The 72,089-nt window shown below is 43.7% G+C and overlaps 1 long non-coding RNA gene across 3 annotated transcripts; it reads right to left on the bottom strand.

The window, feature by feature from the left end:
• Nucleotides 1-14,738: 14,738 nt before the first annotated feature.
• Nucleotides 14,739-58,612, bottom strand: LOC138568931 (uncharacterized). Of its 3 annotated transcripts, XR_011303007.1 has the most exons (5): nt 18,434-18,630; nt 15,986-16,084; nt 15,734-15,812; nt 15,498-15,576; nt 14,739-15,057 (listed from the first exon to the last, which is right to left on the bottom strand). It is a non-coding gene; the product is annotated as an uncharacterized lncRNA (long non-coding RNA). The 3 variants fall into 3 exon arrangements; XR_011303008.1 differs by lacking the exon at nt 18,434-18,630 and adding an exon at nt 58,241-58,612 and having other exon boundaries at nt 15,498-15,812; XR_011303006.1 differs by having other exon boundaries at nt 15,498-15,812.
• Between the last annotated feature and the right edge of the window lie 13,477 nt (nt 58,613-72,089).

Here is a 72,089-nt window from a genome sequence, read left to right as displayed (position 1 = left end):
TATTGAGTCTTTTGTCAGTAAATAGTTCATTACTCATAGAGACCCATTAAAGATGCAGATTCACTATTGCTTGATACACACTGGGTTTGCCCAACACAACCGTAAATGAGTGAACACCCTGGATTTCCCAATGCAGCAGTACATGAGCGTATACACTGTGTTTTCTCAGCACAACATTCCAAAAACGTTTGCCGCTACTTATCTTATGTCTGGGAGCCCCTCGGGACTTCCCAGACGAAATGCGGCCCGCTGTAAATCACTCCCAACAATGTAAGCAATCACTGTGCATTTCCCCGTACTTATCTTTGGTCTGGGTAGCCCCACGGGACTTCCCAGACAATGACCGTAAAGCCGTGATCCTTATCTGCACTCTCCTGCTCCTTCCGAAATGCGCCCCTCTATAGTTCATGCAGTCCTGCTCTCCATCGTTCCTCTCTGCACGCGGCCTGCCTGCCTCCACGCTGAATCAGAATAAGCCACACCTGCACGCTGCCGTTACCAGTTAATATGCTGTCCTTAATCCCAGGCAGCTGGCCAAGCGCGCGCGTGTTGAACTACACGCAGACCCAAAGAATGCTGGGAATTATAGTTTCTAGACCTTCCCAGCTTAAGAGGCATATCTAGACACTCCTCGTCTTTGCCAGCCCTGAGTCCTGACATTACCTCCCCTTCCAGGGCTCCTCCCAGGACCTGGTTTACCCGGATGTCGTACATGAAATTGTTTAACCAACCTGGGAGCATGGACATCTCGTGCTGGTTCCCAAGAACAATCCTCAGGCCCGTAACCTTCCCATTGCACCAAATACCATAATTGATGATATCTTCTTCTGGAATCCACAATGCGCTTTACTTCATATTCCGTTTGTCCTTCTCTCACTATGGCTGGATGTTTTTTCGTCGTCGTTGCAGGAGCTGCAGGTTTAAGCAAAGACACATGGAACACCGGGTGTATCGGTAGAGTCTTTGGCAAACGCAATTTCATAGCTGTAGATGACACACATATAACGATTTCATAAAGTCCAATAAATCTAGGCATAAATTTATGAGATCCTACTATAGATAGATTCTTGGTTGATAACCAAACTCTGTCTCTTGCCTTATAGCGAGGACTCTCCTGTCTGTGTTTGTCAGCGTGCCTTTTATAGGTTTCCTTAGCCTGTTCCAAATGCGTGCGTGCTTTCTGTCTGATGTTAAGAAGCAACTGTTTACGTTCTTGTAAAACTGGTACATTTTCTACTTCAGGTAAATGTTCAGGTATCATGTTTTGCTCATGTTCAAATAAACATTCATTGAGGGACATACCCAAGGAAGTGTGCAGCGTGTTGTTATATGTAAACTCTGCCAACCATAATGCCTGCACCCAAGACTCTCGGCCATCCCCCAAATAGGCCCGCAAGTATTGTTCGAGTGTTTGATTTACTCGTTCTGTCTGCCCATCACTTTCAGGGTGGTATCTGGTAGATAAGGCACAGTTGATTCCCAACATGCGACAGAAAGGTCGCCAAAACTTTGATGTAAACTGTGGTCTTCTGTCCGAGACAATACTCTTGGGCAACCCATGTAATCTAACCACATGTTGAAGGAACAACTCTGCTAACTTGCCTGCTCCAGGTATTCCTTCACAAGGAATGAAATGAGCTTGCTTGGACAGAAAATCCACTACTACCCAAATGGTGTCAAACTGCTTATCAGGTGGAAGGTCTGTAATAAAATCCATTGATATGTGTGTCCATACTTTCTCAGGTGTGGGTAATGGTTGTAATAACCCTCTCTTTTTTACATGATCTGCTTTATTCCACATGCAATTTTCACATTGTAATAAATATTTGCCCACATCCTGCCTCAAAGTAGGCCACCAAAAGTATTTTTCCAACATGGTTTGCATTTTCCTTTGGCCAGCGTGTCCCGCTAAGGGAGAATTATGGCACCAATATAGGGCTTTTCCCTGTATTTTCTTAGTAGGTAAAAACAATCGATCTTGATGGTACGGCAACCCCTGCCTCACCTTCCTTCCTGGATGACTGGCCTGCTACTTATGGATTTGCTGGGGGGTAAGAGCCTTCTTGACTTCATCAATTAAATTTTTTGTAACAGATCCAATGACTTTTTCTGGAGGAATAATTGCTCTTACTTCACTCACCACACTCTCCAAATTTTGCTGCCTAGACAATGCGTCTGCCTTGCCATTATTCTTTCCTGGTCTGAATGTTACCACAAAATTGAATTCATTAAAGTATTGAGACCAGCATAATTGCCGGGGACTAAGTTTATGAGCAGTCTTAAAGTATTGCAAGTTCTTGTGATCTGTTACCACCACCACATGATGCTTAGCCCCCAATAGGTAATGCCTCCATTCTAAGAAGACTGATCGGATAGCCAGCAATTCCTTGTCCGTGATAGAATAATTCTGTTCACGCCCTGATAGTTTTCTAGAATAGAAGGCCACTGGATGCCATACCCCCTCCTTATCCTTCTGTGACAAAATCGCCCCTATCGCCAGATTACTAGCATCTGTCTCCACTTGAAAAGCTTCATTTGTGTCTGGGTGTTTCAACACAGGTGCAGTAGTAAAAGCGATCTTTAATTCCTGAAAAGCCCTTTCTGCTTCAGGACCCCAAATCAATGGTGTTGCTTTCTTGAGAAATCTAGTAATCGCCATTACTAATGCTGAGAAATTACTAATAAAACGCCGATAAAAATTTGCAAATCCTAAAAATTATTGGATGTCCTTGATGTATTGTGGTGATGGCCAATCTGTCACAGCCTGTACCTTCTTGGCATCCATCACTACACCCTCTGGAATTAGTATGAACCCGAGAAATTCCACTTGCCTAGTGTGGAAAGCACATTTCTCCAGTTTTACACAAAGCTGATACTTCTGCAGCCTCTGAAGCACTGCCCTCACATGTTGAACATGCGGTTTCCCTGAAACTGAATAAATCAAAATATCATCAATGTACACTATAACAAATACATCAATAAAGTCCCTCAACACTTCTTGCATAAAGAATTGAAATGCCGCAGTAGCATTGCATAATCCAAACGGTAGTAAATCACTCCCAACAATGTAAGCAATCACTGTGCATTTCCCCGTACTTATCTTTGGTCTGGGTAGCCCCATGTGACTTCCCAGACAATGACCGTAAAGCCGTGATCCTTATGTGCACTCTCCTGCTCCTTCTGAAATGTGGCCGTCTGTAGTACATGCAGTCCTGCTCTCCATTGTTCCTCTCCACACACGGCCTGCCTGCCTCCACGCTGAATCAGAATAAGCCACACCTGCACGCTGCCGTTGCCAGTTAATATGCTGTCCTTAATCCCAGGCAGCTGGCCAAGCGTGCGCGTGTTGAACTACACGCAGACCCAGAGAATGCTGGGAATTATAGTTTCTAGACCTTCCCAGCTTAAGAGGCATATCTAGACACTCCTCGTCTTTGCCAGCCCTGAGTCCTGCAAAGGTGAATTGGTCTCATTTAAATATGGGAAGGACCTAGTGAAACTACACGTGTTCCCTAGATGGGAGAAAACAATTAGAACATGGTAATCATGAAGAATTACGGGGAGCCGCACAAGGAGTGCCTGTTATGTATAGTGAGGGGCTATGGAGTATTTTCAGAAGTCTTTTTTTTTCAGAGAGGATGTGATATGATATGATATGGCAACGGCATCCATCGCAATCGTTTCAACCAACCAACACAACAGGGTTCTGGCTTGGTTTACGTGGGTAAAGCCCCAGCAAAAAGAAAAAGGAGAGCTTCGAACAAGAGCCTCTCAGAAGAGAAATAAAAAGCAACTCAACATCAATATTTTCTAAAAGATGGCTTTTATCCACTGTGCCACGGGGGAATGTGTGAAATCGGAACTAGAGCTGTTTGTCGTACCCCCAACACAGATAAGCATTGAAAACAGTTTTTTCATGGAAGTTGCACTCCTAGCTATCTACTTTAGTGCCCATAGAGTTTTACATATCGGGCTCAACAGAGACTTGGATTTGAATGACACTTTACTTTGGGCCTCATTACGACCCTGGCGGAGTGGGTTTACGCCAGCGTTATTCGCGGCGGACCCGTCCGCCCTACTACGAGTTCCCGTAGCGCCATGGAGCGTTTTCCGCCTGGTTTTTCCGGGCGGAGAAATCCATGGCGCTACGGGACCTTGTTGTTAATTACGCCACCGTATTTTACGGTGGCGCAATTAACGCCTTCCCCACTCCCATTATACCCTATGGGGCAAAAATGGGAATGGGGAAGGGTAAAATGGGGAATGGGGATTTACCGCCCCGCCAAGGTCGGCATGGGGCGGAAAATCCGCCAACCCCCATGGCGCTATCGGCAGCTTTCCGCCGTGCTCCGCGGTGCATTTAGCACCGCGATTTCCGCCAGGGTCGTAATGAGGCCCTTTACCTATTGTGTAAAACAAAAAAAGCCGATGGGACAGCTATTGCAGCCACAGCTAAGGTTGTCATGGTTGTCTATCCCATGGCTACCCTTTTCAACCAGGTGGACATTACTCTAAGCGATCGTCTGATTACGGAGAGTGACAACATGTACCCCTATAGAGTGTACATTAAAAGCATTATGAACTACAGCAATGACGCTTTGGACACTCAATTCACTGCAGGGCATTTTTATAAGGACACAGCAGGGCATATGGAGGATTATGCTATAGATGTAGCCAACACAGGCTTTATGAAGAGAGCAACGTATGTGACAGGTAGCAGACATTTTGAATTACTAGGACGTCTACACACAGATCTATTTTTCCAGGAGAAATTTATGGTGAATGGCTGAAAATTAAACCCTCTCGAAATAAAGACTCCTTCTGCCTTCACCGCGAGGATGCAGAAGCCTATAAACCGGTAATATTATCAGCAAGTTTATTTATTAAAAGGGTCAATGTTTCACCTACGGTCTGACTCGCTTATGCTGATGGTCTCCAAGTATCTAACTTAAAATACCCCGTGGAGAGGAAATCTTTGAAAATCTTCAGTGTACCAGCAGGCAATCTTGTCACCAGTCAGGATAACTTATTCTTGAGACAACTACCAAAAATAATCATTATTGGTTTTGTGGATAACACTGCTTTTTCAGGGGATTACGCCAGCAATCCTTTTAATTTTAAACATTACCAGACTAACTACGCTGCTCTTTTTAAGGACCGGGTCGTCATACCTGCCAAAGCCTACAGTCCCAGTTTTCAACACAAAAATACAATTAGGGAGTATCTGGGTCTAGTCTCCATTAGTGGCAAGCACATACGTGATAAAGGCTTTGTGATACCTTGTGACGACTACGACGGAGGTTACACCTTGTTGGCCTTTGATTTGAGACCTGATAATGCATCATCCGGCCATTATAATCTGATTAGGAATGGTAATTTACGCATCGAGTTGCGGTTTGTTGCTAATTTACCAAATACTGTGAATCTTATTATTATGGCTCTATTAGGCTTTGTCGTAGAACTCAGCAATCAGCGTCAGGTGTTCTATGATACGTAATGGATACCTACCAGATCATGCGTTTCCTACATAAGGACAAATATGCTATGAAAACATACCGGGGCGTGTATTTGTGTGATAACATTCCACGGGATATACCTGGTGAATGGCCCGTCAGCCCGTCAGCCTTGTGGTGAACACAGACCCCCAGGATCAAGAAGGCACACATTGGATAGCTATGTTTATAGACAAAGGTGCAATGGGGTAGCTCCCAAGCCACCCTATATACAGAGGTTCTATTGGACTATGTTAAACATATAGCACCCATATTACATTATAATAGAGCCCAGGTGCAGCATTCTGAAGCCGTGACATGTGTCTAAAATGTCTGAGAAACATTCCTTGTGCAGCGTTATCCAAACCTATTCTCTTGATCGCAGACAAAATGATCGGATGGTAGCAAATTTTGTGAACAAGAGCAAAAATCGCAGACCAACTGTAAATGTATTTAGCTTTTGTCAGAAATTCACTCTTGTTACTAAACACTAGAGATGTGTACATGTCTAAATAAAAAACATCCTATGATTTTAAACAACTGCCTCTTTTTCTTAATTGTGTAATTTTTTATTAATATTTTAAAAAACAAATGATGTGCTAGACATGATTGAAAGGATTAGACACACAACCTTTGGTTTGTATAAATAATCAGTGTACTTTATTACAAACAGAGCCATTGTTTATACAGACTGGAGGGTTATACTAATGACACTAGATTGCATGAACAGATCCCATCCTCTAAGTGTTTTGTGTCTTCCAAAGGCCTGAGGATTGGTGAACTATATTGTGGACGTTTAAACCTTTGACAACCACCCCTTTATATACAAACTCCCCCTTTTTGTTCCAGGGTACCACCCCCTTGTCACTCATCATCTTGTTCAACAATAGTTCAGCATTTTTACGATAGCGGGGATTAATGGTGTTCAGGACTTCCATCACCAGGGGATCTGAAACGGAGGGCCCGGGGGTTGTGCTGTCGAGACTTGTGGGCTCTTCAGGGGGCATGTACAAAGTTAGTTTATTCTTCTAATTTTTAGCTTGTCTAAAGTATGTGAAGCATTTTTGGAGAATAGCTGAATAGCGGGTAAACTTGTCGTAGTCCGATAAATCATGATGCCTCAGGACCTCTTGCATTTCAGAATTGAACTGCAATGTGGCTGATTTCCGAATATCAGGTTTTTCACGGTTCTGGGTGCCCAGCTCATCCATCCGATGTTTGTGAACCAGATACATCTTCTGACTGTACTCCATTAACCACCCCCTAGAAGCCTGGTGATCAGAGGCAATGCAAAACCAAGTAGTGAGCCTATGAAATAACCAGACTGTTTTGAAAGTTTTCTTTTAGCTTTTAGGGATGCCCTCTAGTTACCCAGTTTCTTGAGGGTGCACTTTTTCTTTTTTAAGGTTCCTAACAGGCAGTTGGATAGGGAAACATTCCCCTTTATGGTGTTGATGGCAATCTCAGCTATCTATTTATTTATTTGATACTAAATCATCAGAAGCTGAGCATAGAATGCCCTTGCGTTGCTGTGGTGGTGCTATTGCTAGCATTTTAAGGAGAGCATATTTCCTACGTATGTATACAAGCCGTCATGATGGATTGTCAAGGGTAATGATGAAAAATGTTTTTCTCTTCATCTGGCTTTTGTATGTAAACAGACAATAAATCAGGATAGAAAAGACCTGTGCACAGTCTGTAGTGCTCTAAGGTGTTTGTTTTTAAATCCACCAATAAGTAACCATAAGGTTTTTGGGTAACGTCTTCAAAGGCCTCCATGAAAAACCGGCTGTTTCCCGGATACATTTGTCTTGCTAGAACAGAGAGTTGTTGTTTATCTCTGGGGTTCTTAAACAGAACAATATAGCTGGCGTTTAATGCTATTGAACAGTTTCCCTTGCCCTTGTATAATAGAATCTGAATGATGTAGCAGATACTTGGTTACGATGGTGTGAATACTGCATGCATGCTTTTTCCAGTTCAGAACTATGCTCATTCTCCATCATCAGATCATCATCTACGATGATCATATTGACAAGGTTTGGCGGTAGCAAGCAGTCGTCATTCAGAGAACCTGGGAAGCCCTCCACAAACTTTAGGTGCAGTATTTTGGTGGTCGGCTCATTATACAAGGGTTGCCTGCAAGAATATAACCAATTGTTGTTATCAGGTATGGCCAACATTACTGTGGGGGCATTTTCTAGTAGTTGTTTAATAAAATAGCTTTTACTGCAGCTGGAAGGACCCGCTAACACGCATGAAAAAGGGTCTTGAAATCGTGTGCCCATTGTACGTGATGCATCCTTTTCAATATCTGTAAGGTAATGTCTTGTAGTCATTTGTGAGCACACGTTTATCAACTACTATCCTCAAAGTTTTCTGCAACGTCTGGGTACTAATTTCCCAGCGCTTTTTCTCATGCACTATGGATGGTTGCTGCACCACAATAGTCTTGTTAGTGTTTTTGAAAGTGTACTCTCGCACTAACTCCTTCAGACTGTCAAAAATTCATTTTCATGCTGTTGCTGGTGTTCAAAATGATGCCTTTTACTTTCATGCAGATGGCCCCCGTGGATGTACGATACAAATAGGTTTTGGACCCTGCAGAAACAAATTCTATAATGTGCTTATCCAGAACTAAGTTGCTTTTTAAATTACCCAGATAATCACCCTGTTGGGGGTTCTCCTGCCCGGGTGCACTAACAAAAATGACAGAATCTGTGTCGTGGTACAAACACCGCTCTTAGAGAGCATCCATTACTGTATGCAGTTTCAAACGGGCATGAGCGGTTGTGAAACAAGCAATAAATATGTTTATATTGTTGCAACATGTTGGTTACTCCTCAGCGTACTTCCAGAAGAGGCATGCCGTTTCTTCGTCTATAAACTGCAGCTTGAAAGGTCATAAGCAGCATCAAAAAGATAGGCTGTCAGCTCATTAGTGTTAGTTATAACGGCTGTGTTCGGTAAATTGGTTCATGAGCAAACTTACCCTATAAGGAATTAAAACATATCTTTGGTAGTTGCCCCCTAGAGGGGTTATTCTCAATGAATTCTGGTCTTACACAGATGATACCCTTTCTGCAATGCCGCTTCTAACTAAACGGTACACCAGGTACCCATAATCGAGCATTCCTCATCACTGTGTGTGCATTTTGCAGTCTGTTATAACTCTGCACATGTCATACACAAAGGGAACATTAACTTTCCAGAAACCCTATGGGGGAGCACCAGGAAATAAAGCTTCTTAGGCGGGTACACCTGACATTTGATCAGACCAAAATACTGTTTAATATCCCCAAAATCTTCATAGATGATACGGGAATGCCCTAACGGGTAGGGTTTTGAATTGTTGACAAAGGGGTAGAGGCTTGTAAAGTCATAGTAGTGTATCTTCTCACCCGGAGCTGTCTCGTGATAGAGCTTGACCACATTAGTCTTGCCTCCAAAAAGAGCGTCACACAGTTCTAGGGGTTCTGATAAATTCTTCTGGTTAAGAAAAATCTTTAATTTAGCCTAATTTTTGAACATTTCTGACCATTCATGCTCCCAAAGCGTAATAACGCGCAGACCCCGGGTCTCAAGAAAATTCATTTTTAAAAGTGTTCTTCTGTATGAATGATCATAAGTACACCCCATCAAGGTGTTATAGTCATCATTCTTACAGCACCGGGGGCACCTGTGAACAAAAACTGTCAAACTCATAGGCCTGTTGTTCCCAATTTAAAGAAGCATAACCGTCTACAAAATAGAAGCCAATCTTTTTCTCACCTTCCCAGAGAGCATGCTGTATAGGTATCTTTACCTGCTCCGGCACATACATTAACCACTGGATGGAGGGCGTAGAGAAGTGTTTTTGTTTACCGTGGTACCTGTCTGGGGGTATGAGGGCTATTGTTTCAGACTTTAGAAACAACCGTTTGTATTTTCATACACATGCTAGCCAGTGTGATAAATGTAAAGGGATCTACGTAGGTAAACCATTTTATCAACTTAGGGGGGTCAGGGTGCAGAAAGTGCACCGTTCAGGTCATTTCGATGATACCATCTTGAAAAAATGTTACAGGCTGTTCTCAAAATATTTACATCTTCACAATAGGTTTTCAATTCTCTCTTAAAATCAAAAACATGCGTTCTGGCATCGTTATACCATATAAGAAATGCCTCCTCATCGTAGCATCATGAACTCTGAACTATAGCACTCAATGGGGCGATGGGTCCCACATCATTTTGATTCTGCTCAGCATTAAAGAAATATGGGAAATAACCTTTTGACCCCAGGAAACCAAAAGCCTTGGGCAGTTTGCTTAACTCCATGTGTAGAAAATTCAAGCTGTCGATAAAGCGAATTTTAATGTCTGGTCCCTCGAGGAGCTTCAGCTTTGCACCCTGAATTATCAGCTTGATGGCGACTCTCTCTTTAATCAACTGCTGTTGAAGAGGAAGTGCCAAGTATCATTCGCACTCCAGCCCCCCACTTTGAAGTGGCAGGAACGTTCAGGCCAAAATATGTGACGTATGGAGAACAGATAAATCAGCAGAGAGCCACAGTTGGGTGCTGCCCAGTGCCTATCAGAATAACAGCAACTACTGAAGTACCGACACCTAAGAAAACCTGGACAGTAAGGTACCCATTGAGAAAACCATATCTACAAGCGAGACACAATGACGGTTGTCAGGATGTGGTACCCGAAGAAGCCAAGAAGATACTAAAGGAAGATGAATGGTGATGTCATAAGGAATCAGATTGACGTGCATATAGAAGATATAACGACCTCAGAATAATGACAAGGAAACGAAATACCATGGATAAGTGACATCTTGAATCCGAGATAAAGAAACTTATGCCACGAACAAGATGAAGATTTCCAGTCAGTTTAAACGTGTACATGGGCAAAGTAACTGCAAGAAGCAAAGAAATTGTGAAGCTTGCTTATGCTAAGTATTGAAATAGATTGCGGCAAGCGCCACCTATACATATATCTACCTCAAGAAGCATGTTATAGATGAGTATAAATCCACTACGCACATGAGCAGAATTGAACAGAGGTTACTATAGGTCTCAAGAGGAGAGTGCTGCAGCAAACAAATCGAGAAATAAGACGGGGAGAAACTCAGCTGAAGGTAACCATGCCAAGAGCCAAGGTTGTATCGGCTGAAATAGGCCAACAGTGGATACAATTAAATAGAAAAAGAACAGAGTATCCTGTTCCGAAAGGTCAAGATAAGCCACAGATGGTAGACGACTGGCAGAATTAAATCAAATACACAAAATTGCATGAAGAGGCCGATTTCACGGTGTCTGAATCACGTGACCAGGCAGGCAGAAGAGGATGAGACTTTCACACCTACGCTTGGATCCTTGCCATACCCATACTCCTTAACTTTCCCAGACCAAGAAGCAGACTCAAGGCCAAACTGCAAGGAAATAATTGACACATGACCACTGACGTAATGATTGATTGTAGCATAATTGAAGGAAGGCTGGGATGCAGACTAACTCCCTGCACCTGGCTGGCTATTCTGCATGCTGCTAAGTGCAAGTGGAAAAGTATGAGTGGGGTTGATGCCAACCCAATCATAGTGGACCGCGTAATCTAGGGTCTTATAGTTAGCAAAACCAATGAGACGTAGTACTTTTAGTGATGTTTACAGTAGCCATTTTGAAGGAAGGGCTTAGTTGGCCCACCTGACATTGATTATCCAATCCCCTCTCCCCGTTACCATATACAGATATAGTACCTATATTAAAGTTACCTTCCTAGAACCAATCATGTCGCATGTTGAAGTTTTAAGAATTACACGTCAGGGATGATGAATCTTTGGTACAAATATTATGTTTTTTCTGAAATTAATTAAGCGAGAAGGAACATCGAGTGTAAACTGATGTTCATTGAACTCCCCGTTTTCTGTATTTCTCATTAAACAGACTCCCTTTGCTAAACAATTGAGTTGTCATTATTATTTGGTGCAAGAGTATGAATCTGCATCCCCATCTATTTCGAGGGCACGGCTGCTCATCTTAAAGGGCTGTTTGGAGACCCCCAGTCCTATGGGCCAGCTGGGGTCCATCCGGCTCACTGTATGAAGAAGAAGCCATCATATCCCTGACTGTTGTGAGCCTAAAATCTATATCCCCGGAATTTCTTAGCCACAAATGTTGTGATAAATTGGCTGACACAGTCAGGGCCATCAAATTCCCAATTGTTTTTCCTAGTCAGATGTTTGGCATCAATATAGTTGGGGATGTGTATACCTGTCTCTTGCATGCACTCCATGTCAAAGACTATGTATTTCTCTGTCTTGTGTACAACTGTTGGGGGTGTCATGTAACACATGTGTTTATCCATTGAGACAATTTCCACCTCACAGCAGGTGCATATCCTACCCTTACAATTATGCTTGACCTTTATAAAATGGCTGCAGGACCCACAGTCTGTTTTAAGATGACATTCTGCTAAACCTTGAGATGCTTTCTCAATGTGCTTTTGAAGACATACTTTGGACCTGGCAAATGTTTTACACTCGGGACATTTAAAGCCTGATTCACTGATCACGACGTAACCGTCTCTCTGACCGATTTTGCAGTGGAAGTGACACTGGTGAGCCACCTTATTGCTGTATATGTGACAACAATGAGGGCATACATTTCGAGCCCCTAGGAAGCCCGGAAGATTTAAGATCCCATAATAGTGCTGATCGTGGTGTAAAATATATACAGTGTTCTTTTTAACAATGTCACCTGCCGGGAAGTATTTCCAAAGCCTGTCCTCATTATACAGAATTTTGATTGGTACTCGGAAGTAGTCTTCAAATAAAAGCAATTTGTTAAAACCAACCATGATATCAGGGGGTATACCCAGAACTTTGTAAACCTCCAAATTCTTTGTCTGTATATAGCCATCAGTAACAGTTCTAGCCTCCAGCAGACCTATAATGCTTACATATGTTCAAAGACCCATAGTTAAAATCCAAAAGCCAATGTTTCTTCTTGGCCATAACCATACTGTAAAGTGTTTTCTTTAGGGGTCTGTATATGCCTCCCACTCTAAATCGGACAACCACAGACACCAGTCTCAATGGTTCTGTTACGGCTAGTTCTGCCTTACTTTGTAACAGTTTTCCTATGTTTTCTAGAAACTCCAAAACATCAAAGGTCTGACGAAACGAAAGACTGGTGAAAAGAGGATGGTTTAAAACTATACTGTCTAAATGGATCTGGACAAAATCATTAGACCCTCCCGTTTCAAGGATTTGTGAGATAAGCCTTTCAACCACCTGTGTTATCATTAATAAACCTTGTACGGTTGATCTTAATTGATCTAAATTTATAAAGTAGAAAACGTCATTGTATTCAACACTTATAAACTTTGGTAGATCTCTCTGGTATGTTCCCATACTCTGTAAAAAAAAGGGGTCATTTCGGACGGCATGGGGGTGCTTTAGGGTTGTAACGCTAAATCTTTCAGCGCACTCTGCCTGATGATTATTTTTGCTTTTCTCAAATATTTCAAAAACATTTTCCTCTGGCTTCGAGTTCACAACCATTTTAAATTCCAAGTTGGTAAATCTTTTACAGGTAAGCGCTGCTTTTTAACAGGGTTTGATGGTGTGATTGTATCCTTCTTATACTAGCATTGGTGTCTTAGGCTCTGCACTTACGTCTGCATCGTCTGTACACAGCCAGGGGTCGACCCCAGATCTTAAAGACATTGTGGGGACTGCAAAACCAGGCTTGGTCTGTATAAGATTTTTTAACAACCGTTTCTTTTGTTTTAATGCATTTTTAAGAGTTGGGGGTCTTTCATTTTTCATAATTTCATTTAGGTGGGGTATTCACCCTGTTTTTAGATTCCTTAGTTAAAAGGACATGTTTGACCTTAGAAACATGCTTACGCATAGATGCTAAATAAAATGTAACAAGGCTGTCTCAATCTACACTTCTGGTGTCATAATCTAATGTTGTTACGCAGCCCTAATGTTTTCCTTTTTGACTTTTTAAAGATGGTTACTGAAATAATTGTTTAACAACACTAACCCTTTTAGAATCTTGAGTATTTACACAGATCCTTGGTGCATTAAGATGTTTAGACTTTGGGGACTTTAATGTCTGTTTATTATGGTCTGTACAATAAATTACAGTTGTACGGCCATGCTTATTTACACCATTGGGCCCTCTGTAAGAAAGATAAAGGGGTTTCGGGACATAGCCTGATCCACAGATAACAGAGGCGTATACAAACTCTTTAGGCTCTATTTTTAAGGGGGAGTCTGAAATAACTATGACCAGCTCTTTTAGGGGTGAAGCAGTAATTATTATAACAGGCTCAGAATGTAGGACGGCATTGGCGCTCTGGTCAACACTCAGGTGTTCTAGATCTTCAGAATTAGTAACATACAGCTCAATGTTGGGGCTTGTTGGTGCAAACACATGTGGTGGGGAGATCTCTTCAGAACCGGGGGACCACAAATCGGGGTTACATGACTAAAAGGGTTTTGGATCTCACAACTGGAAACACGGGGCTCTGTATACTGTCACCCCTGATCTGTGCCTTCGGGGTAGGGATAACATTCAGGGTCTAGAACACTAGTGCTATGCAAAGGCATACAAGATTCAATAGGCTGTGGTATATGTGTGTCGCAAGCTTTAATACTTTGTTGATTAGAGGTAATTAAAACATTTTCACTCCTTTGAGCCCCCCTCCCCTTGTTAAGAGACAATATACTTTTTATTAAAAAGTATGTAAACCCTCGGCCGCCCCATAATCGTCGCTGTCTGCTGTGTACAAGGGTTGTGTATATGCCTGACCTACCATTTTTGGATTGTCCAATGGTAGGACCAGAGAGGTTGCTTGCATTAGAACATCTTCCTCCTGCGCAACACACAATCCTACAATTAAACATATTAAAAACAGCTTTAACGAGGTATTACAGAAAAAAAAAAACCAATACTCTACAATGAAATGGATGGGGCTGTGAGAAAGAGAAATTAGCCCGAGCAAAACTCTATAATGAAATGAGAGGGTATGCCTAGGGCATTACAAAAAAACATTGGTGGGATCCCCTACTTCACTGGCACTCAGGGATAGAACAATTATACATTAAACAACAGTCGTGCCCAGTGGAACTGAGGAAAAACTGGGGAAGGAGACAAGAGCTGCGTCTAATTAATCATTATTTTATTTTCATTCCTTTTAATATATAAAAAAGATACAAAATTGATTCAATAAAATATTATTTCTCCTTCATTCATTCATATTCCATACATACCATTCATCTCCAATATTCTAAAACAATTCATCTATGAAAGCTAGAATTTTACATATAAGCCTTCCATTCCTATTTGTTTAATTTCAAATTTATCTTGCTAGTAATGATATATCCACTAATAATAATCGTCCACATTGTAAACATTATCAACTATGGGTGTCCCGCAGTTTTGTTCTCCGATTGGTTTGGGACTTCCAACATATAAATAGTTTTGACTCAACAGAATCAAGTGAATTTCTTCCAGATAGTTGTATACGTCTTCTTTAGGATATGTGAACATTTCTAATTTTTTATTCTAAAAATAGACAAAAAACAAACAAAAAACGTGCTGTTAAAAACCTTTTTTCGCAGCTCATATCACTTCACCCCGTGTTTCCCCTTTTAGTCCAATATATCTAAATCAGAGAGCACATTTTCAATCCAATGCTCAAAACTGTTTTAATTATTTCCATAAAACGGGGGAGCCAATTTCATAGAGCTCTAGACCCCTCATTTAGTCGGTGACAGTGAAAGGAACAAATCTCCTTCTACCTAACCTTATTTAAAGGGTACACCAAATCATCCATTTTTGGTACACCATTTATACACAGAAGCAAAATGGCTTCATTGTCTCAAAAACATTTTTTTTTAAAAAACATTAACACCATTCAGCAGTACACCCTTATCTGGTCCCTACTAACGGATGGCAGAATCGTCTGCTTTTCACAAAACACACTGTGTCTTAATAGTGTTTACCTTAGCATTTGCATCACAAAGGATCAATCTGTTTCTTTGTTATTTTCTGTTTTTCAACACTCTTATCGTGGCGTTCTATCTAGTAAAACAAAAGACATAAATATGTCTGTTACATAACCACTCAAATATCATGGCTAGTTCCCATATTGACTAAGAGATAGGGCATTACAAAACCACATTGAAATATTAACGGACGTAGCTGTGGAAAAAAAGGTTTTGTTCATTAGTAGGCATACAAACGTATAATGTGTATCCCCACAGGTTGCATCCGCTTTAGTGATGAGGCCAACGGCGTTGGTTCTTCAGCGTGTGAATCTGAAGAAAAAAAGAGACGTTACTCCTACAGCTTCCAACCATGCCTCCATACTACTTCCTTTCTGTTTTTACACAGACAGCCAGAGTTTGGAAAAAACAGCCTACAGAAAAATCATGCATGTTTTACACTGCTGACCTTTAACTAGCATATCCCTAGTGAGAAACATCATTACCTATTACGATGACCGGTGCCTCGCTCAAAACCTTTGAAAACCCCACATCCCAACGCCTTCCTTTGTTGTAGGCGTAATTGTGGTCACCAGGCCCTGGCTCTGAAATAAAAAAAATAAACATACCTCACATAAAGAAAGAAACAATTCATTAAAACTAACTAGTTATCCAACTAAACAAAATGTAACTGCTTAAAAATACCTAACCACTTAACTAGTTAATGAAAACAGCCCTAGAAAAAAGAAAACCTTAATTAACATCCATAATCTCATATAAAGCTGTGCTAATTTCACACAAAACACCAAATTATTAAAATAATCACCATAAGTCTGTATGTTCTGAACCCCATTTTCGTACAGCATTTCAAGCAGTAATTCAGACCCCATTTAGCAGTCACTCAAGCTGCATAAACATCGCTTATGGTATGTAAAAACATAAGATAAAGACATTGTAAACCACAACACATACTCAGGCCAAACACATTTTATAGCACCTGTTTTTTATAAGGGTTTGCCAAAATAAAAAATCCTAAAATACAAATAACAAACTGTTTTGAATATATAAGATCTCAGCTGCGTGCTCCCAACCTGCTGAGCTATCCTGGTAAACCTCTGCTGTAGAGCTTGTCTATGGCTACCATAATCTACCCCTTCATAAATTATCACTTGTTATATTTATAAAGATGTGAGCTGTTTGTCATATGGGATAATCACAAAATAAAAATAAAATTAAAAGGTGGTTCATGGGTGCCACCTTTTATTTTCACTACATGGGCCAGAGATACCACCTTGACTGACCCGAATATAAGACCTACCCATCCCCTGGTCCTACACATTTTATGGCCCCTATTTCTCTATAAAGGATTGTCAGAAAAAATTATAAAATACAAATAACAAACTGTTTAAAAATACAACACCACAGCCTCAGGCGCACATCCTGCTGAGCTACCCCTGCTGGTTTCTGCTGTAGAGTGTATGTATGGAGCCCTTAATGTACTATCAATGCCATGCATTACCAAAAGTATTTTGTGTGCACACCTCCCACGTGCGTGATCTACTGATTTAAACTGCTGAGCCTGTAATAAACAGACTTCATCCCTGACTATAAGCCTATAAACCACAACATAACTATAGGGCATAAACATTTTATAGCCCCTAATTTTGTATCGGGCATGGTCAGAAAAAATCATAAAATACAAATAACAAATTGTTTTAAAAAATACAACATCACAGCGCATGGCCTGTGGTAATTCAGTATACATTTTGTGCGCGTGTGTTTTCAAGAGGCTCCATACACACAATGCTTAAAACAGATGAAAGGGCTTACAGTCTTGAATACACACACACACACAAAATGAATACTGAATTACCACAAGCATGCGCTCTGAAAATGTCATTTTATTGGATGCATATGGCTTTGTGTTTTACATTAGGTTTCAAGAGTCTTGAAAAGGCTTCACAGTTTGCCTGTATCCAACCTCTGAGGCTGTATTAGGATCCAACAGCCCTTGTTAATTACTATCAACAAAGGCTTCTAGCTCGCATTACATTTACCGCCCTGGAGCAAAAGACAGGTAGAGCACAGATGGCAATCTGATTTTCAACTCAGCAACGCTGATCAGCATTTTGCAAAGGCTCAATTTTGTACATGCCTTAGTTCTGTTCCCCTGACACCAGAGTTAAGGAGTCATGTTAAAACAATCAAGTTTTTCAAGGCTGATTTGTAACAAGTAGAGAGAGATCTGGGGCATTCTTATGCAATTCTGCAGCTTCCCCAAAACATCTCTACTTGTAGCTGATAATTGCTCTAGACACCTGCAGGGCCCTGCAATTTAATCTCCCATCTGCCCAGGCAGCAGCACACAGATAGCCATCAGTGGCTTTAAAAGTATACACTTAGTTAGTATGTGGCTTTCCTTAAAAGAAACATGCATTTTCAAAGAGCCGGTCGCATGCTGTGTGGCACATCCACTCATCAGTGCTGACTGGCCTTCTGCAAATGCTGCAGGGGCTTTACTTTACAGGCTGCTACATGCACTTTTTAGTATTTACAGTGGCTATGAATGCAGTGTCTAAACAATGCCTGTGACAGGGAACGGCCGCTAAATCACATTTTGCACATTTTCAACGCTCTGAGCACAAAAAGACGGTTTGTTACATTCAGATAAAAACATATGCTCCTGGTGATTTGCTGTTAAGGGTCAACATACCGTAATTCCCCTCTAAACAACATACTATCAGGAGCATGTGCTTTAAATATAAACATGGCTAGCTCTCATTAACATTAAAAAGAAAAGGCCTGCCTGGGATGGTTGGAGGATTGAAATCTAAGGGATCATAGAAACTGGTTATTTCATATATCTATAAAACTAAATAAAAAATACATATTCAGTACATATTTTAACATTCTATCTGTTACATCTTTTCAAAAAAGGGTCTGCGGGCACTTACTTCATGATTTGGAGTATCCTGCATTCTCTCTTTCACCCCAGGTGCTCACACGCGGCTGCAGAAATGTAAAATGTGAAAGAGACCAGACCGGGATACAACCCCCTATATATCATTTTTGGACCTGACGGGATTCTAGCTATCTCTGAGACAAAGGATCATGCTCTGACATCCTATACCAGGCCATCAGTCCTTTTGCAGTAATTACCCAACAGGCCCTGGGGCCTACGCACATCCTGTGTGATGGGGAATGAAGTGCAGTTCCGCTTTTGAATGCTTGGAATGTAGACACGTATATATCAAGGGCCACATTTTTTGCTCACAACTGATTTTTAAAACTGAAACCACCCTATAACCTGAAAACATTACATCATGGGCTTGTTTCAGAGTCCGGACAAGCATTGACTATAAATACATCTCACCCGTCGCTCAGACAGCTTGCGCAGGTTCGCGACATGCATTAGCTGTTGTGTGGAGAATCCACTTGCTGTCTGGAGCCATGCTGGCCCCTCAGGGTAAATAGCCTTTTCAAAGAACGGCTGCAATGATTCACAAAATCTAGTGTGCTCAGAACTAGCACACCCATTCACTCCATTATTATTGTTGCTAATGAATGATCTAATTAATTGTATATAAAACTAATGTAAGAAATATGATTTAATAATTCAACAGATATCTATATAAATAATATTTATATAACATATTAATTAATAATGTATGTAACATAATCATTAATATTTTATAAATATTAATATTTTGTATATCTATTTTTTGCATTTTTCCTTTTGGCAAAATACATGCATGCATGCTATGCTTTTTATTTTCACGGTTGTTACCACTGAGAAACACATACTTTGCTTTTGTACTATGCTAAACACCCCTCTTTAGCAAATTGACCATCAAGATACCCCCGGGATTCAACAATGTGTATACCTTTACAGACCTCTGGGTATCGTGAGCACTACGCAAGTGGTTTTTCCCAGGGCTTCAGGAGCGGCATCTACCTCCCTCCCAAACCCCTGCTGTATATATACACACTTTACCCCACACTCCTAAAGATGGCCCCGCACAGACATCCTCTCCAGGCGCCCCCAGCACAAAAACTGCAACAAACTTCCAGGTCTTTGCGGGGACCTTCAGGGCAGAATGGACAACCCACATTCCCATAAACTCAAAGAGTTGAGTCTTTCAGGTGAAACACACTAGGCCACTTCCGGATTAGGTCACCCAACATGCAACTAATCAAGACAGTCTTTGGCTGATTCCGGCGCTCCTCACTGTATCATAATAATGTAGATGCAAGCAGCAGAGCAAAGGTCTATTACCCTTAGACTGTAAAGGGAAACAAAACTGCCAAATAATTATTTAGACCTAGAGGTGTTCCACGCTCTGCTTGTAGACAAGACTATTTACACAGTCAAAATGTTTTTTTTTTCCGGTTTTGAAGATGATTTTCAATCATAAAGTAAACAGAAATATTGGTTTGTCTTAGCCTTTGTTTTATTCCAAAAGAAAAATGTTTTGTTAAATTGTAAATTGCATTCAAATCAAAACTGTTACATGATTTGACTAATCCCAGCACACATATTTGGTTGAATTATAAGTTTCATTCACTTCAGTACATATTTTGGTTGAATTATAAGTTTCATTCAATTCAGTACTGTTGCTTCACAGTTCCAAGCTTTTCTTATTCTATACCCAGTTTCATTCAATTCAGTACTGTTTCTTCTCAGTTCCAAATTTGTTCTTAGTCTGTACCCTCTTAGTCTATACCCGACACGTGTTTCTCCGCCTTTCGTTTGGTGGTTCTTCAGGGGAAAGAAAAGTGCTAATTCACTTGTATTTGTTGTATTGATGATATTATGAATTGTACAAGAGTGCTTGAACAACCCTTTTGCGTAAGGAGATGTGTAAAATTCGGGCTGTTAGTACTGCTCTTGACTGCTTTCAATGGTGTCACTTTGTGTAGAGAGAATTTTAATGTCCAAAAACGAGTGGATCCTCAGTGCAATTGCCACTGAATGCACAGTAATCGCACCGCGGATACACTTGTTTTTGGAAAATGGTTTAAATCTCATGGATAGGAATCAGCCTCTGCAATGTCTAAGGCTCCTTTGTGGTTTGCGATTTTCACTAGTTAGAACATGTAATGAACTGGGCAACCAGGTCATCTAGTTCTTCTCAACACATTTGGATCCTGGTAAGAAGGTGTCCCCTACGTCTGGCCCACTTTTGTCTCAATTGTGAAAGCTTTCTGGACCCAGTCCTTTTTCCCTTCTGCAAATATTGGTATAAGTTCCTTCAGACAAAATATATGTGTCGGTATGACATATGAACATAATTTCTTATTCTGGGACAATGCCCATGCACATTTGATAGAATATTATGAATAGGTCATGCCGTGTGATTGGTTTCTCTCATTATCTTTCACCCATAAGCACCATATTCCTTGTTTCTATTGGCCCATTGGACTTGGTGTGTCATAAGAGATATGTATCAGTAGTGGGTCCTGAGCAGCAATATTCATTTTTAATATTATTCCAAAAGTATATATGTGATAAGGGGCAAAATCACATGTTCAAATTTGTGAAGATATGGCACATTTGAAGATGTGATTTTGTATTCCTGTCATTTCAAAGACTATGGTGTTATTAAAATATGCTAATTATGCAAAAAGTATGCATTATAAAATGTTATTTTTTAAATGAAAGCATTGCGTAACACAGATTCTGCTCAAGATCACAAGAATGTGTGACATTGCTTTGTTGTGATGTTTGAGGTGCTCGGTGCTGAGATTTGAATAATCTCACAAAGGATAGAGGTTGTGTCATGAAAGGAGGTTCATGGAAGATGTTGTCCCGGTGGAAACTCCGCTAGTCCTGTTTCTATCTCTCTGCAACTATGTATCTCTTCCCCTTTAAATGCAGGGAAGCCACGCCCCCTCAGTGCGTTGCAACTGTGTTGCGGTTTCCTCGCTCTCTGGTTCTCTCGTAGTTCCAGCCCTCCTTCGTTTCTTCCTGAAAGCCCTCCGTAGCGTTCCTTCCAGAGCTCATTTCTTCCTGCCTACCTGTCTGCTGTTGTTACCTTTATCTGCATGCAGTATTCGAGGGTTTCTGACATTGTTTGCTTTCACTTTCCGTCGCGGCACTCGCCGCTTTTCTTACTCCGCCTCTTTCAGTCCCTTTGATTACCTTACCTTCCTTACAGGAGTTCCCAGGTATCCTGACCACTTGCTCCCGTTTCGGTGCCTTCATTCTGGGGATAAGAAGTTTTCCACCTGCAGAGGTTTCTTTTTTGCACGTTAGTACGGTGACCTTATGCGCTTGTACCATTCTCTCTTTCTTAAACCAACTTAACCTCCTTCTATCTTTTCCCCTGATATTTTCCTTGGTTTCCTTTCTCCTTCTATTTTTCCACCGAAGTTTCATCTTCCTGTTTCTGGTACTCTTCCGCCCTCCATTTTTCTTTTCTTCAGAGCCACAATTCCCAGTTCGCATCTTGCCTTCAGAGTTTTGTCTCTTCTTCGTCCGCTGGATCTCCATCACACCAGCCTTCAGGATCACACCAGCCTTCAGGATCAGATTTGCAGAAAGAACAGTTACTTTTCAACTTACCTGATTTATTCAAGTCATTCTACTGGATCGGACAAGCCATCATCTCCACATCTTCCTGCCATTCCATCTATAGGGGTTTTGTGTGCCACAGGCTTTTTCCCCTACGTGGTCTGCACAGGGGGATTGTCATTTCTGTCTGTGACTGTTACTCAGCACGACAATTCTGGCGAGCTCCCGGAACAGACCATACCTCTTCACAAAAAAAGGAACGCCTGATCTCTCGGCAACGATTCTTTCCGGATCCGACCTCTCCTCCGGCAAATCGGATCTCGAAGCACAGGTGAGCCCCACTTTTGATGACAGTTTGCAACGCCAAAAGATGGCTACGGCAGAACAGGTCCAGGAGTTGCTGAACGCAGTTCAGACCCTGTCTATGGAAGTACAGGGGGTTAAGGCGGAAAATGCAACTCTTCGCCAGATAGTCGCGGCCAGAGACGCCCACCAGACTGATCTTCCACCCTTGTCTTTAGCAGTTGGGAAGTTTGATGGAGCACCCAAGAGAGTCAAGGAGTTCCTGGATGCCTGTATGGTATATTTCACGTTTAGACCGGCTACCTACGCTTCGGATCGCACCAGAGTGGGGTTTCTCGTCTCTAACATGATTGGAAATGCCCTGGCCTGGGCCACCCCATTGGTTACATCCAATAATCCGATTCTACAAGACTACAACGCCTTCACTACGCTTTTTCGACAGACTTTTGAGAGACAAGAGATCGGAATCGCAGCAGGCAAAGCCTTGTTTGATATTAAACAGGGTACAATGGATCTTTTGTCATATATCTCGAGTTTCAAACAACTGGCTGCAGAAGTAGATTGGCCTGAACCAGTCCAATATACAGCATTCAGAAGGGGCTTGCATGAGGATCTGAAAGACGAGTTGGCGCGAGTACCCAGACCTACTACTTTGGCTGATCTTTTTACGCTGCTACTCCAAATCGAATACAGGATATCGGAGCGCAGATCCGAGAAAAAGAAGAGTCGAAACCCAATGTTACCTGTATCCGGATCTCCTTCATCCCTACCACTATCTTCAAACCGTACTGGTGATGAACCGATGCAAATCGGCACGGCCAGGGGACCTTTGTCATCTACAGAACGAAGCCGACGCCGGGACAAGGGTTTATGTCTTTACTGCGCCTCTGATTCACACCTGTTGAGGGATTGTCCTGAGGTTCCTCCATGGCGTCGGAGAAACGACGGACCCGGTCTTAGAAGGAGCCGCTTACTGGGGTTCAGTCAAAGGCTCACCTTGTGCTCAAACATCAGAAGAGGACTCTCGCCTCATGGTTCTTCAAGCAACCATATCCAAGAAGAACCAACAAAAAAAAATGTCTTAGCCCTTATTGACAGTGGAGCTGCAGGAAACTTCATTGATATCCATTGGGCCAAACAAGAAGGCATCCATCTTGTTGATAAACCGGAAGAACAGAAGGTAGAAGGTGTGGATGGCCGTCCGTTAAGTTCTGGACCCATTGTTCAGGCTGCAGTGGACCTTCAGCTTTGTATCTCCCATCATCATGAAACCCTCACTTTTGATGTTATAAGAGCAGCTCACTTCCCAATCATTCTGGGAATTCCGTGGCTTCGCAGACACAACCCGACGATCAACTGGTCTCTCAACACCCTGAAATTTGAATCCGAGTACTGTGATCAACGATGCAGAGTTTTCCGAAGCGAGGTTTCCAACAAGATTAAAGAAGCTGTGGTGACTTTTCCGTCCTTCTCATCAGATTCCCTTTCAGTCCACAATATCCATTCTATCTTCCAAGAGTTTGTCGACGTATTCGAAGACAAGCTACCTAAGACTTTGCCTCCACACAGACCCGAGGACTGTGCAATTGACATTCTGCCTGGCTCTTCGGTCCCATTTGGACGCATGTTTTCTTTAACCATTCCTGAAAAACAAGCACTAAGAGAGTATTTAGACCAAAACCTTCAAAACGGTCTCATCCGACCATCTAAGTCTCCAGCTGGGGCGTCTTTATTTTTTATTTCCAAGAAAGATTCGAAAGAATTACGTCCTTGTATTGACTATAGGGGCCTGAATAAGATCACAATGAAGGATCGCTACCCAATGCCTCTAATAAGAGATATATTGGAAGCCGTAGAAGTATCACGCTTGTTCAGCAAACTTGACCTCAGAGGTGCCTACCACCTTCTCAGGATTAAAGAAGGGGATGAATGGAAGACGGCGTTCCGTACTCCCGTTGGACTGTACGAATACTGGGTGATGCCCTTCGGCCTAGTCAACGCCCCGGCAGCCTTTCAGAGGTTTATGGACCACCTTTTTGCTGACCTTCTGTTTGTCTCAGTTATTATATACTTAAATGACATCCTGGTTTTTTCGCGAAACCCTCACCAACATCAGGCTCATCTCACGGAGGTCATGCAGCGATTAAGACGTCATCAGCTGTTTGCAAAACCGGAGAAATGTCTCATTGCAGTATCTTCAGTACCCTATCTAGGTTTTATACTATCCGAACAAAGAATTGAGATGGATCCCAAGAAGGTTTCCGCAATTCTTGCCTGGCCCTCTCCTTGCAATGTGAAAGAGGTACAAGCCTTTTTAGGTCTTTCCAATTTTTACAGGAGATTTATCGCCAACTTCTCAGAGCGGGTACTACCTATCACAGCCCTATTAAAGAAAGATGTTCGGTTCAAATGGAATTCTTTAGCAGAACAGGCATTCTGCGGGCTTAAGCAAGCCTTTTGTTCTGCACCCATCCTGAAACAACCCGATCAGAGTCGACCTTTTATTGTTGAGACTGATGCCTCTGCTGGAGCTCTAGGAGCTGTGATTAAGCAAGAACATAATGGAGTGGAACATCCGATCGCATATCTCTCTCGCACTCTATGTCCCAGCGAGATCAATTACTCCGTAATTGAAAAGGAATTGTTGGCCATTAAACAAGCCTGCTCTGAATGGAGACATCTTCTCCAAGGATCAAGACATCAGTTCGAGATACGCACCGATCACAGCAATCTCAAGGTGCTTCAAAACATGGAGTGCAGGAATTCACGCCAAGCCCGATGGGCACACTTCTTTGCTCAATATGATTTTTACATAACATACCTTCCAGGAAGTAAGAATATCCTAGCCGACAGTTTATCTCGCAGTCCCAACTCCTTCAATAATCCACCTTTTGAAGGCGAGGTGTTGTTTCCCAAAGTCCGTTTTATACAGGTAATTTCAAAATTCTTGATAGACGTCAAGAAAGCCTCTCCAGAAGCCCTACTTCCGCTTCCCAGAAGTCTATCAAGCCGATTAACTACCAAAGAAGATCTATGGTTTTACCAGGGGAGACTTTTCATTCCAGACACTAGGTTACGAGCACGAATCCTTCATTGGGGTCACGATTCTAAGATAGCGGGACACAGGGGCGTCACCGCCACATCCGAACTCATAAGTCGGATGTTCTGGTGGCCGAAAATGCTTACTGACATCAAACTTTATGTACATTCATGCCCTATCTGTGCCAGAAGTAAGGGATCCACATCTAAACCGGCGGGTTTGTTACATCAACCGAGACTACCTTTGACTCCATGGTCTCATGTCTCTACTGATTTTGTGGTGGATCTTCCCAGGTCAAAGGGATTCACAGCGATCATGGTCACAATCGACAGTTTCAGCAAGATGTGCCATTTTTCTCCCTTAAAGGGATACCCTCTGCTCCCGAAATGGCACAAGTGTTTTTGAGAGATGTGGTACGTCTCCATGGTCTACCAGAAACGATCCTGTCGGACAGAGGTTCACAATTTACCTCAGCATTTTGGAAGACTTTATGTGCTCTTTTAGGTGTAGAAAGAGCTCTTACTTCCAATGGCCAAAAGGAGCGACTCAACGCAACCATGGAACAATATCTGCGTTGCTTCGCCAATGAACAACAGGACAATGGGCATCTCTCCTCTACATGGCAGAATTTTCGTACAATAACACTGTTCATTCTGCTATCAAGATGTCGCCGTTTTTCTGTGTTTTTGGTCGTCATCCTCGTTCTTTCCCTTTGAGTAACATCCCCAGTTCTGCTATACCTTCGGTGGACTCTCTTCTGGATGATATTGCAAGGATACAAAAGAATTCCATCACTAATTTACAGGAAAGTCGTCTCCGATATAAACTCCAAGCAGATGTTTACCGCACTCAGACTCCAGGATGGCAAGTGGGAGATAAGGTATGGCTTTCAACAAGATACTTACCTAGATGGACTCATCCCTCCAAGTTGAGCCCCAAGTTTTTGGGTCCCTTCCCCATCACGGCCCGCATCAATCCGTTGGCTTTTCGACTGAGACTGCCTTCTCAGCTAGGCAGAGTTCACCCAGTCTTTCATTCCTCCTTGTTAAAGACCTATCTCCCGGATCTCCACCATCGGAAGAAGATCTTTAAGTTGCAAAATAAGAAACCGGAGCCAGAAGTCTATGAGGTGGAACGTATTCTGGACTCTCGTTACCATAGAGGTAGACTACAGTACTTGGTTCATTGGAAAGGATACTCTCACGCGGAAGACTCTTGGGAACCTGTAACTAACATCTGCGCCCCCAGATGTCTACGACAGTTCTATGCCCTTCACCCAGGTAAACCCGGGCCCGTTGCCCCAAGAAGGGGACATACTGTCATGAAAGGAGGTTCATGGAAGATGTGGTCCCGGTGGAAACTCTGCTAGTCCTGTTTCTATCTCTCTGCAACTATGTATCTCTTCCCCTTTAAATGCAGGGAAGCCACGCCCCCTCAGTGCGTTGCAACTGTGTTGCGGTTTCCTCGCTCTCTGGTTCTCTCGTAGTTCCAGCCCTCCTTCGTTTCTTCCTGAAAGCCCTCCGTAGCGTTCCTTCCAGAGCTCATTTCTTCCTGCCTACCTGTCTGCTGTTGTTACCTTTATCTGCATGCAGTATTCGAGGGTTTCTGACATTGTTTACTTTCACTTTCCGTCACGGCGCTCGCCGCTTTTCTTACTCCGCCTCTTTCAGTCCCTTTGATTACCTTACCTTCCTTACAGGAGTTCCCAGGTATCCTGACCACTTGCTCCCATTTCGGTGCCTTCATTCTGAGGATAAGAAGTTTTCCACCTGCAGAGGTTTCTTTTTTGCACGTTAGTACGGTGACCTTATGCGCTTGTACCATTCTCTCTTTCTTAAACCAACTTAACCTCCTTCTATCTTTTCCCTTGATATTTTCCTTGGTTTCCTTTCTCCTTCTATTTTTCCACCGAAGTTTCATCTTCCTGTTTCTGGTACTCTTCCGCCCTCCATTTTTCTTTTCTTCAGAACCACAATTCCCAGTTCGCATCTTGCCTTCAGAGTTTTGTCTCTTCTTCGTCCGCTGGATCTCCATCACACCAGCCTTCAGGATCACACCAGCCTTCAGGATCAGATTTGCAGAAAGAACAGTTACTTTTCAACTTACCTGATTTATTCAAGTCATTCTACTGGATCGGACAAGCCATCATCTCCACACCTTCCTGCCATTCCATCTATATGGGGTTTTTTGTGCCACAGGCTTTTTCCCCTCCGTGGTCTGCACAGGGGATTGTAATTTCTGACTGTGACTGTTACTCAGCACGACAATTGTAGCGAGCTCCCGGAACAGACCATACCTCTTCACAAAAAAAGGAACGCCTGATCTCTCGGCAACGATTCTTTCCGGATCCGACCTCTCCTCCGGCGAATCGGATCTCGAAGCACAGGTGAGCCCCACTTTTGATGACAGGTTGATTTTAGAATTAGACAAACATAGGTGAATTGAAAATTCTATTGTGATCTCACAGTATTATTGTTTGACAAAGTATTGACTAATTGGAAGTGAGAAATAGAATTTAGAGTGTATATCAGTTACTTACATGTAGTTATTGATTGTGATTGTTCATCAAATATCCGGTTATAATTGTCTGAGAAGTGATAATAATTGATTAATAAAATGTCCACGATCATGCGCTATCCAGAAATATCCTGCCTAGGCGATGTGTGACTCAAGATTTTCAGTCATGAAAATATCATATTAAAAAAACAGTGGAGAAAGTACTAACACATATTTTGGAAGAACAAAGCCCAGTAAACCAGGGATTACAGAAACTATAGATGACATCTAATAAACAAGAGGAACGCATGCTTGTGAACCTGTCAGCTGATCTCATCTTTCAGCCCAAGTTGGTGGAAAGGAGACTATCTGAAATAGAGATGAATATTAAGCGACTGCTCAAAAGATAGCAGCAGAATTGACACATATTTACAAACCAGTGATTCGAGAGAAAAAGAAATGAAACAATTATAGACTCGATGGAGTGCAAGGAAGACATAAAATGCTTAGAACAAGCGATTTCTAGTACTAAGGACAGGACACTGGCAGTCTGTGTTTACAAAAACTTTGCATTTATGAGATGAAATTATGACTCTCCAAATGAGACTCAAAGACATCCAAAAACAGCTCCTAAACGAATGATAAAAAAGGTGGGTTTGCAAGCTGAGTTTCATAAGTCACAAGTACAAACAATGAAACAGCAAAGAGTCCAGCCAGACCAACAAAAAACACCACCATCATATAAATACAATGACTTGCCTTACAATTGACACACGCATAGGCACAAGGAGAACAGAGTGAGCTGTCTTCACAAGAGCTAGTAGCAAGGATAGAAGAAAGTGTGACACTGAGAGAGCAAGTCAAAATTAATGTAGGATCCTCTTAATGCAGTGTTGCAAATAAAACAGTCTATAAACTTAGTGACAGTGAATGAAACGCATGTTTTTCAACATTAAACCGATTCCTTACAAAGGAATTATAAATAGATACACAAATCACTGGTATCAAGACCTAAAGCGGTCAGGTCTAGTCTGCCAGACTTGTTGAATCTAATGAACATCTACCACAATGAAAACAAGAGTGGATTATTGCAATGCAGAAGACTTGAAGGATAAGAAAGGAAAGAAAAGAAAAGCAGGTTGTGTTATGAACCAGCCGTTAAAATTCAGTTTCAAGCAAGTTTCAAGGAAAGGAGGAAATGCTCCCCTATACCTGAGCCAACCTCCATGCTGCCCAAACCTTTTCTTGTTTGAGTAATACTAGGGGATCTAGTACACTAGGCTAGTTCCAGACAAGACTTTAGGTGTGTCAGGTATACCATTTCCCCTTTCTAAGCGCAGCCTAAGAGACAACAATACCTGAACTCTCTCTCAGACGCAAAGGAATATCTAGACCTTTAGTTGAAAGGGGTAAAGTGGTCAACTTAGTGTGTCAGAAGTGGACAGGAGAGCAAATGAGAGTACTCCCAAGCATCAAATCAGTTAAGAAATGTACCCAAATGATTTGAAAGAAAAAATAATATGATGCTTAATCCAACAGAAACACCATTTAGCCCATTTGGCTAACTTTGAGAAACAAGGCATACAACACAAAAAGGGCATTCTAAAAAACACTTCCTACACAATGGACCATGCAGCAAACACAAAATCACTATGTAGATGAGGCAACACTGGTTTTAAATAACCACGGGAAGAAACGCCATATTATCCAACCCCAGGGAAGGGAATCTGGGCTGGTGTGCAGTTGCAGTCATAAAGTCGAATTAATAAGGTCAAATTACAATAAAATCGAAAACAAAATGTTGAAAAAAAAATCAAATATATTATTTTTTTATTTATATTTTTTTTTAGGTTCCGCGATTACAAAAAAGGGGTAAAACAAAAAATAAAAAATGAAGGGGGGCTGAAGGGGAACCCCCCCATTTCGAATAAAAAACGTAGTAAAAAAGAAATTTGATTTTTTTTCCGACTTTTTTTTCGATTTTATGACTTTCGACTTTATGACATTCGACGTAATGACTATAAACCATCTAGGCCCATAGCCTAAAAGAGACATTAAGAAAAGAGAAAACAGAGGATCCCTATTATGGTGCATATGAGATTTCCTACAGTCACAATGACAAGGAGAGTAGGTATGTAAGCAAGGAGTGGAGGTCAGCAGTGATTTTGACTTTGACAAGAGACCAGAGTGAGGGGAAATAGAAAAGATGTTATGAATGAAACAATCATACATATAAATGCAACAGAATGTGTAATAACGTGTTCAATTATTACACAGGACCCTCAGGTACAGATTCAAGAAGATGTATCCCTCTTCTTAAGTTCAGCTTAGATTTCAGGAGACATCGAGCAGAACACCCACCGGAAACACCGTTATCTCCAAGACACCAACTGACTCTCTCATAAAACTCTCCCAATTCTCAGACAGGCAACAATCTCAGCATTCCACCCAGTTCCCTAAATATTATTCATTCCAGATGTACTCATCCACACACACACACGCACGCACGCACGCACGCACAGGAAGGAGCTGAGGCTGTAAGGGTCCTACAAAAAGAAGCAACCTCTTATGGCATGCGATCACTTCTTTCCCAAAGGCGAGTGGGAGTTAGAGCACACACAGTATAGTGTTGCGTGATGAACACTGCCCAACCTCCCAATAGGATAAAGCAGGGTGAAGGAATCTGGAACAGCTATACGAGGTAATGAAGATAACTTTGTAAAATGAAGCACGTTGGTTGGGTTGTGAGCAACACTCCAGCTTCACAGCACAGTGTATCTACACTACTGCTGACCTTCACTTGCTTTTTGCACCTAAGGGCTAACGCGTAACACACCACAGCACTGGTGTCATTCTCTCGGATCTAAAACATTGTGGATTCACACTCCAGACACTCCGTTTCTCTCAGCAACTTGTAGGCAATTCGAGTACAAAGCATGTTATGAATCCACATTTCAATCTATCACTCTCTCGCAGTGGCTTATAGCAAAGTCACCATGAATTCTAGCAGCAAAACACATTGGGCGTCCACACTCCAGGCTCTCACTGGCTCTTAGTGCCTTAGCGCTAATACATTGGGAATTCTACTAATGACACTATATGGATCCTTTGAATGCAATGTGTCAATCTGCCAATCTGTCATGCTCACTCTTATGGATTGTGTCACGCTGCCATTCTGTCATGCTCACTCTTTTGCATTGTGGAACGCTGCCATTTAGTCATGCTCACTCTTATGCATTGTGGCACGCTGCCATTTAGTCATGCTCACTCTTATGCAATGTGCCACGCTGTCATTATGTCATGCTCACTCTTATACAATGTGTTAAACTACCGTTTAGTCACAAAGAAATTGGGTCCATATTTGTACCGTGAAATACAGCAAAGTCAATCAAGCCAAAATGATCACAGCTAATAGTATCCAGAGCTACCGCAGGTTGTTGCTACCCATATCCAGGGTCGGACTGGGCAAGAAATAGGCCCGGACAACAAAAAAAAAGTGGCCCACCCCTCGCCTCAAAAAAGTGGCCCACCCCTCGCCTCAAAAAAGTGGCCCCTTTCGGGATACCAATGCCCCTATGCCCTCGACAAAGACACTGTGGGGTGCTTCCGAACTGCACACAGTCAGCAACAAAGGCTAGCTATCATCCGGGGTCAGACTGGGCCATGCAATTGTCTCAGGCACCAAAGAAAAAGTGGCCCGCAGTTGCAAATGGCTTTTCATTCCTTTTGTGATACTGTTTGAATAGTACCCAGGCGGAGCTTTTTGATAAAGTGACATGCAAATTGTATATTTTAAAGAATATTTATTCAGCAAGCAACACTGGTCAAAACTACTAGTCGTAGTGTGAATTAACTCATCAAACTGGCCCACATGGGCCAATAAGGGTCCCACTTTGGCCAAATAAACGGTCCCACAACAGCATTTTGTGTTTTTGGTTGGCCCTGGGCCTATTGTCCTACAGGCCAGTCCGAGGCTGCTCCCAGCTCAACTGACTTTTCAGTACTGACACTTTTTCTCTCATCTTTTCCCCCAGCTGCAACCCCTCCCCATAGAAAAAAAGTCATGTTTTACCATGGGCAGGGCCACAATCCATCTCTATCAAGGAAGCCTAAATGCTTTGAGAGCAATGTAGCAGCATGCAATACTCTGTACCTAACTATTCATGCCAATGAACAGGTACAGCCAGCTTCCAAAATGGATACGGTTACATTTCGCTCATGCCCATATTGCCCAACAAATACAACCAGCTCTGATGCCCAAGGGGCCAAAGAGCATAACTGGTACAGCCTGCTCCCAGCTATGGTAAAGCCAGCTCAAACACAATCGGCTCCTGATCATTCTCTGTGAACGTTGCTGCACCCATTTAGTAACAGGTAGAGGAGCGAATTCCCACATATGTCAGGCAATAGATAGCGCAAGGTAATGAAACGGGTATTTGTAAATCAAACCACATCTGGCAGGGATGTCATGTAAGGGTTGCCAGGGCTCTGCCTGGTGACCCCTGAAGCCTCCCTTGCTACCCCTGTGGTCTCCCTTGCTACCCCTAATTTAAAATTGGGGCTCCTGGGCTGTGGTCAGCAGCATGTGGCTCTGTGTTTCTTAAGTGGCTAATTTTCTGATAGCTATAGCCGGTAAGATAGCTCAGTGGGTTCAGCGCTCACTGCTGCAATGTGCGTGTGCTCTGCAGGTTACAGGTTCAGCTCCCAGAGAGGTCAACTCAGCCTTTTATCCTGCTGAGGTTGAGTGAGTACCAACACAGGTTGAGTGACTTTGTAAGTATATTTGGTCTATATGAAGCTCTTACAAGTAAGTGCTATATAATAACACAACATTATCATTTGGCCTTGGACATCTGCTTGCATTCACAGTAATTTGGTAAATTGGCCCATATGCGCTGATATACTGGTATGGAAATACGCTGCACCTACTAAGGCACGTAGGAGGATAACACACACCAGCAGATACCCAAACCAAATGCACACATACAGCAGACAAAGATTTGACACACACACACACATACACACACAGGTGCCTCCATAATGCATCACAAACAAATACTCAGAACACATACTCCGTCTCCGCACACCTACACCACGACATACCATCCACAACATAGATACACACGAAACACACACATACACATTACACGCTTGATTGTTACACTAACAAAACACATGTTTGCATGTCGCATCTACATAAGCATAGACCAACTCACAGACACATCCAAGATACACATTCTCTGCAGAGACATACACAGGCAGACACACACACACACATATATACTGCGCCAACCAACCACATACAGACATGAGCAACATAAACTATATATTCACTCACACATAATCACGCACAGTACATATGTGGTGCACCCAACACAATCATGAACGTCCAGTAACACACACGCGATACTTACTGCACGTCCACCACATATACCCTCTCAAACATATACAAGGTGAACTCGGGCAGCCAGATGCACGAGACGCAACTAAACATACCCCCCCCAAACCGCAGACACAGCTCTGAGCCTATCAACATTGTAATGAAGTCCTCATGCGAATAAATATTGACACTATTTATTTGCACATTCCATTGAAAGGCAGTTGAGATCAGATTGGGCATCATTTTTGTGTGGGGTGGCCGTGGAGGGGTCACAGGCGGGATATGGCCATTTTATAACTAAATATGAGTATAAAACGCTGGCCCTGACTTGCAAAGGAAGGCGATTTCAAAGCTATGCATAGAATCACTCGTACGCACATCCATCGCTCCAGGACGTCATTATGGCGGGTGTAGGTGTGTGCAATGTAAATGTTTATAAATGTGTACATTTGTCACAGTGACCCCAGACGATCACAACAGAACGAACAGAGGGCAGACGGCACACTGATGATAATAAGTAGGAAAGTCACCAAGGAAATGAGTGCCATAAAGTTGTTCCTTTATAGTTAAGGGTTTTGCCGGGACTGTCCCGTAACCGGGTGCTCTGCTCTGTCCCCCTTTCTCAAGATTATTTTTTTCACTGCATTGTTCCCGGTTTTTGGTAGTAGGAATGTGACATTTTACAAATTAAGATTGTGATTGTAATTATTTGTAAAGCGCTTAAGCACAAGTGCAGTGCTTCAAAGCTAGTGGTCATTTGTGATAAAATAATTCTAATATGTGTTTATTCCACCAATAACACTTGAACCTCCTTCTGCTCCAACCAGTATTGAAATGTAGTGCCTTGACAGCCACTTTCAAGCGCTATTCCTACTTTTATGTTAGTTGCCCTGTCCCGGTCTGTTACTTTTTAAATCTGGTCACCCTATTTATACTACCTATTATATGGAGAGAGAGAGAGAGAGAGAGAGAGAGAGAGAGAGAGAGAGAGAGAGAGAGAGAGAGATAAAAGGAGAGAGAGAGGGGGAGAGAGAAAAAAAAGAGAGAGAGAGAGAGAGAGAATGTGACTTCATCAAGGAGATTTGATCGACTCCAAATCCATCTAATATTTTGTTCTTTTAAGCCACATTTCAGCAAATATATGAAGGTGGGAGACCCCCGGAGCCCCACCTTGCCCCCACCTCAATTATTACCCTTAACCCCTCTCCCCACATATGTTTAAAGGCAGGTCACAGAGTCGTAAAAAAACGCACTCATTTTGAAATACTGCTGCAATGCTTTAACATTCAAATTTGGAAAAACCAAAAGGCGGTCCTAAGTCTCTATGTGCAGGTTACTGCCTTTTCTGGCTTACACATTTTCTGAATTTGACATTTTGCAGGCAAGCAGAGAAGAAACGCGAAAAGCAGTACATTATTGTAACGTAGTCCCCTCACTCTGACCGATCCATCATTACAGAAGGCGCGCCGCCCACATGGAATGCACACACGCGCCCTCTCCTACAAATGAGCCATTTGCCCTAAACATAACTTAAACTGTTCCCATCTGTAGACCACTGGGTTGCTTTTACCACCTAGCCACATTTCACCTCCTCGCTCCGGAAACGGCTAAAATCCCGGCTCATCCAGACCCTACGCTCTTGTTCATAGTAGCGCCTAATACTAGTTTTTGTAGTCTCTGCACCATCCAAGCACTTGAATGTGTACTGTACATCTTAAACAAATAAATGCGTGGGCTTTTCTAAAATAAAACAAAGTGAAGGGTAAAGGGGTGGGTCAAGTCATTGAGACAAATAGGATGCAGGAATGAAGTGGTGCGATTCTGGGCTTGCCCCCCCCTCCATTCGTTTCCTGTAAAGTGTGCTAGTAATGAATTCATTATGACTTGACCAGGTCATCTGCCCTGACAATATTCCATTCATGGATCCCAGCACTGCTGGTTTGTATGGCCAGTGTTCCACACTCCCTCTTTTCTGGAATTCATATAGCCCCCATACTTCACATGGCAGGCAGTACAGCAGGTGCCTAGTGTCACTGGCGTTAAAACAAAACAAAAAAAAAATCAACCCAAAAAAACCAAAAAAAACCACAGTGATGAATGAAGCGAAATGCTCAGGGAGCGGACCCGGCCATTTGCGGCCTAATCTGCGTGAAGGAATCGGCTACTGTCGACGAATGATACCCTGCTCAAGAGAGATGGGAGGCGAAATGTGGGTTATGTCACTTATGTGAGATTCTGGCAGGAAAGTGGGGGAAAAAAACCCAGCCGACGCAAAATGGCCATGGTTTAAAGTTGACAGCTTTACTCAACGCTGCCTGGAAGTATTTTTTTTTGTTCTCATTTGAATTTCTGAATGCACTGCACAGCGGTACATGAGTTTTATGTACTCAGATGAAATGCTTGTTTCCGTGAAATGACTGTGAAATGGATTGTTCAACTAATTCATGCAGCTGGTAAGATAGCTCAGTAGGTTGAGCTCTCGTTCGTGCAATCTGTTTGATTCACAGGTTCAAATCCCGGCAAGGTCGACTCGGGCTTTCTTCCTGAGTAACATCTTCTATTGGGTGATATAAATGTATGTAACATTTGTTCTATGTAAAGCACTTTGGGTAAAAGCGCTACGTAAATAAAAAAAGTTATTATAATGTACTTGTGTCTCAGGTAGGTTTGCCGTCAGGCCAGAGGTTAGCCGTTGTGCTTTGTTCTGATCCAATGATTTCCACATGGTTCTTTTTACGTCAAAGCAGGTAGAGAGAATTTTTTTTTTCTGGAAACTTCTAGAAGCTTTGTATATCTAAAATAAAGAACTTGGGGACAGATTGTAAAATGTAAACATGAACAGAGGGGGAATTTGCACCCAGTCTTAATAATTAGTACCCAGAACTGTTGAATCATTAGAACTCGTATTCCTCTACAGAACCCTGCAGCTCCCGTTCTGCAGCCTGTCAGGCTATTAAAAAGGGGGAAAAAACATGTGCCAACCAGGCTTTGTCTCGGGAGGATAGCTCAGGGGCAACGCGCTCACCTTGGAAGTAAGACGACACAGAGCAACACAAGTTCGATTCCCCCGTTCCGCGCTTAGAAACCTTCGGGTATTAAGAGCGTAATAAATAACCAATCATATCATATCAGGCTTGGCTCCACCCCAAAAAGGACGGGCCAGCTCAAACTGCAAGATCCCAGCCAAATTCAGTTGAAAAGATTCGATGGATTTGGCTTTGACCAAATCTCCTGCCAGTAAACCTTTGGCTGGCTGCTCGGATTTGGGTGAAGTATTCCAAACAAAAAGTTTCTAATGCCCCTCCAAAACTGGAAAGACTGGGAAAGATCCGTTAAAAAATGTTAAAGTAGTACCTGCAGTGATATTAATGATACATATGGTGATCCATTCTTGTATCACTTCACACAGCAGACCTGCATGCAGCCCCCCCCCACCTCACCCCAGGCACACTCACATGGCATGGCATGGCAGGGAAAGCCCCTGAAAAGACAGTCCACTCCTTACCTCAGTTGGCTGGCTGTTGGCTGGGCTGCCTGCTGCTGTCTGTGTGGCCGGCACTGGCACTGGGTACTCCACTGTCTGCTGGCCGGCCGCCTCAGTGCTGCCTTGTGGTCCTCCTGTCCTGTATGGGCTGTGGGCACTGGCACTGTCGTCGCTCGTCGGTCTCGAGAGTCGAGGTCCACTGCAGACGGTGTGTGCTTCAGTGCTTGTGTTGTGGGGCACTGGGGCTCATATAGCAGCAGCCCAGCCACTCCAGCAGCATAATGTATGAATACATTTGGCGGCAAATTGGGCAGGCATTCGTCCACGGCGCCGGCGGCCCCGGGGCCCAGCCCAGCCCCCAGGCACACAAGTTGAAGACAGTTGCAAATAAGTGTTACTTACTACCTGCAGCAAAGTTGAAAGCAAGTGTGAAATCAATGTGGAGTGTCAGTCACTGTGTTTGCAGTGCCGGGCTCGGCGCCTCGGCCCCAGCTCAGCGGAGCCCGCAGGCAGGCTGCATCCCCCAGGGTCAGGAGGTCTCGGAGGGGGGAGGAGGGAGGCAGGTGTTACAATTGGTTTGGTCGGTGTACCGTGTTTGCAATTGCTAAGTTCAGCCTGCCTCCCTCCCACAGTACAGATTCACAACTGTCGTTCTCTCTCTCTGTTGGCTGTGGCCGCCGCAGCCGCAGGCCAGAGGCTCGTGAGCTGACGGCAGGCGCACCGTCCCCCTGCAGTGGCACTGGCGGGCGCCCAGCAGGCCCACCGACGCGACACCGGCCCGTGAATTATGCACATGCATCTTCATCTGCATGCATCATAAATTATGATGCATGCATGATGCAGATGCAATCATCAAAGCAAGGTAACATCTAGTGACTACTAGTGTTACCTTGCTATGATGATTGTGCAGAGCAGCCGGCGCCGCGTGGCACCTCCCCCTCTCCCCTCCTGGCTGGCTCCCGCCTCCCGCCTCCATGCCCTGCTCCTCACTCACACCACGGCACTGGCAGGCGAGGCGACTCACCCCCCCCCCCCTCCGGCCATCCCTATCTGACTTGGCCGCGCGCGGGCCGCGTCGCCGCAAATATTCAAGGCTCGGCGCACTGTCTGCAGCGCACACACGCAAAATAAAAATACATTATTTTTTTTACAGATGTGGCTGCTGGAAAACCGGCCCCAGGGGACCCCAAAGTCGTTCGGCCACGGGCCGAAAGACCAAAAGGGCAAGTCCGACCCCGCCCATATCTGCCTCACACAAATTATACAGAGCATGATCATTCTTAAGGTGACTAATAGAAAACGCTTTGATTGTGATAGTCACAGTATATGCATTCCCCAAATGTGCAAATAAACTTGGTGGGTCCCTAAATGTTTTCACACATTTCTTGGCATTGTGAGCAATTGTTCTACTCTGATGGTTGTCCGAATTGGCATTCTTTAGGTATACCTTACCTAAAACGTTTTTGATAATGGTACAATCAACCCCTACATGGGAAACACGCATACATTCAGCAAGCTATATGCTGAGAGTACCAGGACAGGGCACTAAGGCATGTAGGATAACACGCCTTTGCCTATCTACTACAATAAGATTACAACATGTCAAGCTATAACTTTGCACTTGAAGTCATGGAGGAATTTCCACAAGTGCTGCACGACAGTACCACACAGGAAGACAAATTCAACAATGTAGGGTCACTGTCAGTCCCGGGCAGCTGTTCTTCCTGTATACAGAATCTATACAAGGCCAACGATTACGTCACTGCCTGTTCAGTCACTCTTCCAATTAATCGGACGCTATCTATGCTTCCTGGGAATGGGGTGCATTAACTAACAGTTCAGGGCCGTAAATGAATGCTGGTTCCTCTGCTACACGCAGTTCCATTTTTATTCCCATGCAACATGGCGCCCAGACTTCCACAGACATCACCCTCCTTGGTTAGCACTGACTCCCTCTTGGTGTCAGCTGGGTGTGTGGCAGTATTCAAAACACATTGGTGGCATGACCCAGGTAATGTCCTCAGATTCTACCCGGTAAGCATGGGATGCATTTGTAAAAGATTCCATAAAGTGGCATCTCACAGCCAATAAACTGGGTACAGTTCTGTGCCTTAAATTGCTCCAGAGTTGCCGGATCTAGGTGAAAGCACCAATTCTTAACTAGTACCATACAGTTGTGGCGGCACAGAAGTACCAGTGAGATGACACAGACCACAGTCAAGCGAACACTGAGCAGAAACTTGTTTGCGGCTCTTCACAAGCACCCATCCCATGGGGCTCTTGGATGAGGGGCCTGTAGTTGCACTGCTGGTGCTGCACCCTTGCTAGTCGCATCCACGGGGGTATCCCACACTGCACTGGAAAGGCTTACAACCAGAGTGCTCCCTTCCCACTCGCTGACAGCACCACATTTACCACTCTGTACATGGCAGTGCCAACACCCTCACTAATGGCTGCCAGACCTTCCTGACTTTTATGCTGCCAGTCACTTTGGTAGTCAGGTCATTGGCTGCAGCTGCAGTTTCCAATCATCGGCAGTACTTGGACTGACAAAATGTCACACTTTCAGAATTTACTCTGTGTCAACTTCCGCTGGTGTAGTCACATTGCAAATGCTCAGTACTGCCTTAGTCAGTAGGCTTCATCTCTTTTAACTAGTTCATCCCCAAGGTAAACTTTGATGCCTGTTGTCACATATCCGGTGTTCTTTGATACATACTTGATTGTGATGGTGTTGCTTAGGTTGAGGGGCAGTGACTCTCTTAAAACACAATAGAATTTTCAATTCACCTATGCTTGTCTCATCCTCTGACAAACTGGACTGCCACCTGCTCCAAAGGCATCACAGACTCTCCACCCATGCCAAGAAAAGAGCCCACATACAGGCTCGGTTTCCTCTGCATCCAACAATACGGCTGAACTCTTCAAGATCTGCAGGGAACTAGCCAACCCTCCGCAGTCGCCTCCTCCCCTTCTCATTCCCTGGCACTCTGCAATGCACTGGCCACACACGTCACCACCAAAACCCAGGACATCCTGAACACCCTTGCTGTCCAAAATCCAAACCCACCACACACCCTCGTGCCTCCCTTGGCCCTTCTCCTTTCTGCTTTTCCTGCTTCTCCCCTGTCACAGCAGAAGAGGTTACCAGAGTTGTCCGCTCCATGAAGGTCTTTTCTAAACAGGTTTCCCCTTGCTCATCCAGGTCCATCAAGGATAACATTGGCTCTCTTACCCCCGCACTCACTGATTTCTGCAAACACTCTTTTCTCACTGGATCTTTCTGCTCCTCCCTTAAGCACTCCCTTGTGCACCCACTCCTGATGAAAACGCATTCAGCAGACCCTACCTGCCCTGCCAACTACCGCCCTATTTCCATCACCTGCTTCCTGGAGAAGCTGCTGGAGAAGCTTGCCTTGCCCCAACTCAACTCACACACCGAACTCGTTGGTGGTCTCCACGACCATCAATCTGGATTCCGAGCATCCAGAGGCATGGAAACTGCTCTTCTGAACACCAGGGAAATAACTGCCTGCATCTTTGGACTGCAACTACCCAGCTGTCCTGATCCTGCTAGATCTCTCCTCAGCCGTTGATACATTCAACCATTCCATCCTCATGCAAAGGCTCCGCAATACCCTTGGTATCTCTGAACGGCCACTGGACTGGCTGACATTCTTCCTAACTGACCGCTCTTCCCAAATCATCCTGGGCACCTTCTACTCTGTAGTGTCCCCCAGGGCTCTATCCTCTCCCCTTGGCTCTTTAACATCCACCTAACTCTGCTTGCACGCCTCATCTCCTCCTTCTACTCCAAATTCCAGTGTTACGCAGATGACACACAGCTCTTTTTCAAACTTTCTGCTGATCCCCTGCATCCTCCATCGTCCGTGACTGCCTATCTGCCATCAAGTCCTGGTGCACCTCCAACGATCTCTGCCTCAATGCCTGTAAAACTGTGATCCTTTCCATTGGGACCTCTGCTCCCTCCTTCTTCCCCTCACTCTGGCTATCCTCCTTGGGCTCTCTCCCTGCTCCTTCATCTTTGACTCCTCTCTCTCCTTCCTTCCTCACACTCTGGACATTGCCAAGAAGTCCCACTTTCAGCTCTTCCTTCTCAAAGGAATTCGACCCTTTATCACTTTCCCCCAGAGGCTCAATGTTAACAGAGCCCTGGTTCTCTCTAGGTTTGACTATTCAATAGCTTCCTCCTGAATTTACCTTCTTCCACTCTGCAACCCCTTCAGCTAATCCAGAATAGGGCGGCAAAACGTATCATTGGCCTTACGCCCAGGGACCGCATCTCTCCTGCCCTAAAAAGTCTTCACTGGCTCACAGTTGCTGCATGGATTAAATTAAATTCCCTCTGCATCATCGATAAGGCTGTCTGAGCCTGGGGACAACACTATCTTCAACTTTATCCTACTAAAAACTCTCCCTCTAGACCACTACGTTCCTCTGGAACCAACTCTTTGTAGGTTTTGCGAAACAGAGGGTAGGTGTTCGATAACTTTCCTCAGCTGGCTCCCTCCTATTTAACAGCCTCCCCCTGACTCTGTGCCTTGAGCAGGACTTTCTTGAATTCTGGAAGCACCTCAGATTTTCCTCTTTACCTCCTCCTTTTCTTCTTTTCTCCTCTGCTAATCCCACCGTTGCTGTGATTGATGTCCTGGGCCTTAATGCATCCCGGGGCTCCTGACCAACCACAGCCAATCGGCACAGCTCCTGTCTACTGTGGGAAAATCCCCTTCAAACGCTTTCTTGGCATGTGTGTGACGAGCATTGAATACTGCCAGCCAAACAATGGCTCTGCATTTGTTTTTCTTTCGAGTTGAATCATTAGAAAATTACCTGCATTCAGAACAGCACCACAGTTGCTGTTCTGTCCTCTGAATACTAAAGCTTCGCACAGCATTCAAGACGGCCCTACATTTTTCTTTCTTTCATTAAAACATCACAAAGTTGTGCCCTACATGGAAACCCATCTCAGCTCACTTTATTTCATCTGATTGCCAAAAAGTTAGGCTATACCTACCAAGAACGGCATTGTCTACTAATAAATCACATGAGGGGCAGGGAGTTCTGCTTTTCACTCAACACGGCTTTTGTTTCCTTTTAAAGTGAACCATAGCGCTCAAATTGCAGTAAATGAAAGAAATAATGTGGCATTTCTTTTTTTTCATGTCAATATCAAAGACATCCTGTGCAGCATCCTTTTGTGTCCATAAACCAACAGTATATGCAAAACCCCCCAGAAGATTAATTGAAATCATACTGTGGTCTGCAGAAACCACATTTGTAAACTTGAAATGAACTTATGTGAATCTGCTCTTTTGAAAATAAAGAAAATGCAGTTTAAAAGTTAATGTCAAATGACAGCTTTTGCTCGCACAGAAATGTTATTATATTTATCCCCAGAAGACTTGGTTACATAGAAAGGAATCAGAAACCAGTACAACTGGGTTTTTGGCCCAGGCACTGAATTCAATGGCAGGCTCTGCCCCACTGAAAAGTCACATCCATAAGTGAACCGGCCCACAATGACATATGAAAAGGCCGAGAGTGTGAGGATTCACTGCCCTGCTACACTAGCAGGCAGCCCTGCCAGAAGGAACAATGGAAACCAGTAGGGCTGGTGCATGATCGAGAGGTGTGATTTCCTCCAGCACCCCTTTGAAGGAAGAACTGTCAAACATTGAAGGGCATCATAAAAGTCCTTTGTTGTAAGCCGAGCCTGGCAGAGACAGTTTGCTGTGGGGGTCTGCAGCACAGCCCACACATGTGACAAATCTACTCCATTGACATTAAAGGACTGCTGTATTTTAAGACATTTCTCCCAGCACCCTGAATAAGTAGTCATTTTGAATTATGCCAGTTTTCTATGTTATTTTTGGACAAATGTAAAGAGACCAAGTACATGTTTCTAGCACTTGGTGAAGTGAAATGGCCATGAAAGACACATTTCGGGGGGGAATTATAAATGGGACAAATATGAAACTGGGTTTGATGATGCAAATTGTTATTGGGATATATGTAGTCATTGGCAGTATTTTAAATATTATGAATTTCATAAAAATGTAAAAAATGTGCCAAAGGGCAATGCAACCTCGCACAGTGTCGGCGATCGGATTGTCCAATTCCCTGTGACCTATTGAATCCGCATATCTACTTATACCAGTGGTGCCTGGTATAAGTTTGAAGTTTTGAAATATAACTCATTTTTGGTCAAAAGTAGGCTGGAGAGACAAAGGTCATAAATGCAAACAAATAAATTATGTCATTTCCCCTGAACCATTCGGCCCAGGGGGAGGAGGGTGGACTGGTAGGTTGTCCGTTCCCAGGAGAGGAATAATTCCAGGTTACTTCCCCCCAGGTAGTAAATTCGATGTTGTCATTTTAGCTATATAAGGGGGAGACAGAGAAACACAAGGGACTCTCAAGACTTACTCTCAAGACTCACTCACTCAAGACTCAGAATCCATTCAAGAGCCAAGAAACCAAATACATACAGCCAGGCAGATCCATCCATTCATCCAGCTCAGGCACACCCAAGAATCCAGGTAGAAAGGAGAGTAGGCAGCTGATCCCATCCTAGAGAGTGCTGTGACCAGACCTTGCCTAGCTGTCCAGAATCCCATCCAGGAGCGCCCAGTGACCAGATCCTTTGGCCCAGATGTCCCAGTGACCAGATCCCTTGGCCCAGCCGTCCAGAGAGACTAGATCCCTTGGCCTTGCTGTCCAGAGACCTTGCTGGCTTTCCAGAAGCCCAAACTGAAGTTTACTTTGTAGGTAGCACATAACCCTGGTTCCCCAAACTGCATATCCCGCTCATCTGACCCTTGCACCCCTTTGAAAACACATTCAAGTCCCAAATTGCCAGTACAATCCGTTCACCTTTCCATAGAAGAATCTCTATTAGCCTGTGTCTGTAACGTATTCCTTTTATAGTTCTTTCCATTATCTGTGTAAGTCCTGGTAACATTTTGAAGTAATTTAAGTAATTCCCCTATAAGGAAATTCACAGTGCAAGCTGGTTAAAATTCTAAATGAACCACCTTGCATTCAGTGTCTTCCTTTAAATAACTAAAGTCATTATAATATAGCCTAAATAGAATTAGTCTCTATGTAGAAAAAAACCCAAATTTGCCTGTGTTTTGTGTGCCTTTCTCCAAATTCCGATTTGCATCTGTTCGATGGAAAAATATAAACTGCAGTCCCATTAAGAGTAACCCTTTCTATCAGAATCCTATCTGTTATGTGCCTCTGTTCCTTGTCCTTAAAACCGATTTCCGATTTTGACAGCTAAGCCCTTCCCATGGCTGTCTGTAATCATAAATCCTGTGTAGAGAAGAATTGCCATTCTGCCACGTGTTTTTTGCATATGTTTTAATTCCCAAATCGATTTCCTTACCTGTGTTCATGTTGTCTTGGTGCCCTGCTAGTAGTCTGTAAGCTTCCTCATCTCTCAAGTGTAGCAACATACATTTCTGTCCGAGCTATCCCACCGCGGTTGTAAACTGCTGTGCTAGTAACAAGTGAAATCTGATGATGCTGTTTTGCTCATAATAAGGTTTTCATTTTCGTTTATGGCCTCCCATCTTGGGGTAGTGGGCTGAATTCAAAATCTGAATTTTCCCTCTTCATTCTGACTCCTTGCCACTGCCCTCCATCTGCAAAGAATTCAGTTAGCAAGAGTTTGGGGGTGAGTGTGCAATGGGAGTGCTTAACTTGAATGCAATCTGTTGCTTTTAAAAACAATTTTTCTTTTGCTTGCTATTAAAGGTTTCTGTATATTATGTTAGGAGTTTAAATTCCTGTGTTGTGGGGACTTTTGCATTTATATTGCCACAACATCAGTGATTGCTGCACAATTGTTTGATTTTGCTTGATTTTTCCTTTGACCATAAAATGTATAAATATATTGTTACACACCGGCCTGGTTCCTGGTCAATTGCGACACTGGGTGTTTGTTAAGGTGGGTGCGAGGCGGGTTGGGGGACTGCTCAAATAAAGAACCCATGGTTGATTAAAGATAAAAAGCGTTTTTATTGTACGCCACATTCATGGTCAGAGGAAGGAGTCCCTGACTGGAGTGTGCTGTGTTATAAAACCGTTACACAGTGGGGGCTCGTGCCATGATTGAGATAAGTGTTCTCACCCGTGACAGTCTAACACAGCAGGCTACCCCATTGAAAGTAGTGATACTTTTAGGGGCTAGAAAACTGTGTTAAACTGTAAAGGCGCAATCCCAAAACGTATACCTAGGTATCAGGCCTGTGTCTCAAAATAATGTAAAATAGTGTAACAATAAACTAGGCAAGAGCAGGCTGGAGATTTTTGTCCTTGCATAGATAACTAAACAAAGGAAGAACACTCTTCAAAATGAGCACCATGGAAATTAACATAGCTAGACAACACCTTTTGTCCAAACTATTCATTAGAGGGGAATGGGCAGAGCAGGGGCAGGAGGCCTGGCTAACTAGAATGATGCAACAGGTCACCTTTATAAGCGTAGATGTGTGACAGGACAGTGGCCTGTTACATCAAGCCTTGACTGAGTTCTATATGACTCAGAACATCAAAGAGGAGATTAAGATGGTACGTCCAAATGATAGTTATGGAAGAAAAATACCAAGAAAGTATAACCTCTGCGCAAAACCAGTCTGACTTTTTGAATCAAACCCAGAGTGAACTAAAGCAGGTAGAAGTTAAATGGCGAGAAAGCCAAAACTCTGAGGTGGAATTTGGAAACCTCATCAAGCATCTCAAGGAGGAGTTGACAGTATAGCAATAAACTAATTCAGAACAGGAGGCCCAATTATCTGCATTAAAAGAGGAGTGCCAAGAAAAGGTTGACTCTCTGGAAGAGAGTCGACTAAAATTGAACCAACTAGTGGTATACACTAGGACCTGCTTAGAGGATATGATTGCTTTGCAAAATCAGATTGATCAACTAAAAGAGGAGAATAATAAGTTAATCATTAAAGAACTCCACTCCCAAACAGAATTTGACCAAGAACACCAGAAGTGAGGCACTATAAAACAACAAAGGAATAACCTGACTGAACAGATGGGCACCCTGTACCAGGAAAAGGATGCCCTATGCAAGGAAGTGTGCCAATTAAAGGCAGACCTGGAGAGAAGTTAGGCCTTCAGGAACTGACTGACCTAAAAGTAGAGTATGAACATTTAATGTGGCATATAAGTCAAGTAGAACATGATCTAGAAGAGACCTCCGAGGCCAAAAATGTTCAGAGATAGGAGATGCATCTCGTGCAACAAAAATTGGCTGAGTATTCTCAGGCAATACAAGAGGCCCAGAAAATAAATGAGGCCCTTTGTGATGAGAACAGAGCCATGTAGCAACACAAGGGAAGGTAATAGAGGTCAGTCAAGCACTGATAGCAGAGCACAAGGCTCAGGCCTTTGCATACTATCAAGAGGTAGGGGATGAAAAGGAGAAACTTGGGAAGTTAGAAAAAGAGTGTGCTAGGTTAAATCAAGACTTGAGGGACCCTGAACAGTCAGTGAGTGGCAGGGCAACCCTTGATCACAGTGTGATGCCCTCTGTACCAAGGGCCTCAAGTCAACGTACTCCCCTGTATGCACAAGGCACTGCTCACTTCATGTCCACAGGTTCACATGAACCAAAAACCATGAGGCAGTCAGACTCAAGTAGGCCCAGCATGATTGAGCCGGCAGGCCAGTGTCCATCAAAGATTGATAGACGTGCATCCCTGTTCAGGTTCAAAAATATTATGGCTGATGGATCTGACCAGGAAGACTCCTATGATGAGAAAATCGGGGAGCTAGACTTGAAGAAACATCCGCTCCAAAGGAACCACTCGGTTCGCTTTGCAGAGAAATAGGAGTCTAAATTGAGGACTCAAAAGGGTATTCTGAAAACCTCCACCCAATCAGGGATGTGGGGCGAGTTATCCACCAACCCTGGAAGCAGGGAGGAGTCAGATGACTACTCTGCTGTGCGAAAGAGGGAGTCCAAGGGAAGTGATCCAGAAAGCCCAAAGTACAACAGGGCAGAAGAGACTAGGCCCCATCATTCTGGGAGAGACTCCCAAGCTGAAAGAATCAGGGAGCGCCTAGAGGAAAGGGATGGGACCTCGAATAGCAGCAGCTCTGTGTCTGAGGGTGAACAGACTCAAGTGCAGTGGAAAAAGAAGGCTGCCAAACAAAAGAGAACTTTGATGAAAGGCCCCATTAGGCAGATAAAAGCTATTAGAAGTTTCATGTCCTTGTACCATAAAAATGCCAAATATTCAGTCTGGGAGCATCTGGAGCTATATGGCCAGATGATGACATCTTTTGACATTAAAAAATATAGGAATTCTATAGAGTTTGCCAAATCGACGTTCTCCCCAGACTACTCAAGCTTCTTTGCTGGGCTGGAGGATCAGAACCATTCAAGGTGGTCCACCTACAAGGCGGACATTTTGAAGCACTTATCCACGCACAGTAACCCCCAGGAGGCTTGCAAGGCGTCCTACAACCTACATTGTGGAGAGGATCAAGCCCCGAGAGAATTTGTTCAGGAATTAAAACGTGCATTTGCACAAACCACTAGGCAGGTGCACACGAGTAGTCGCTATTTTCATGCACTCTCGAAGTACATCATGACGCAGTCTGTAAGGGATTTCCATGATGAAAGGACCCTGCACTGGGTAATATAGCAGGCTGCCCGAATCTATGAGGTCCAAAAGCCTGTAGAAAACAAGAATACCCCCAAAAACCCCAAACAAAACAACCCCCCGCTGCTGTGAAGGTGGCAGAGGTGAAGGTTACCTCCATTTTGGACCTACAAATCGGGGGCCCAAAAATACACCTTCACGAACCAACCAAACCAGAGGCAGAGAAGACCACCTAACTAGTCACAAACAGGTGGTAGACAGGCAGGGTACCCCACCAATGTGCCCCCCACTCTGCCAATTACATCAGCCCTAGGTACAAGGGCAACAAACCCATCTTGGGTTACATGTGGACTCCCCTGGCCCAAGGGGGGATCCAATCAGGTGCGTACAGCTCCAGGAAACTTCCCTCCAAATTTCCCTCAGAAGGGCAGTAATCCCCCGCCCTCTAGTTTAAGTTTCTTCCCCAGGTACCCTCAAAACCCCAACATCCAGAATAACCCTCCTTACTCTCCCCACTTGCAGAAGTCTAGGCCACCAAATCTGGGAGAGGGGAGGCCAAGGGTGGAGGGCTACCCGGGAAACCATCAATACCTGAGTTACTCTGGGAGAAGGGACAGTTACCCTTCCCTAGAGCAACCCAGATTTGACTCAAGGCCCCCGTATCAGCCAGAAAGGGTGTCACAACTGTAGCACCAGGTCCAGAACCTATTCCAAGATGTGAGTCACATGTTGAGGCCTCGGCAGAACCCTCAGATGAACATGGCTGCTCAAACCAGCTCGAATCCAGCATCTGCCACCCCAGAACAATGACGGTGAGAGAACCCCGCCAACCAACTAGTTCCAGAGGAGGAGGCACGGGAGATAGGGGGATGCAAATCCCTAGAGGAAGCTTCCTTCCTCACCCGTTAAAAGCCCCTAGACACCCCGGAACCGGAATTTAAATCTCCTACCTCGAAATGCTGCAACCAAGAGAACAGAGGGTTGGTAGGAGAAACAAAGAGACAATTAAGACCCATTTTGTGGAGGAAGTCAGTGTCCTCCAGGTGGAAGGGGAAGAATCCTTGAAGGATTCTGGGAAGAAAGTCTTCACTTTCAAGGTTGGGGTGGTTCCTCCTAAAGAAAAATGGGTCCCAAAAGACCATAACTCAGACTGGGTAGGTATGGGGACTGACTCAGAATCGCCCATCCCGAACCCCAGAAATGTAATTCTGAGAATTTAGCAGTAACTGAGGGATCCTCCCCACAAACCAATTCTAGTGACTGTCTCCAAGACAAGAGCGACAGCACAGAATCAGAGGAAAAAGGGGAATCCCAGATTCCCCAAACTAAGTCTAGTGACTGTCTCCAAGAAGAGGGGATGGCATAGAATCAGAGGAAAAAGGGAATTCCCAGATTCCCCAAACCAATTCTAGTGACTGTCCTCAAGAAGAGGGGGATAGCACAGAATCAGAGGAAAAAGGGGATTCCCAGATTCCCAAATTAATTCTAGTGACAGTCTCCAGGAAGAGGGGGACAGCACAGGATCAGAGGAAAAAGAGCATTCCAAAATCCCCCAAATCAATCCAAGTGACTGTCTCCAGGAAAAGGGGGACAGCACAGAATCAAGAGAGAAAGGGGAGCCCGAAACTTCCCAAATATCAGAATGCCATTTACAGATTCCTAAACTCCGACCCAGAAATCTGCCCAAGATCCCATGGTGTTGGAGTCCACAATAAAGAAGTTCAGCACCCAGCTTGCCCAAAAAGCCCCTTTCCTTTGCCCCTTCGAGGAGAAAGAAGGTAGGTTCTATGCCCCTGTCCTTGTGCAAGGGCAATTTGCAGTTTTGGCACTGGTGGACACCGGATCCCAAGCCACTCTTCTGTCCAAGAGGACCTTTGAGCAGCTTAATTCAGGAATGGGGAGAGCCACCAAATTCCCCTCACCCCTCTTCCTGGACAACTCCAGAACTTCAACAGGAATAGCGCACTGCGAATCTGGAAATTAAAATTGGGCGACACAAGGTGAAAAATCTGGTTATAGTCGTGACTCCAGAGGGGACACCCTGTCTATTAGGGAATGACCTCCTTCAGAGGGTGTCTCCACTAATAGACTGTGTGAACAAGGTCCTCTGGACTCAGTCTAACCAGCCAATAAAATTAAAACAGAGCACCAACTCTGTTAGTCTAAATGGCACATGCCATATGGTTGAACAGCGATCTGACCAAATTGAGTTCCATTTTCAGAACAATCAAGAATCTGACATTACTGTAATTGCTGTAGGACAACAAGCCGGTGATGAGAAGTCCTCTCCATTCATGAAAATCAACCTTCCTTCCAGTTTCAAGTGGCATTCAACACTGAAAGGAAATACATTGAAATGTTATACCGATCCACATTTTGAAAACCCAAGTCCCATGATAAAAAGTGATGAAAAACCAGCTCAAAGCTTGGCTGATATTCAGAAAAAGGGTGAACAGCTGTTCCTCCCCATTCAGTTAAATGAGGGGAGGGAGCCTTTTCTCGCCCGAGTATGCTTGGATAATGGAAAAAGCTTCATCAGCAAAGCGCTGTTCAGGAAACTCCCAAAAGATCCGACCATTCCCACCTTTAAATTGGTTGATAAGTGGGAAACGGGCCTGGAAACTCTGAATTCGAAACATCCCTTGCCTAGCAGGTGCATGTTAAAAAATGTCCATTGGTGATAAAGCATAGGGCATGATTGTTGGGTTGTGCGAGAAGTCCCCTCTGCATTCTACTTAGGCAGTGACATTCTCAATCGGTTCGCAGTTAATTTGGACCTCATGAATTACAAGCCTGGTCCCGACTGCGGGGTAACCCCATGGGCTTTGATGATTCTGAAAAGGCATTTCGGTCAGCTCAATTGCTATCATATGCGGTTGAAATTCAAATTGGAGAGGAGGTCACCATCCTAGGATGGACCTGACAATTCCCACTTTCCCTAAAAATTAAGAGAGGACAGAAACTCCAAAACCCGGACGCTTATGTGCATTTAAATCACCATCTCCAACAGCAGGGGTTGGGGTTGAACCTGACACCATTGGTTGACTTAGAACGTAACACCATTCCAATATTGGTGGATAACAGCGACCCTATGAGTATCACTCTGGGTGCAGACACCTTTATTGGAATGGCAGTTGATGACCAGCATTTTTCCATGGACTTAGGGAATTAAATCATAGGACCAATCCCCAATGACTGCTATGACTGTGACGATAACATTCCGCTAGAAAATATCTTCATCCAGCAAGGGGGGAATTTCTTGGTGTATTCTTCCTGCCCTTACTGGGGCAAAAGGGTACCTGTGACATCAGGAGGAATGAGGTGATAGTCCAGGTCCACAATGACTGCCTCTCCTACCTGAAACCTCCTGTCCAGGTCAACACCCTCACCAGAGATCTCTCCACGCAGCTGGAGGAGACAGCTGAGATCGCAAAACCTGAGGTCTTGCCAGGCTTCAGGCAGATGGTTGAAGAACGGGTCAACCCTGCTGATGCCTGTGAGACCAAGAAGCAAAAGCAAAAGTTGAAGCAGGTGTTTTTAGATTTTCAAGAAATCGTTGCTGTGGACTCACTCATACGACTGTCGTTGCACCGAGATACATTCTACCTCAATTCCCAGGGACCCTGGTATGACTACTGTATTCATGAAGAAGTATTGTTTGTCTCTCGTGACTATGGAGTTCCTAAGCACAAAAATAAAGAACGTAGAGTCTTGTGGGAAAATGTGTCCAGTCCACAGTACCTTTATTCACATTGCCTTGTTGCCCTGCTAGTAGTCTGCAAGCTTCCTTAACTCTCAAGTGTAGTAACACGAATTTCTGTCATAGCTATCCAACTGCTGTTGTAAACTGCTGTGCGAGTAACAAGTGAAATCTTATTATGCTGTTTTGCTCATAAATAAGGTTTTCATTTCAGTTTCTGGGCTCCCATCTTGGGGTAGTGGCCTGAATTCAAAATCCGATTTTTTCCTCTTCATTCTGACTCCTTGCCAATGCCTTCCATCCATAAGGAATTTAGTTAGCAGTAGTTTGGGGTGAGTGTGCAGGAGGAGTGCTTAACTTGAACACCATCTGTTGCTTTTAAAAACAATTTATCTTTTACTTGTATTAAAGGTTTCTGTATATTATGTTAGGGGTTTGAATTAACTGTGTTGTGGGGATTTTTGCATTTTTATTGCCAAAACATCAGTGGTTGCTGCCCAATATGTTTGATTTTGCTTGATTTTTCATTGGACCATAACATTAATAAATATCATATGGTTACACACCGGCTTTGGTCCTGGTTCATTGCAAAACGAGGTGTTTGTTAAGATGGGTGCGAGACGGGTTGGGGGCCTACTCAAATAAAGAACCTGTGGTTGATTGAAGATAAAAAACATTTTTATTGTGCGCCACATTCATGGTCAGCGGAAGGAGTCCATGGCTGGAGTGTGCCATGTTATAAAACCGTTACACTACCCTCAGCAGTTGTCTTGGCACTCCCTCCGCCTTCGAGGTTTGCACTTACTCCTAACGTGGCTCCTGGCCATGTTGCACTCAACAACCCTAGCACTTCATCTGTGGCTCACCCATGAGCTCGGACTCCCCAGCACTTAACCCCTCTACCCTCTTCCTTGCTGCACTTGCACGTTCTGAATACTCACAAGGCATAGTAGGTTCGTCCTTTCATCCATTTTTCCCACTGTTCTCATTAAATATTGTGTTTTGTATTGTATTTCACTCCTGCTTGTCCCCTCCCCTCACCCTGTGGGCGCTTTGAAACTGTATTTTTCATACTGTATAAGTGCTGAACAAGCAAACAATAAATACCTAAATAAAATAAAGAATTCTAAAATCAACCTGTATCCTTTGTGAGATTATTCTAAATGTGTTGTTCTTCTTCTTGAACAACCCAATCTTTAGGTACACCCACATGGAGGCAGGCCAACGTCAGGTCCATAAATCCACAGGGCTACGAATGATACTGTCCAAACCATCCACTAATTCGCACTTTCTCTGTAAATCATAAGTGAAAGGTAAGAGGTTTTTTGCACAAATCCAGTTACAAGGAGAGTGTGACTTATTGACTCTCGTACAGACGGTCCCAAGCAATCTTGAACTCCTGAGAACATGTTTGGAGTCTTCTTCAGACTTTCATAGTAATGCTAATGCTCATGTTTTAGTTACTAGAGTATTTAGTGAATAGAGTACATTGTGCAGATCTTCCCATGTGGTGTGGCCCATGCATGTTTGCACCCATCACCTCTTTTGTTTAATCTTTTCATAGAGCCCCTAACAGCTGCTTTTCATGACCGTAGTGCAATAGGATTTATACAAATTGGCAACTGTATATCACAGTCTTTTTGTATGTGCCTATGATGTATTGGTCTATGTGACGGACCCATTAACACACTTCACCCCCTTATGTAATTTGTTTGATATATTTGGCAAAGTTGCCAAATGCAAGGTGTACTCATCAAAGGGAGAACTGTCTCACATTGTACGTTTGCACTCAGGCATAGCCAGGTCCCTTCTACCACATGTGTCATCATTTGCATGACAGAGTGCAACTGTGCAGGGGAAAAGGAGCCCTGCACTTTGCACTCCACTGTGCAAAGTGAGTAAATGCTGCCTGACATGCAGCGCCCACAAGTTCAATTTAACACTGTACAACATGCTTGCACGTCAGGCAGCGTTTAATTTCACTTGTGAATGCTGGTTATCATGCTCACACGGCAAGCTGCATTCACACAGACAAGTAATTGCTGCCCGTGCCCGACTAGCCAGCAAGCCAGGCAGCGCTTAATTGTAATCGTACATGCTGCCTGCCATGCCATCCAATGGATTCCCAAGGGGTCTGCCGGCTTTATGCTGGTGCATAAAGCCGGCAGCCTCCCTAGGGCTGTCCAGCATTTGCGCCGGCATCAAAATCCATGTCGGCGTAAATGCTGAAGCATTTGTATGGCAGAGAGGAAGCAACGTAGAAGACACGCAAGTTGCATTCCGCCACTCCTCTTGGCCATACAAATGCTGAAAATGTTGTGTGATGTGAATGGAGGGAGTTAAAGCTTTGCTCATGGCTTTTACACCTTCCATTCATGCTACGTCACAATGGAACCTGAGTTATATTTTCTAGAGACATGATAATATACAAGACAAACTTAAGAAAATTGCTATGACTACAAGAGAAGGGAGAAATTAAAAGTACAATTCTGGGGGGAAAAGGAGTGATTAAGATGACTTATTGTTTAAAATGTTTTAAAACTTTTAACAAGCTGGCTTTCCACTTACGTGCAAAAGATCTAAAACACATTTATAAAGTACTGAGTGACTTTTTATACGGGAGCAAAAACATCTCAGGATTGCTTTGCTCACTCTGCAAAACTTAAGTATGGTAAATTAAGCATGGTGGTTTTGGGTTGTCCATATATTAGGTACTAACAAACTCTGCAGAAAGTCCCCATTCCTTGTTATGCAAAGATGCTGTGGAGGCTCCAAAAATTGCGCTACCTAAACACTTGAGTGTCTACTAATAATGGAGACATCTCAACAAGTGGCCACAATCCCTGCCAAGACTTCATGCATTAGCAGAATGAAAACACGCATTGACAAAGTCAAAAGTTTTAGCTATTGTGTAGACAGAGCATAGTCGTTTGCCAGGCACTGCCACACTAGTATTACCTAGCCATAGCTTTGCTACAGCCAGGCATATGACATCAATGCCTGGAAAATGCCTACCTACAGGAAAGCCAACATTGATGGCTTGGACGATATGTGTTTCTGCAACTGAGACATATGAGGGCACAAATATTGCTTATAAACCCAGTGGCTGAAGGTAACATTGTATAAAACCTTTTTATTACACCATTTGCAACATCAATTAAAACATTAACTCTCGGAAGACTGCTTAGAAATTATACTTGCATGCACTACACAGCACAACATTAACATAATGTTTACATACAATACACAGCACAACTCCTCTCGTTCTACACCCTCTCCCGCTCCCTTCGCTCTGCTGACCACTTTCTTCTCACTGTTCCTCCTTCCCCTTGTGCCACATCCCGTTTCCGCTCCTTCCATCTCCTAGCCCCCTACACTGGAACTCCTTACCTCTTTCACTCCGCTCTATCTCTACATTCCGAACTTCTCTCAAATCTCTCCTTCTCCATTCCCTGCCATGAAACCCCTCCCCCCTTCCTGCTCCCCTCCCACCTCGCCTTATCTCCTTGATCATCTCCCTCCCCCACACCCCAATTCTCACCCTTCACCCCATCCGTTTCCATCCTCCTCTTCCCCTCCCCTCCCTCTCCCTCTCAGTTCTACTGCACTACTCGCCTTCTCCCCTCCAGTTAATTGCTCTACTTATTGTTTTGTTCGTCTGATTCTCAATTGTAAATTGCTTCTACCGTTACTGTTATAATGTTATTGTCATATGTATCCTGTTGTTAAAGTGTAAAGCGCTTTGGTGTAAAGCGCTATATAAATTAAAATAAATACAAAAATACAAATACAACATTTGATGTTACTGGATGATAAAGCTAGCACAGAGAGATAACTGGTAGCTGTGTTTTGGGCGTGCAAGGGCAGGTAGTGGGTGCGAATGGCCATTGGGATTAGCAAGGCCACGGGTGGTCAAAGGGTAGGTAAAAAGCTAAACACCAACTAAAAGCTGTCTGTACTCCTTACATTTTATCTCGCTTCTGTCAGTACTCCAATGCAACAGTTGTGGGTTGCAGATGGAACTAATAGCCAAAACTTCAAAACGCTTTTTAAAACTAGAGTGTAAAATTGGTGGATTTGGAAAACCTGAAGAAACAATGTTTGCGTGTTTTTTTCCTGAATGTGCACCAAGGGATTGTCTGGGCGGAGAGAGAACTAAAATTGCCCCATGTGTGCGCTTGCTTTGTGTAGGGCACAGTGTTCTGATAGCGGTGAAGAGGCAGGGGCACCTATGGGTTTTGTTTGCTTTTTAGTGTGTGCTAAAAGCAGAGTGAGAAGGGATCCTTTCTAGTGGCACTTGCGCCACCTATAAACCCAAACTATTGCATTAGAATACAGATAGAGAGGAATGGAAAATGAGGAGGGACACAAAGCTTGTAGGTGTTGTTTGGCTATTTGCCCACCCATTGCCTGCCCATGCCCATGTTAATCCATTTGGCCAGTCCCACCAAATTCCTGAGCCTCAACGGCCAAAACACCTCCCCATGCAAACTCTTTGAACTTGATTTAATCAAGCCTTACCATCACACTTTGCACTCAAAGTGCCTGCCAGTGTTCTTCTACAGCAGTCTTCTGAGAGTTAATGACTTCATTGGACTTGGCAACACACTACTAGTGTAACAAAAAACGAGTTGTCCAGGTCTGACTTTCACTTCACTTAAGTCCTGTTAAAAATAAAAGTTTGGGCTTGTGTATAAGTGTTAGGCATTTGCCAGGCACTGCTATTAGATTCCCAGATACTTGCACCATTTTGTACCTGCTACTATCAATGGCCATTATTACCACTAAGGCAGTGCCTGGCAAGTGCCTTTTGTATGCCTACACAAAAGTGCAAACTGTTGGCATTGCCAATGCTTGTTTTTTAGGCACACATGATTACTGATCACCATTATGTGGGTATGTGCGCATAACATAGATTCACCTTTTTCCCCTGCATTAAGCACTGTTAGATATGTGAACATGCAGATCACCTGGGCACTAGAACCTAACATCCCATCTTCCATGGTACAAGTACTCAAAACTTGCTTCATTATTCACAACCTTGTTTGACATCTTGAATGCAAAGACCCAAGAGAAACCAACTTTCCCTCGGCTTCCGCTCTCCTCGTCACTTCTGCCTCAGCCTTGCACAAACGACTCTCCCCTCCAGGTGGTGCTCTTGTGCACCAAGGGAACAGACACACATGGCACGCGGAACTGAGATGTATCCTCACGGATTACTAGTGGTCTCCAAGAGGATCTACTTTATTGGAAATGAAAATAGACTTGGACTTGCACTATGCGCAATAGCATGCAATTCTCTGACTTAATTGAACCACAATATGAATGAAAATCTAAATTTTAAATGAAAGATCTCTGTTGGTCTTGAAGCAAAGATGAGGGTACCATTTTATGGGACTGGGAGAGGTTTAAGGGGTTCTGGGACGATGTTTTTAAAAGGGTTGACCTGATTACTGGCTTAGCCCTTTTCAGGGACCCTATAGCTTGTGTTTTCTGCAACTTACAACCTGACTTGAAAATTTCACTTCCGAAAAATAAATGCCTTTTTAGTGCCTTAATCAGCGCTAAAAAGCATGTTTTGGAGCAATGTTGTTCTTGTACTCATCACAGCATTCAAGATAGGGTGCCAAATGACATTCTTGACTAGGGAGAATAACATGTTTGGATATCATGACATGATCTGGAGCATGTTTAAGAATGTCTAATTCTGACACATTTCCACTTATTTGTTTTTAGTTTGGGCTCTTAGGTGGCGCACCACCTCTAGGCTGAAGCCATTGCATTACAGTGCAGCTAAGGGGAAATTGCATATGGGGAGGGACAGAAAGATTGCACGTGTTGCTTGGTTATTTACCCATGTATTGACTGCTACTGAATGCTAATCCTTAGGCTATTCTCACCACCTTCCTAACCCTCTGCACCCAAAACACATTCTTCTGGGATCTCTGTGAGCTATATTTGTTTCAAGCCTTACCATCAAACTGTGTGTTCGAATTACCTTTCAGTGGGGCTTATTATAAATTTGGTGATATCTAAGTGGTAAATACGCAGAGATACCACCAAACTGTATTACCGTTACTGCCGCTTGGTCCGGAAGTATTACGGCCGGATTACAAGTGGCAATAAGCGGTGCAAGTCCCCATTTATTTTGAGTTCATAGGACTCAATGGGGGATTTTGGCAGAATCACTGCAGTAGTAATTCCGCCTGCTGTAATTTGCTGAAATTTGGCAGAAAGTCAGTGGATTTACCTCCAGCTCATAGATGGAGGTGAACCCTCCAACTTTCTGCCAAATCTATAGTTGGGTGGTGGGGTAATGTGGCAGTAAACGGTAATACTGCCAACTGCAACATGTTACCCGCATCACCCAACTTGTAATGAGGTGCAGTGTTTTTTCAATTCAGCCTTCAGAGAGTTAATGACATCACTGGAGCTGTAAATGTGCTACTAGTGTAATGAAACTGTCTTAAGCAGGTCTGCCTTCTGCCACTCGAATTATAAGACTATGCGTGACCTCCAACGAAGTCCTGTTAAAAAAAGCTTTGGCAATGACAAATAGTTTGGCTTGTTTATACATATTTGACATTTGCCAGGCACTGCTGTTGTATGCCCAGGTTCCTGCACCATTTTGCTGCTGATACCATCGATGGCAAGCTAAGACCACTAAGGCAATGCATGGCAAATTATTTTCCCATGACTGCACAAAAGTCCAAACTGTTGGCTTTGCCAATGCTTGTTGTTATCTTGTTTCCCCCCATTGTCCTTGTTCTGATTTTGTTCTAGGGTCTTCCTGATGTGCCACTCTTTGTGGCTCTTACTCCTCATGTTTCTCCCCTTTTCTAAGAAAAATGGGGCTAAGGCAGAGACAAGAAAGTGGTTATTAAAAGAGCATATGTTCTGAAAATATTTCTGAATAATATATGGTGTATATTCGTCCATGGTCATTTTACTTTGTGTGTTTTTATTGAAAGTTGCATTGTGTTCACTAATTTGCTCTTCAATAAAACGTGTCTTTAAAAAAATGAAATAGAAGGATGAACCGCAACCAGTGGAGACATCTAAATAACTCACTCACACCATTTATTAATAACGTGTCCGAAATATTTTACTTAGATTGCCCTATAAGAAGCTTAGGAGGCTCAGAGAGGTTTACCAGGCACCTCTCGCATACAAATAATCAAGACATTTGGGTACTTACCGTGGTAGCAGCAGACGTGACGTTAGTGCCAGCAGGTGGCGATGTGACGGCGGAAGTGATGTCATGCGCATTATCTCTGACGCTGTGATCCCTTCTTTGCAGATTTAAAAGTGAGGCAGTGTGAGGATCGTCACAACGGCCAGCACCAAAATGGCTTCCAACCAGCGGCCCGTTGTGCGTGATCTCGTGATCAGGTGTGACGCCTCTCTGGGAAAGCCTTCTTGTATTGAGGACTGTTTTTTCTTTGCTGTAGTTGGGAGGAATAATGTCAGTCACAGAAATTAAATGCAGAGTCTGTGCCCCTTCTAGAAATGTGTATACGACAGCTTGGATGTTCTGAAACACTACAAGTATAAGGAACACGCTAAGGTGTGCCGGAATTTGGATTTTCACTTGACGGGACTGATGAGTTTTTAATGAAGGAACTCCAGTATGGCAATGAAGACAGATCCCCACCCTTGAATTCTAATTCAGAAGCGTGAAATGCCATGACTACATGGCAGTCTGTGTTCATATTGCTCCATATGCTGCCGCATTCTATGAACACTGTAACAAAGTTTACAGGACTACTTGCCCTGACTTAATAAGTGTGCTGGTTGGTGTTTATCGAGAGTCTGGGATGTCTTCACGTATACTTGCCAACATCTGTCACCAAAAAGATGTAGGATTTTTCAAGTTTCAAAAATAATAATTCCCATAACAATAACATCACAGGAAAATGCAAAACATACATTGTTGGCACCATTGAAGCATTCTAAAATACACACCCATCAAACATCGCAACATGGAAAAATGTTGAAATGGTAAAAATGTATAATTCTGAATGGTAACTTAACACCAAATTCAATTACCTAACTTCACAGAAGGTAATCACACAGAGCTGGTAGGCAACGCGTGCTACTGCTCTGTTGCAGCAGCCCAGGCAGTACATATTTATTGCAAGTTGAACACTGAATAACATGGAGACTGCTACCCCCCTCAGTCAGATAGGCAGATGCTGTGTGATGGTGTTAAGCTCTGCCACTTGCTTTCACTGGTGGTTCACCTAAGGGTTGTCCCGGCAAGAGTGCAGGAAAGTGTCAAGTGGATTGGTCTGAGCAAAATCAAAGTAATCACCTACCAGTCAACTGTATAGACAGACTAATTAATGTGTTGCATGCTTTGTCCTGGAGCCTGCCATAGAGTCACATAAATTACTTGCCACTGTAAAAAGCAGTAGGATCTGTCACTGAAATCTGTAGGTGTTAGGACTGCTTAAAAAGCAGTAGCCTACTGCCTAAATCTGTAGGGTTGGCAAGTATGCTCACGAGCCAGGTTGGTGTTCGGCTTATTACCTTAGCGGTTGCATGTCCTTGTGTCTCATCATTTCATAATCATAATAATAATAGTAATAATAATAATAATAATAATAATAATCTTTGTTGTCTTATAGTTCCATAAAAATTTAACTTTACACAAATAAATATATTCCATATCACGAAAAAACATAAAGAAAACATACTTAAACAACAACAGTTCGTGCTAACAGTCATACTTCATATTACTACATATTACAATTCATATTACATACTAATTGCATACCTCAACATTACCCTAAGGGTACAAATGAAAGAGAATCCTATTTGGTTATGTGTTTTTTAATCTGCAGGCAGACACGGTACAACGCTATTTGTGTGGAAATCGAGTCACTGTTGAGGCAATAATCCCAGAATGTATCCGTCTTAATTACCTCATTAGTGTGGGAAAGTCCACCAAAATTGCACATGTATATGGAGCCCATAACAGCACATTCTGAGAAACCGTGACGCGCTGCCTAAACTTTTTGTGGGTTTTTCCAGATTCGACAGTGACATTGCTCCATAGCTAAATGCAACTGAGGCCCCTGAGTCGGTAGCAATGGCAGTTGATTCATTCTGAGCAATAAGATCAAACGTTTAACCACCAGGTCAGGGTACAGTAATAAGTACGGTTGGGTTTTCCTGTAGCGATGGACAACCTTATCTACAGCTCTATAGTTCTTACCCCAGTCCCATCTATTGAAGCGTTTTTCGAAGGCTGCTGGCAAAGTAATAAATGATTTCCCTGGGTCAATCCCAGGGTGTCAATTTATCATATCAAACACTTCGTTATTCAGAGCTGTAAAGATTCTCCCTTTCCGTACAGTCTCCTTGCTGTGATTTCCCCCGAATTTAGCTAGATGACATTCAGGGTTTGCCCGTGATCTTATGTACAGCAAACCTCTTGCCTAAGGGCCACACCCCGGAGTGGTGGAAGTCCTAGCTCCAACTGTATGTATTCCACCGAACAAGATGATGGTGTTCCTAATATTTTTTTCCAAAAGAGCCCAACATTATTTAACCAAGTCATATCCTGCATGGCAAATGCTTCAAGCCCATACCAGATAGTTGGGCAAAAGGACTCCTTGTAGAGAGTGATATTACCCATATATGTGAACCCAGCGTCTTGTGATGCAAATTTCCATATTTGGGATATATGTGTTGTGGCCTTTCTGATCGTAACCCCAATGATACTACTATACCCCTGGAAGGTGCAAACGTCAAGTCAGAGGTAAGTGTATGTCCCAACGTAGTTAACCATGCCCAACTGAGTGACCATTTTTACTCTATTCACATGTGTTTTTTTTTTGGCAATCAGCATAATGTTTGCTTTGTCTAGATTAATCATTAACTCATGTTCATGTGCAAAACTGGAGAATATGTTAAGCATCCTCTTCATTCCTGTAAGGGTTTGGTCGAACATAACCAGGTCGTCCACGTATAACATGGCAACAACCAGGGTTTTACCAATCCTAGGAGGACAATTTGATTTCCCCAACAAACAGTGGATGAGATCGGCAATGTAAAGGTTAAACAACAGGGGAGCCAAAACACAGCCATGCCCGACTCCCCTGTTGACCTGTATCGCACCCGTAACCGACCCTCCATCGTTTAGCCTAACACCTGCCTGATTACTGCTGTGTAGATCAGTGAGGATGTCCAGTAGCCAACTCGGGCATCTCCAGTTCCGCAGTTTAACATACAACCTTGCTCTGTTTACATGGGTGAATGCAGCACTCAAGTCTACATATGCAATGTACAGCACAGCCTCGTCTCCACTCCAAGTTTGTTGGATCATGGAATCCAGAGCTCTAATACTGTATACAGTCGACCTCCCAGGTCTAAAGCCCGTTTGAAATGGATGTAGCACACTACTGGTTTCCACTCAGTCTTGCAGTTCCCTAAGCACCAAGCCAGCAAACAACTTATCATTTACGTTCAACATAGACAGAAGCCTGTAGTTTTTCACCAGTATCCGGTCACCCTTTTTGTATACTGGGACAAAACAGACTGCCGCCATGAGGATGGGACCCTGCCTTCCTAGCAGACCTCACGGAATAATAAATGCATTATGTGTGTCCAGTTCCAATGGTCTTTCTAATGAACCATGTTGGAGAACCCATTGGGGTCTGGATCCCTGGAATTCTTTACTTTAACAATTCCAGCCGCCAACATTTGGTGACAGAGTTCCATAGGCCAAGCAGATCTTCACGTGCTATTGTTACTGGTCCTGATAGAAGCATCCAAGTATTTAGATCTAATGCTCGTGCTCCAATCAGCGGCAGATATAGGGTTTAATGGTGTTTGCTTTCACCCTTGGCTAAAGCAAGCATTTGCCAGGTGGCTCCCGTGTCACGCCTTTTCAGGACTTTTACAAAATGTTCCCATTTACCCCTGACTATAGAAGCCTTTAAATGTGCTCTATGTTGTTTATTGATTCTTTTTCTTTCACGATACTTGGCCCCTCTTTTGCCTTCACACAGTTTCTTTTTAACCCTGCAAATGGCTGTACATTTATCACGTTTCAGATTACGTATATTAATTAATACCGAACCTAGTATCATTCTGACTTTTGCTCACTATAGGCAGTCTAGGTTCCTTAGAGACCACACTGTACGCTTTGTGTTGTAGCCATTCTCCTCCAGTCTACCCTGTTATGTTCAAACCAAGTCACACACATGTCCTCAATTTTTTTCTCTCGGTCCAGTTTAAGCGGTTACCAGCACTGTTGGAATTCAAGTTACAACATTTAGGGACAGAGTTCCAGCGTTAGTATAGGATGGTCACTGTACTCATTAAATTGTGACTTCAGTAGCATCCAACAAACTGTTGTTACCCACATAATAATCAAGTGTGACTTTGCTAGAGCCACAAAACCAGGTGGGTTGCCCAGGCGGGTCTCCTGTGGTATGAGCATTAAGTACAACCAATTCCCATTCTTTAAAGTAGAGGAGCCACTGTGTACCACGATGATTCGAGATCTTATGTTGCACCAGACAGTGCTTTGCTACGTTCTCATACTGGGCACAAACATCTGGCACCCAGTCATTTTACCGAAATCAAAACAGAGAGGTACGTTTTTACCAAAAACCATAATACCGAAAAAATACAGAACATTTTAATTAAATACATATGGGGAGTGGGGTAAGGGGTTAAAAAACGGTGGGGATGGGGTTGGGGTGGGGTTACAAGGATAGAAAAACAGGGGAACGAGGGGGGCACCGACCCCCAAATAAAAATAAATCAGTATTTTTTCGGTATTATATTTTCTGTGAAACTTACCTCTCTGAAATTGTCTTTGGTAAAATCACATGTAAACAAACATCTCTGTCTACACAAGTAGAATTAAAGTCCCCACATATTACCAAGAGTTATTGAAGACAGCATTTCCCCAACGGGCTAGTATAGTATCTCAATGATCTTGTATTTCCTCAGAAAACGCATTTGCCCGGGGAATCATATATATTTATCACCAACATTCGTTTTCCTATTACAACGTCATTCAATTGTACTTCCACGGCTAATATGCTACCCCCCAATTTCACCACAAGAAATGAGCGATGATTGAAGTGAACTCTTCACACCAATTAAAAGTCTGCCTTTAGGGCGTGCCATGGCGCCCTTGACAGCCTTAGACTGATAAACTACGTAACTATTGATTTTCATATCAAAGGTCATCCAGGTTTCCTTGAGAGCAAATATGTCATGTCTTGATAGTGTAGTCATAGATTCGTCCTATTCCAATAAGTCGAAGAATCCTCGAGTATTCCATCTGGCTATCTTAAGGTTTCATTGTACATTTCCTCTGGCGGATAAACATTTCTGAAGCCACTCCGAGACTCTGACGTCGTCATAATTTGTTTCTTTCGTTGTGACAACGTGGAGGTCAACAACAGCCTCTGTTCGAGTTTTTTTCTTACAGTGAGTGCAGCAGTCACTTGGTTTAATAAGGTCGATTTTTTGATCCAGCCTACACCCTTAATATTTCAATGATGCTTGATGTCTGCGTATCAGGGCAGATGTTTCAGGTAAACAGCAATGTATCCGAGAGATTTTTCCCATGACTGTAGCCAGTGGTTCTACAAAGTCAAAATCACACGAAGTCAAAATTCTTAGTGATGGCACGTTGTAGAATAGGTTAATAGGGACGTAAGATTTAAGTTCTTCCGGTCTCTAGTTTCTTTTTGCAGACCTATAGTGAATATCTTAAAATCAAGCTCCAGCCCCAGTGCCTCGTCTATCTCCTTGCAACCCTTGTGGTGGCCCACAATGGTGTTCTAAGAATCAGCAATCCCTGAAGGTTGTCTAGGCTAGGCTCTCTGGTTACACGGCTCTGCTAACTCTCAGTTGGCTCAAGTTGAATTTCTACCCTGTCTTTTACTAACCAACTAGTCAATGTACCAACATTTTGGGCAGGTCTTCTTTTTCGTCTTGCTTCTCTTTTCCTTTTTCCTTTTTTGTGTCTACTAGAGAGTAAGATCTAGTCGTGGAATTTAGAGGCTCGATCATATTGTTGGTATCGTTATCTTAAGTACCAACTGCACTTTTTTGTTCATAAGACCCCAGTCTCACAAGCGCTTTGTCAGGCGTTGCTTATGAGTGGGAAATGTCACTGGGGAAGTCAGTCCTTCCTCCATCTTTTCATCGTAATGTAGCTCTGTCGCATCAAGCTCAGTACACCCCACCAGAACTCCTTCTCGAGCTTTCGGTAATTCCAATACTGCCATAGGTGCTATTCCTCGCCTCTCCTCCAGTACTTGGACTAAGATCCCTCCTTGTCGCATTTGTTCCTCGTATATAGCACCATCTCATTTGTGTAATCTTTTCATGGCAAAATGAAATGCACTAGTGCTTAAATTCATTGTGGCATGTTTGTTAGGGGGGTTATGAGTAGAACTTTCAGAACTAGGGGTATGACTGTGTTCTCCCTACTTGAGTCGTATATTAGATTTGGGCTTCTAGAAGGTCTTTGACTCACACCTTCCCAGTGGGTGTGATAGTTTCCCCTTCTGTTGTGCAGGATGTTCATGATGAATTTGTCGTCGCATTTTTTGCAGAAGATTGAGTATTATTGTGATATACGTTGTTTGCAGACTGTCTTGCAACGCGTAGCACAACTTCATTGTCATTGTTAGGCAGAGTTATATGCAGTACCCTTTGGGAACACTACACACAATTAGGACTACAAGTGGCAGCACAAATTCACCTTTGGTACAAGCCTGTACTAAACAGTAATGTGGTAGCAGTGGCTGAGAAGCCAGACTTATCTCAAGAGCAAGTGGGCAGTATCAAATAGTTACACAAAGGACAGCAGTTACTATGATTCAAACAAACACTGACTCAAGATTTCCAAGTAAAAGAATATACATTTATTTACTTTTCAGTTGTATAACATTTCCCTAAAGTGCAGCAGTTAAAAAATCACACTCTTAATACACCACATCACTCCCAATAGTTGGCAGACAAGTTAAGCTCACACAAATGAAGGGGGAGCAAAATGGCACTCTGTTAATTAAAAAGGGAGGGAAAGACAAAGTTAGGCAGAAAGAAGCAGTACCAGCAGGTAAGTAGACAAGACAATCTAGAAAGAGGAACTACAGTGATGGGATCAAGTAAAATAGGCTTAGGGCCAAAGTCAATAGGACAAAAGTCTTTTGCTCAAGATCACACAGTTCAGGCTAGTTCGCGGTTAAGTCTTTGCCAAGAGTTCAGAGTGAAGTTGGTCGGCAGAAAAGTTGGCTTAAAGAGAAGAGAAGGACAAGCCCTCGGATTGGCAAAAAGTTTCACACTCTTCCACCGCGGCTGGACGAAATGAACAACCGGATGTTGAACAGTACCTTAAATGGAGAAGAAGCTGTGGCTGTGGCGGACGTTCCTGGTAGTTCCAACAGGCTCGCGGTTCCTGAAGCGACTGTTGGACTGACACGAAGTAGGAAGACTGGAGGGTCCTGCACTACCCAGGGAAGAAACCAGCAGCAGAGCAAAGCAATGAATAAAAGGTGTGCTCCTTAATACCCAAGCAGGGTCTGACCTTCCTGGCTATCCGGCCCACTGTAGCTATGTACAGTGAATTTGACCAGAAGAGGGGGGTCCTGGCTTGGAGTTTGGGTGAACTGGTTGGTCCCACCAGCTCAAGGGAAGAAGAATCTTGGAAGATCCTCTCTGTCGTTGGAGTCTGAAGATTCGGACCTCCAACAGGGCTTCACCGGGCGGGTCAGTCGCTGTAGGGGTCCTCTTCTGTCAGCTCCTCTTTGGTTCTCTCGTTCCAGTGGCGACTCTGCTCTTCCAGACCCAGAGACCTGCTTTCTATGCAGTTATCCCCCATTCACAGAGCCTGGTTGTCAATCACACAGCAGGGTAGCTGTCCTGGTGGGGACAGTTACTCAGCCAATCAAACAGGAGTGCGACTTGGTTTACCAAGGGAACCCATGGCAGGGGTCCTAAAACCCCTCCCTCACATCCTACACAGACTTTCAGGTACCTAAAGGAGGGCTTCTGTGCAGAAGCCAGCGAAAAGACGGTGAACAAAGGAAACAAACCTGTTTTGGCGCGTAGAGACAAACACGAGAAAGACTTTTCCAAAAAGAAATGGCGACTAAACCCACCCGGGGCAATATTAAAAACAATATGGTCAAGCGGATTTAAGTTTGACGCTACCAAGATCGCCTAAAACAATACCAGGTTCATTTAAGATAACCGCGGTAGAAAAAATAGGGTACGTAGCACTGCCACCAGCCAAGTTTTAATGGAAAGGGAGCAACACAATGCTCCAAGAGAAACAGACAAAAAGGGATAAGTAGTAACCCTTTCCAGTACTCCATGTAAGATGGTTTGTACTGGGTCTGTGGTTTTAAAAGAGACTAGTAAAGTTAATGGCAACTTTACATGTTCTGGAGACAGTAGTCAGCCCCAGAAAATGGAGTCTGAGTTGGGAAGTCTAAAAGACAACCCTGTGTCACTGCACTGAAGGTGCTGGGTAACACACAGTAAAAAGATGATGCCTGAGGAGTAGGTGAGGCTCCACAGTCCATGAACACAAAAAGGTTAAACACACACAGCAAAACACATGTAAGAGTGGGAAAAAGGCCTCTCACTCTTACCAGGTGAAAAAACTAAATCCTAGAAATCCAGCAAAGCAGCTGGGGGACTCCCTAGGTAAGGGAAATTAGCCATATATGATAATTCTCCCTAACACTCGCCCCCCCCCCGACAAAGGGACAGGAGGATTTAATCCACTCCTGGATGAATCTCTGCCTCTAGTCGGTTAAAAACATCCTAGAGAGACCATCAGCATTTTGGTGGTGACATCCTGTTCTGTGCTCAATGGTGAAATCAAACACTTGCAGGCAGATTGACCATCTCAGAAGTTTTGGGTTCTCCCCTTTCATTTGCATAAACGATCTCAAGGGTTGGTGGTCTGTCTGAATCAAAAAGGTAGATCCATACAAGTATGGTCTAAACCTCTTCAGAGACCACACAATGGTAAAACATTCACGCTCTATGGTTGCCCACCTTGATTCTGGTTCCTTCAGTTTCCTACTGATGAAGCAAATGGGGTGCTCCCTATGTTTCTCATCCAGTTGACTAAGGACTGCACCTATACCTATATTGGAGGCATCTGTCTGCACAATGAAGGTTTGGTGATAATCAGGAGCTCTTAGGACTGGAGCTTGACAAAGGGCTTTCTTCAGGCTTTCAAAGGCTTGAGTGCGCACCTCATTCCATCTAACCTTTTTAGGCAATTTTGGAGAGGAGATTACATTCAAGGGAGAAGCTATGGTCCCATAGTTCTCTATGAAATTCCTGTAGTACCCAGTGAGACCTAGGAAAGCTCTGACTTGGGTTTGAATAGGTGGGATGGCCCAGTTTTGTGCAGCTTGTACTTTGCTGGGCAATGGCCTTATTACACCCCCTCCTACCTCATGACCAAGGTAGACCACTTTGCTCTGAGCAATTTGACATTTACTTGCCTTTATTGTCAGATGGGCCTGCTCAAGAGCCTGCAAAACTTATCAATATGTTCTTGCCATGTAGGGATGAACACTGCAATGTCATCCAAGTATGCCATGCAGAGGTCCTCCATCCCATTCAGAACTTGGTTGACCATCCTTTGGAATGTAGCAGGTGCATTCTTTAATCCAAAAGGCTTAACATAACCTTAAACTGGTAGAGGCCTGCTGGGGCTGAAAATGCAGTTTTCTCCCTGGTATGGTTTGTCAGGGCTATTTGCCAATAGCCTGAGGTTAGGTCAAATGTACTAAGGTACTTGGCTGAACCAAGTCTATCCACCAGCTCATCTGTCCTGGGCAAAGGATGGGCATCAGTCTTAGTGACTGCATTTAGAGCTCTATAGTCTACACAGAATCTCACCTCCTTGGATCCTGCCTTTGGTACTAGTACAACTGGACTAGACCATGGACTGGTAGAGGGCTCTATAACCCCGAGATCAAGCATCTTGTTAACCTCTCCTTTAATGTGGGATCTCACATGTTCCGATATTCTGTAACATCACAGGTAAACAGTCACTAGTGAGAATAGAATATCATGCTGGCCCCAAGGGCTCAAGCCTGGTGAAAGTGAAAACAGGGAGGCAAACTGATTCAACAGAACTCTGCACTCCTCCTGTTGTGCAGAAGTCAGCTGAGAAGAGAGATTAACTCCTTCTATTTTCTCATCCAACAGGTTGGCCTCTGAGGAGGTCAGGTAGAGGTTCACTCTCTTCCTCCTCTTGAGCTGAAGCTAGAAGCAAAGCTCCCATTTCTGGTCTCGAGACATATGCCTTCAAACGGTTGGTGTGAAAGACTCTGGGAGCGTCCTTAGGTCTGCCTAAGTCCACTAGATAGTTCAATTCTCCACGTTTGCCCAGAACCCTGAAGGGTCCTGTCCATTTGTCCTGCAAGGCCCTCTGCCTTGTTGGCACCATAACTAATACAAGCTGGGCTTGAGTAAACTCAACCATGCTGGCCTTCTGGTCATGCCAATGTTTGACCAGAGCCTGACCTGCTTTCAAGTTATTACTAGCTTCTGCCATCATGTGTGACATTCTCCTCCGGAGACCTATTACATAGTCAGTCACCCTGACTGGCTTTGGGGAAGGAGCACTCTCCAACCCCTCCTTAATCAGGGCCAAAGGACCTCTGACTGGATGGCCACAAAGAAGCTCAAAGGGACTGTAACCAACTCCCTCCTGAGTGACTTCTCTATAAGCAAAGAGAAGGCATGGCAGTAGAAGGTCCCACTTTCTTCTAAGGGGTTCCTCTAAAGCACCTATCATGCTTTTCATGGTACAATTAAACCTCTCTACCACCCATTTGTTTGTGGATAGTAGGCTGTAGAGAACTTGTAAGTGACACCAACGTTTTTCCACATGGTTTGCATGTCGTGGGACATAAAATTGGATCCCCTGTCAGATATCACTTCCTTAGGAAAGCCTACTCTGGTAAAAATACCAAGTAGAGCCTTAGCCACAGCTTGAGCTGTAACAATTCTCATAGGTATAGCTTCTGGGTATCTTGTAGCATGGTCCATTACAACCAGGATAAACCTGTTCCCTGAAGTTGTGGGAGGATCAAGGGGACCAACAATGTTGATGCCCACCCTCTCAAAAGGAACTCCCACCACTGGGAGAGGCACCAGGGGTGCCATATTCTTGGTTCAACTCTTGCCAGAGGTTTGGCAAGTGTGACAGCTCCAACAGAATTTGTCAACTTCTACACCCATCTTAGGCCAGTAGAAGTAGAGGGAAAGCCTTTCCTTGGTCTTCTTGAAGCTCAAGTGACCAACCAAAGGTATCTCATGAGCTAACTGTAGGAACTGGAGTCTGTTGGGAAGGGGCACTACAATTCTTTTGCAGTCCCCAGGGATAGGCTCAGTTTTTTCACTGTAGAAGAGACCATCTTCCTAGCTTAACCTGTGCTTTCCAACCTCTTGCCCATCAAGTTGGTTAGCAGCCTGTTGTTGAAGACCTTCAAGAGTTGGACACTCTCTCTGTCCTCTGCTGAAGTCTGCCCTGTTGGGTCCACCTTCTGCCAGTAAAGACTGCAGCACAGGATGGTCAACAGGGTCAAGATCTGCAACTAAAACAGTTGGCCTCATTACAAATCAGGCAGTCCGGAAATAACGGTGGCGGTAATCCCGCCGCCACTGTTGTTTCCGGACCGCCTGATCCCGACTCCTGCAGGTGGGAGGTGATGTTCCCGCCAGGTTTGACCTGGCGGGTTTAACACCGCCCGCCTTCAGGCGGACGAGGAAACACCGGCAGCATTACGTTAACACCATTCCGCCTCCGTGATTCCCGGAAAACCGGGGTTGTAATGCCCCGGTAATTCCGGGAATCACGGAGGCGGAATGGTAATACGAGTCCGGCGGTAACCAAGCGGTTTTACCGCCTTGGTTACCGCCGGACTCGTAATGAGGCCCAGTGTCTTCTTCCAGATCTGACTCTTCAGAAACTGACTCAAACACACAAGGTTCCACCTCACACTCTGCCTCAGCAGGTGGAGGAGTCACAGGAGACAATCTTGGGGATGTCCTTGTCAGTAGCACGGGGGTGCTGTCTGACATTTTCCTGGAGGTCTTGGGTTTCCCCTTTGCCTCATTCTTCTTAGAAATAGCAGTGAAAAACTCCTGTGGAGTGGGAGTCATAGTTTCCTCTATTACCTCCTCTGGAGAGCCTCTCAAGGTCCTCTCTCTTGCAGGCCTAGTGAGCTCCTATCTTCTTTTACTGGGAGGCCTGGGGGTGCTTGACACAACTCAAAGAGTTTTCAGGTCATTACCCAACAGGACTCACCCTGGTACTTCACTCTGCACACTAACGGGTATCTTGACAGTCATATCATTACACTGGATGAGAGCTGGTAACTGGGGCAGTCTTTTTGTGACTGTCTTTTTTAATATAATGGTTTTGTAGCTTGGTGACTGGGGCAGCATTTGCACAGGGTATCCAGCTAACTTGGTGAGGCATTTGGGTGCCTTAGCAACATCTTCCACCTTGGAAAATGATTCATCCACCACAGGTATGCTGGCTCCAGTGTCTCTGATGGCAGGGGTCTCCTGGCCATTCACAAGAACACAATCTTTATAATACTCTTTAGTATTATCTGGGATGGAATTATAGACATCTAAATTATGTTGTTGCCACAAGCCCAGGGACACTAAAGATACACTAGCTGAGACTCTCATGGGTTCATCAGCCAGTAGGTGAAAGTTTCCACTGGCCATAGGTACTTCTTCCTCTGGGGAGAAGGCTAAGGAGACCGTGTAGATCCCTGAAGGTTTACCCTTACATCTGGGATCCCCTTTCACATGGTCAGTTGACCCACAAGCATAACATTTCCCAAATGTCTTGATGAATGGGGGTTTGGTTCTGACCTCCATCTGGTTTGGGTCCAGATGGTGCACTAGCCTGATTTGGTTTCCTTTGTGGTTTACCCTCATGTTGCTGTTTGAGGCCCTCTTTTGGATGGGAGGTATTAGAATTCTCCTTGTTATCTTTCTTTGGCTGCTTTCCCTCATCCTTCTTCTGAGTTGACCCAGAATCCTTGTGAGTAGCCCTGTTGGCAACCCACAAGTGAGCAGCTTTACCTAATCTTTGGATCTATCTCCTTAGAATCAGCCAAGTGCTGTCTGAGCTCAGGTGAGCAGGCACCATAGATTGACACCAACATAACAAGATTTCCCAGACCTTCATAAGTGTTCACTCTGTAACCCTTAACCCAACCATCTAAGTTCTTCAAACATTCACATACCCAGGTAGTCCAAGTGGTACCATCATGCTTTTTGAGGGTCCTAAACCTCTTAAGGTACTGGGAAGGGGTCTTCCCAAATCTAGCAATTAAAGCTAGCTTCACACACTCATAATCCCTCCTATCCTCCTCCCCCAACTCCATTACAACATCATATGCAACAGGGGGTAGCCTAGAGAAGAGCCAGGGAAGCAACTGATTCCATGTGAGACCTTGAATCTCATGGTTATATTCAAACATTGCCAACCAATCCAAAACATCAAGCTTAACCTCATACATAGCCATAATTTCTTTAGGCATACAGGGTCTCTTAGGGCTGGAAGACCTAGAGGACTCTGGGAGAGAAGCATTTTCAAGAGACACTCTTTTCATTTCTAGTTCATGATTAAACTCCATTTCTCTGAGCTTAAGTTTTTGGTGCTTTTGTTCAGTTTCAGCATTTAAACATTTGAATTCCAGTTCAAGCCTCATCTTTTCTAGAGCAATGAATTCAGGACTGAGTGTAGGACCTGATGGGGTCCCAGTGGACAAAGGTTGAGGTTGCTGAGCAGACAAGGGAGCAGTGAGGCCTACATTAGGAGACACATTTACTTCCTCTAACTCATCAGAAATAGATACACTATCATCCTCATGATTTTCCACATTTGCTGGAGAGCTAGGCATGTCAGACCCAGACTTTGGTTCTTTAACAACTTTTCAACTAATTCAGACTTTCTGTCTTTGGCAGAGAGATTCCTTTCTCTACACAGATGTTTTAAATAATCGACA

This window comes from Ambystoma mexicanum, chromosome 2q (assembly GCF_040938575.1).
Source record: "Ambystoma mexicanum isolate Mex_15411 chromosome 2q, UKY_AmexF1_1, whole genome shotgun sequence".
Lineage (NCBI taxonomy): Eukaryota > Metazoa > Chordata > Amphibia > Caudata > Ambystomatidae > Ambystoma > Ambystoma mexicanum.
This window is presented reverse-complemented; position numbering and strand designations above follow the sequence as displayed.